This window comes from Melospiza melodia, unplaced genomic scaffold (genome assembly GCF_035770615.1).
Source record: "Melospiza melodia melodia isolate bMelMel2 unplaced genomic scaffold, bMelMel2.pri scaffold_37, whole genome shotgun sequence".
NCBI lineage: Eukaryota > Metazoa > Chordata > Aves > Passeriformes > Passerellidae > Melospiza > Melospiza melodia.
In genome coordinates, this window is record NW_026948690.1 from 3960524 (window position 1) to 4032134 (window position 71611).

The window sequence follows — 71611 nt, forward strand, 5'->3', positions numbered from 1 at the left end:
TTCACCTGTGTAGGATTGCAGGTGGGTTTAGGGAAACGCAGGACAATTATTGCCTATTTTGCCACTGCGTTTTTACAATACGCACCCATGTCCCATTATTGATTTGGGGTATTCCAGTGGCTGTTCCACCTAAGGTGGAGAAAGAGAAAAATGGGCAGCCGGATCTCCAAAGTAGAAAGGTGCATATATGGATGCTCTAAGTTAATTCTCACTGATCATGACTATGTATCTTCAAAGAACAAATAAAAATCAATTGTGAAGTGGATCATTAAAAATTTTCCAGATGCCCCTGAGCCTGACTGTCCTCCCTCCATCTTGGCTCCTCCACTTCCTGCTACCACAACCTTCTCTTCCACCCTGAATGAACCCCCAGACTCCACCCCCAGAACTGCAGGTCATGCCCCCACTTTCCATCATTCAACCTTCAGCCTGGGCCATGCCTCCAGAATGCCAGCCCAGGGGTATGCCATCCTTAATCAAGACCCTTCCTCCCCAACACCTGACAAAATGGCAGTGCCCTTTGCCTCACCCTCCGGCAAAAATATAACCCCATGGTCACAGATACTAAGCCCAACTGTCACACTATTACTAATCCAAATGTTTCTCCTCCAAGTTATTCTTCCTCCCGAGAATTGGATTCCCCAGAGCCACCCCACCCTTCAACCCCAGATGATCCCTAGGAAACGATCTGGAAAAATCAGTTGAGGAAGGAGACTGGCAAATAGTCTCGAAACTCCTCGTTGCCCCAGTATGTTATGAAAGAAGGGGGCAGAATCCCAGGTATCAGCCATTGGTTAATGTGGAAATCAAGGATCTGTGCAGGGCAGCTAAAGACCATAGGAAGGACTTACCTTGTTTTAATGGACTAATGAGGGCCATGTTTACAGCACATGTCTCAACCTCATATGATTTAAAATATATTATGACCATGTTGTTGTCACCTACAGAATACACCCTTTGGGAAGGGGGTTGGAAGTGTTTATTAAATCAATTAATAGCAGACTATGTTAATAATGAGGCAAGGGTGGAATTGACAAACAATCATCCAGCTGGAGAAGGACAACACAGCCTACTAGATGATCAAGCAGTAGGTGTCCTGAGAGAAGTATTGGATGATATCAAAGAGATGGCTTTGAAAGCTTTAATCCAGGTATCAGATGGTAGCACCCCCAATTTGGACTACCCTGGGTGGCTGCAGCTAAAGCTTTAGGACAATTAGACCATCTTGGGTGCCAGTTAAGTAAGCAAACCAATGCTACCTCCCGCACATTGAGTGGCCTGCTCTCAGACATAGACACCATCAGACATGCCACCTTGCAAAAGAGCGATAAAGTTTTTACTCTGGGCACATGGGCATGGCTGTGTAGACTCTGAGGGCATGTGTTGCATGAACCTCTCCATCCACAGCGAGTCAATCCACAAGAGCATTCAGGTACTGAAGGAAGGGTTGAAGAAACTTCAAGTGGAAAACAAAGATTAATTCAATAAACTCTTCCAATCCTGAGGACTAAAGGGTTGGATGATGTCTACCTAAAAGAAGACTGCTAATTCTCTTTGTGGTTGTTGCTGTGTTGTTAATTGTCCCATGTTTGTTTGGATGCTTTTAGAAAGTATTACAAAATTCTTTCAGTTCCATCTTTGTTGTACAAGAGAAAAGGGGGAAGATACCTAACACAGGATCGTCATGGACTACTTGGATGAGAGAACTGGAGGCCAGGGTGGCACAAAAACCTCTCAGAGACTCAGTATTGGAAGCAAAATCCATAAAAGTACCTAAAAGTATTCTTAAATCCATATAGTACCATAAAAACCTTGAGTATCTCAAAGTGTAATTAGCCCTACTGAGTGTCAGTGCAAAGCTCTCAAGGGACTCATTAAGGCACATACTTGGGGCCATGATTGCACAAACCTCTCACAGAGTCAGTATCAAAAGGGAAATACCAAGTACCTTAAAATAACTGAAGTACCTCTAAGTATTAATGCGTCCCACTGAGTGTTGTTACTGACAAAGTCTCTCCAGGGAATAATTACAGCAGATAATTGGAGGCCAGGATGGCAGACAAAACTCAGAGACTCCAACGCAAAAGCCAAACCCAAAGTCCTTTCAAAATCCTGCAGTCCCTACAGGGAGCGTTCAGGAGCCCCCAGGGCCATTGCTGGGCAAGGCTCCCCAGGGACTCCTTCCAGCAGATCCTTGAGGCCACCGGGATGTGGGCTAGGGGGGCCTGCTGAGGGGAAGAAAAGGGGCTGACAGTGCCCAGCCTGGCTGGGGCTGTGCCAGGAGGCCCCAGCGCCTCAGGACAAGGTGTCTCCTCACAGCCCTTGGTGGCACAGACACTGCTGTGCCCCAGGGCACCAAGACTTGGCTTCTCTTTGTCCCCACCTGCCATCACTGCCTGCTGTTCTCTGCTCTGCTTGGGGCCTGGGGACACTTTCTCAGTTGTGTCCTTCAGTGGGACCCATTAAAAGTCCAAGAAATTTTGGAGTCGGATTCTGACTTGGAGTTCTGGAGAGGTTTCTTCAGCAGCCTCTCAGGGACTGATGTTCAGGGCCTGAGCACAAAGCCCCAGAGGCTCGTTACAGTCCTTGTGCTGTGTCTGTGCTGCTGAGCTGGGCTGGGCTCATGGCACAGAGGCAGCTCCTGGTAACCAAGAGGAGCTTCAAAAGCACATTTCTCTTGATGAGCAGCTCTTCTTCCAGCCCAGCAGGGCTGGGGCACTGCCTGCAGCCATCCCGGGCAAAGCACAGAGGCACAGAGAGCTTCAATCAGTCAGGGCTGGGTAGGTGCTGAGAAGTGCCTGGGGCAGAATCTCTGCCAGCCCTTGGCACAGGAACCTCTGGCTGCAGGACAATGCAGCTGCAGCTCCTGGAGCCATCTCCTAAAGCTGGAACATCCTAATGCCTAAAGACCCTGTGAGTACATCCTCTGATTGTCTCTTGTGCAGAGCAGCCAGGGGTGCCCAGGGCTGTCCTGCAGAGCAGGGTCCTGCAGCCCAGGGCGCTGTGCTGGGGCAGGGACTCTGCTGCCTGCCAGGGACAGCTCTCAGCCATCCCTGGCAGCTGCTCCCAGCACTGGGTGACAAGATCTGGGTGGGAGGAGACAGCTGGTAAAGCTTGGAAGTGTTCTCCTTATGTGTGGAGGTTGCTGCATTGTTCAGGACTGCTCCCATCCCGGCATTTAACTGCAGAACATTTCCAAGTAGATTATAAAGGGAGCACAGCAAGGCAGGGGCTGCATAAAAGAGAAAAATTTATTAATCTACTGCTTTGGATTGCTGGGATGGAAAAATGCACGTAGATATTTATCTCTCAGTTCATGTTTAGAAAAAATAAATAATTTGATCTCAGCTCTGAATAAAGCAAGCAGTGACAGAAATCAGCACAGGACCCCTCATAGGCAGTGTCAATATCACTTCTCCAGCCTCCTCAGGGTTGCACTGATGTCACCATCAGAGCCTGCAGAGCCAGAGCTGCCCCTGGGCAGGGAGGGGTCTGCAGGGCAGAGCTGAGCCCCCAGGGCTGGGCTGGGCTCTGGCAGCACTGGCAGGGCCCAGTCCTGGGCACAGGGAAGCAGCTGCTGGCAGGGACAGCTCCAGGCAGAAGAGCCCTGAGCAGGCAGAGGGGGGAAAGTTCCCCCAGGCTGTGCTGGGATAGTTAAAGTCCTCTCAAAACCCAAATACTCCATGGTTACTTTTCTTACAGATCCCCATGCCAAGACACAGCAAATGTCCAACAGCAGCTCCATCAGGCACTTCCTCCTGCTGGCATTGGCAGACACACGGCAGCTGCAGCTCCTGCACTTCTGCCTCTTGCTGGGCATCTCCCTGGCTGCCCTCCTGGGCAACGGCCTCATCATCAGTGCCGTAGCCTGCAGCCAGCACCTGCACACGCCCATGTTCTTCTTCCTGCTCAACCTGGCCCTCACTGACCTGGGCTCCATCTGCACCACTGTCCCCAAAGCCATGCACAATTCCCTCTGGGACACCAGGGACATCTCCTACACAGGATGTGCTGCTCAGATCTTTTTCTTTATGTTCTTCATTGGATCAGAGCTTTCCCTTCTGACCATCATGTGCTACGACCGCTACGTGTCCATCTGCAAATCCCTGCACTACGGGACCCTCCTGGGCAGCAAAGCTTGTGCCCACATGGCAGCAGCTGCCTGGGCCAGTGCCTTCCTCTATTCACTGCTGCACACAGCCAATACATTTTCCCTGCCCCTGTGCCATGGCAATGCCCTGGGCCAGTTCTTCTGTGAAATCCCGCAGATCCTCAAGCTCTCATGCTCCAAATCCTACCTCAGGGAATTTTGGCTCATTGTTTTTTCCATTTCTTTACTATTTGGTTGTTTTGTGTTCATTGTTGCTACCTATGTGCAGATCTTCAGGGCTGTGCTGAGGATCCCCTCTGAGCAGGGACGGCACAAAGCCTTTTCCACCTGCCTCCCTCACCTGGCTGTGGTCTCCCTGTTACTCAGCACTGGGTTTTTTGCCTACCTGAAGCCCCCCTCCATGTCCTCCCCATCCCTGGATCTGGCCCTGTCAGTTCTGTACTCGGTGGTGCCTCCACTCCTGAACCCCCTCATCTACAGCCTGAGGAACCAGGAGCTCAAGGCTGCTGTGAGGAGACTGCTGACTGGATGGTTTTGGAAATATTAAAGAGCTGGCCTATTTCTGCCAATCATTTGTAATAAAAGTAATTTTTTATACTTTTTGTTCATTTGGTTGTGGGTTTTTTCTTTTATTTACTTTTTTAATCTTGTCCACAAAGAAAGGTCACTTTTTATGCCATTTCCCATTTTGTTTCTCTCTACCATCCCTATGGTCACAGACTGTGTCAATGAGGGACTATGCCCTTGCTTCCTTTAAACGAACTAAAGGATGTCCCAGCAAAGGTTTCTGCAGAGATGGCCTTTTGTTGCCTTCTCTGGAGCTGCAGCAGCAATGTCTGTGTGCAGAGCTGGGGGCTGATCAGGGCTTCCCCAGAAGCTGTTCCCAGCAGCAGCAGCACTTCGTGTTGCCAGTGCTGCTGCCGTGGCCCTGCCCCACTGCCCTGCTGGCTCTGGTGTTGCTGCAGGGCCTGAGTGCTCTCGGTGCCGGGCACAGCTCTGGGGGTGGCAGTGCCGGGGCTGCAGCAGGGACAGGCCATGGGCACTGCTGGGGCAGCACAGACACCTCAGCCCAGGGCCTGGGGACTCCAGGCCCCTTGCCCAGGCTCTCTCAAGAACATGGACAGGCCAATGCTCAGCACAGAAAATCCCCACGAGCAGCCCCAGGCTGGCCATGGGCAGGCTGAGGGCAAACAGCATGGCTGGGGCTCTGCAAGGGCCCTGGGGCAGACGGGAAGGAGCAGCAGAGCAGGGGCTGATCCATCCCCAGTACGCTGCACAGCCCAGGGCAGTGTCCCAGAGCGTCCTGATGGAGCTGCCAACAACATCCCCCCTCTGCAGGCCTGGCCTCTCCCCCAGCTCACACAGGTGCCCCATCCTTGCAGGCACAGACACGGCAGCACTGGCTCAGCAGCCCCTGTTTGCATTGCACACAGCAGGGGGAGCACCCCCATGCTGTTGCTGTGGGGACATGAACCTGAGGGAGCACAAATGCCATCAGCCCCTGGGGCCAGCAAGGCCTGGGGGACACCAGGGAAACCACTCAGCTTTGTCCTGGCCTCTGCACTCAGCCAGAAAGTTTGTTCCCATCAGCTGGGAGTTTCCTGTGCCACTGCAGACGCTGTTGCTCAGAGCCAGGGCTGCCTGGCAGCCACCCCCAAACTGCCCTGAGCATTTCCTTGGCTTCACCTTTACTTTCTTTACTCTTCCTACTACAAATCTCTTCCTATAACACAGCCTTGCTCCCTGCCCTGCAAACAGACCATCTCTGTTTGCCTTTCCCTCTCTGGCCCCACTCCCCATTGCAGTTCCTTACTTGGCACCATGGGAATGTCCCTTGGGCAGCAGGATCATCCTACAAGTGCTGCAGCAATTGTCTGCAGGCTCCTGCAGTGCCTCCTGCTGCTCCCTTGCCAGAGGCACCCCAGGCCAGGGGGGCACATCTGGGCTGCTGTGTCTGGCTCTGGGGCTCCCTGTTCTGGGCAGTGAGGAGGAGCTGCAGAGGCTCTGCAGGACTGACAGGATGGGCTTTGGGGCTGGCAGGAGAAGCTGAGGGACCTGGGCTGCTGGAGCTGCTGAAGAGGAGGCCCAGGGCTCATCCTGCAACTGCTCCAAGGGTGGTTCCAGTAAAATCCCAGAATCAGCAAGGCTGGAAAAGTCTTCGGAGATCATCAAGTCCAGCCTATGCCCTGACACCGCCTTGTCTGCCCTGGGCCTCCTCTTCTCCAGGATAAACAACCCCAGCTGCTCCCTCAGCCACTCCTCACAGGACTTGTGTTCCAGACTCCTCCCCAGCCTTGTTGTCCTTCTATGGACATGCTCCAGCCCCTCCATAGCCTTCCTAAATTGGGGGACCCAGAACTGGACACAGCACTCGAGGTGCTGTCCAACCAGTGCCCAGCACAGGTGAAGAATCACTGCCCTTCCCCTCCTGGCCACACCATTCCTGAGCCAGGCCAGGAGCCATTGGCCTTCTTTGCCACCTGGGCACACTGCTGGCTCATGTCCGGCCTGCTGTCCATCAGTCCCTTCAGGTCCCAGGACTGGCTGGTGTCCAGTCACTCTGTCCACAGCCTGTAGCACTGCAGGGATTGTTGTGGTCAAAGTGCAGGACCTGACACTTGGATTTTTTAAACCTTACCTTGTTGGATTTGGGCCCTGGATCCAGCCTTTCCAGGGCCCTTTACAGAGCCCTCCTACCCTCCAGCTGATCCACACTCCCAGACATCTTGGTTTCACCACGGTTCCATTGGGCCCCAGAGTGTCCCAATTTTCTCCACGATTCCATGAGGCCTCCTGGTGTCACAATGTCCCTTTGGTTCCATGGGACCCCTTGGTGTCACAAAGTCCCTTGGATCCTTGAGCTACACAGTGTCACAATTGCCCTTGGTCCCCCAAGGCCCTGCAGTGTCACAGTGGATCCTTGGTTCCACGACCTCTGGCAGTGCAGCAATGCTCTCCTTGGTTCCATAGTGTCACAATGGCCTCTTGGTCCCAAGGGCCACCATGGTGTCAAACATGTTTCTTTCATTCCAGGAGTCCCTGAGGAGCTGTACTGGCCCCTTGCTCCCATGGGGCCTGCAGTGTCACAACGGCCCCATCATGACACCAGGTCCAGCTCCGTCACAATGCTCTGCATGGTTCCACAAGGCCCTGCAGGGTCACAGTGGCCTCTTGGTTCCATGAGGCCTCAGATTGCCACAATGAATTCCTTGGTGCTGCAGTGTCACAATCGAGCCCTGACGACACAAGATCCTGCTGTGTCACCAGGGATCCTTGGTTCCACGGGGCACCACAGTGTCACAATTGTTCCCTCAGTTCCCAGAGTCCTTGCAATGCTGCAATGTCTACTTGATTCCATTGTCCCCACGCTCTCCCAAGGGTCTCCTTGGTTCCACAGTGGCACAATGGCCCCTTGGTTCCACAAGGCCCTACAGTGTCCCAGTGGCCTCTGTGGTTCCAGCAGGACCCAGACTGTCTGTCACCATGGACTCCTTGCTTCCATTCAGTCCCACAGTGTCACAGTGGCCCCTTGGCTCTGTGCTGCCATGTCACACGCAGTGTCACCATTGTCCCCTTAGTGCTACCAGGCCCCTTGCTGAGTGTCACAATGGCCCCTTGCTTCCCCAGGGCCTTGCTTAGTGTCACAATCATCAGAGAATTAACCAGGCTGCAAAGGACCTTGGAGTGCATCAAGTCCAACCTGGAACCCAACATCATCATGTCACCCAGACCATGGCACTGAGTGCCACATCCAGTCTTTCCTTATACACTTCCAGGGATGGTATCTTACCTGTTCCTGATCCATACGATTCTCAGGGCTTGGATGAGGGAAATTGTGGGTAAGTGGTGGGGACAAAGCGTTACTGATCGTCAGCTTTAAAGCTCTTGATTTTAATATTTATTCAAACTGCATTAGAAGGTTATGGGGTCAATATGAATTGGACATTGCTGAAATCACTCTATAAAGAGGAAAAGAAAATTTAACAGGATAAATCAGTTCTCTCTTCATTGTTTTCAATACAGTATATTCAGTTTGAATAGACTTCAGAAATGTGTCTAATTAACCACGAAAGAATTGAAAACCTGGAGTATTCCCTGTGGCTTTTCTTGTTCAGGTGTTTTGAACAAATGTTTATGAGCCTTTTCCCATGAATTACTGAACTGAAGAGCTCAAGAAAGAAGAGGCCTCTGCAGGAGGAAAATTCATCAACAAACTCTGAGTGGCTGAGAAACAATCCCCATCAGAGCAGCAAGGAACAGAAATGGGCACAGCTTTGTAGCTGCCCCAGCTTTGGCATGGGCCCTGGGCCTGGAGCAGGAGCAGCTCTTGAGGGCCCCAAGGCCGGGCCTCTTGTGCTGCCCTGGGCAGATGGGATGGCAGCAGGGACTGCAGAGCTCTCAGCACCTCAGCCTGAGGGGAGCAGGGCAGGGCCAGGGAGCCTCCTTTGCCCTTGGCCCAGCACCTTCCCCCAGGGCTGGGGCTGAGTCCTGTGGCAGCTGCAGCTGCTGCTGTGCCCTTGCCAGGCGCTGAGGCCGTGGGGCAGTGCCCAGAGCAGCCTGGCCTGAGCAGAGCTCTGGGGCCAGAGCCGGCTGGGCTGGGCTGGGCTGGGAAGAGGCCCTTGGTGCTGCCCAGAGCTCAGGGCAGCTGGCAGAGCTTAAAGGGAGCTGGGCTGGGCTCAGAGAGCCTGGCCCAGAAACCATCAGTGTCCATCTCAGCCTGGCTGAGCGTGCAGGGGCAGGACTCAGGACAGGCCTTGTGGGGCAGGGCCAGCGCCTGTGCAAGGCATTGCAAACAGGCAAGTGGCCCAGAGAGGAGGCTGCTCTGTGCCCTTGGTGGCATGGACAGAGTAGGGAGGGGCCCAGGACATTTTTGAGCACCAGCTTCTGTCCCCATGCATTGGCAGCCCTGGCTGCTGAGCCCAGCTTTGGCCTGGGCTGAGTTTGGCTGTGGCCCAGCTCCATCCTCCTGCAGGGCTCAGGGCCTGTTCCTGGTCATGGCCGGCCCTGGCTGCCTCTCTGCTGGCCCAGAGGCCGGCAGAGCCCGGGGCAGGGCTGTCTGTGCCAGCCCCACAGGTGCCCTGGGCTCTGCAGGAGCTGGCAGAGGCTGCCCAGCAGGGAGGCCATGGGGCACAGAGCCCCAAGGCTGCTGTGGGCACCACGGCACAGGGGCCGTTCCCAGCTGCAATGCTACTGGCCTGGGCTGGGCCTGCACAGGGGCTGGGCCACCATGGATGGGCCAGCACAGGACCACAAAGGGGCCACGCAGCCACTGCTGGGGCTGACAGCAAGGCCAGGCACACACAAGCAATTACTGAGCATGGCCTGTGCTGGCCAGACGTGACTGTGCCAAAGGCAGAGCTCAGCTGCCCTTGGGGGCTGCAGCAACAGTCCAGAGCCCAAAGAGCCTCCATGGCTGTGCTGGAGACCAAGGCTGCAGGAGGGAAATGCAGGGCTGCTGCGAGATGGGGAGGACATTGAATTCCAGCACACAGCTCTCTGAGGATCCCGGCACCGTGCTGGGCCCTGTTTCAGACTGGAGCAGAGCAGATGTTGATGGGACAGGAGCCCTGAAGGGCTTTCAGGGACCTGCAGCTTGCAAAGTGCTCTGCTCTCCTTCAGGTGCTCTCTGAGAGATCTAATCCCAGCTGGGCACCTCAGGGCACAAGTGGCACTTCCTGTTCATGGGCACACAGCTGATGTCTGCCTGTAAAGGGGCAGAGGTTTTAATACCTGTTAGTTTCCTAATATACAAGCAAATCTTTATTATCTGACTCACTTGAGTACTTTTAGGAGATGGCATATTTTTCCACAAGGAACACGAATTTTCTGGATCTACTGGATTCTTGTACTGATTCCAGGAAAAAATATCAGTCTTCTTCTCTATGTTAGTCTCCAACACTTAGTCTAATATTTCATGATCCTCTTCCTTCCAGTGTTTCCAGTTCTCATGTTTAAATGGCCATGTCTAAGGACATCTCTTCACTCGACCAGCCTGATCTATGACCTTCCCATTGATCCCAGATTTCCTTCTTCAGATGCTCTCTGGTCATTACAGCGCCTCTCAACTGAATGGCTTCATGCTTTGAACTTCAGGGAGTTGTCCAGACATTCTGATGTTCAAATATATATCACATTAGACAACAACCTAATTGTCATTATATCTATCACAGAATTATATTTTCTTATGTCTCTGTCGACGGAAGGGAACCAGGACATCAGTTTGATCATCACAGGCTCAATTTTATTGATCAGTATGGCGGGTTAAATACAGTTAATAATGAGCTTCATACATATTGCAAAAGTTGAGCTCAGGATTGGTCAGTTACATATCAGCACCTACGCCTACTTCTACATTCCTATGGTTCTACTTTTGATACTTTCTACATATTCTTAGGATATATTCAGGACTAATCTCAACTCCCTATCCTCATGTTGCAGCAAGGTCACCGCTGACTTTTCCTTCAGCTTGCTGACTGCTGACTTTTCTCCTTCAGCTTAACCAGCGGCATTATGTCAGTAGGGCCTTTCTCAGCTAACCAATTATTAATAATGCTCTCCACATTTCCCCCGTTTTCTTCTTGTGCAAGGAGATTAGTTTGTCATGTTTTTGCTATTGTACGGCTGACCATGTTTTGAATACAGTTAAAGATACAAGGCAAAATAAGCAAAAATAGTAAAATTACACCCAGCAGTCCTATAGCATAGATCACAAGGTTCCTCAGCCACGGTCCAAGTCCTAAGCCTTTAAGCCATTCGTCAATTCCTAAACCGTCTTCTTCTTTATGTTTGTGAAGTCCCTGTTGCAGTTCTTTTATCTTAGTGTGAATGGACACTGAATGATCAGACAAATTCATGCAACACATTCCCTCGAACTCTTCACATCCATGCCCTTGTGCTAAGAGCAAAAAATCTACAGCAGCTCTATTTTGCAAAACAGCATGGTTAACACTTTGCACATCTGCAGTTAGCATGTCTAGAATTTGTGATGTCTTGTTCAGCTCATCCCTTGCCCAGCATCCAAATTGTTTTGCTAAATTCATGGCTTTATTGGCAGATCCTCCTGGCAAGATAGTTGAAACCACCACCTGTTTGAATGTGCCCCAAAACCGTGGATCTCCTATCTTGCTGCAGTCTAAATCATGTATGCTACATTTTCTCCTGTTTGAATTTTGACTCAGCTGCATTAGCAAGGACACATTAGGATGAAACAGTGACAATTTTCCCAAAAAACAGGGTCCACCCTGTGGTTTAGCTGGTATACCATTCCATGCCCTGTCTCCACAAATCAAAAACATTCCTGTGGGGAATTTCATTGGTGCTGTGATATTTGTGCCGTTACATTGACTGTAATGCTGTGGAGAGAATTCACTCACATTCAGGGATGAATCTAGGGTGGCCCATGTTTCTTTAGGTTGGTTTAAATTCTGAGCACCCGACAGTTTGAAGCTAAACCATCCACCAGCTGTAGTGTTAGATAGGCTGGCATTTGTACTTCCAAAAAGATCCAATTCTTCAGGAGGAGAATGCAAAGAGGTGTTAAGTGATTGGATTAGTAAGCATTGACGATAGCCATCACTCTGACCTACAGTATACCCTTGTTGCACCTGCAATGTGATGTTTGACATGTTAGACATACATAAGGTTTGATTGTTTATCAAACTACAAAATTCTCCAGGAGACCACACCGGAAGTCCCACCAGGCATGTTCGAAATGGGTTAGTGACTCCTCCAAGACTAAGACAAAGTGATGATTGGTTAGTTTGATTAGCAAGTGTTACCCATAAATTTTCCCTTGGTTGACTAAAGTGTGTTACTCCTACTGCTTCACTTGCTACAGCATTGAGCAGTACAACAAAAACAAACCTCATTTTTCTTTCTGCTTGCTTTGCTTGTCCTTTTCTTCCTTCTGCTTGCATTGTTTTTCTTTTCTTCGCTGTCTTTTCCCTGGTTTGCTAGATTGTCTATTGTAAGGCTGAGTCAATTTTTGAATATGCTGGTCTAATTCTAAATCAGCATCCTTGCTCACAGGTATAGCATGAGGTAAGTTTGAAGGCAAATCAGCTTTACAGCGAGCTGCTATGATGCGTGAGGCTTTATTAATTTCAAATATTCTAAGTATTTCCTGCAACTTCCATCTAAGATATGCTATAACTACTTGTTCTGCACTTTCAAAAAGCTGTAATCTTGTCCGTCCTGGCAGGCCAGTACTTTGTTCAAGAGCTCTAACTCAGATAAAATTTCAAATCTACCTTCTAAAACAAGGTGCACACTATAAATAATCTACTGACTTCTGTGAATACCAATAAACTTGATTACAATCTGCAAAATGCAAAGCTACTCATGCATAGCACTTATCATTATCTCTTTTGCAAACATAACAAGGAAGTGAATATAAGTAAGGACCAGTATAAAAGTCTGTTTCTTCAATCTAAAGCAACCAATTCAATGGTGGTGATCGCAAAGCCTCTTCAGCTTTTTTACTATATGAGGCTAATAGTTCAAGCTCTTTCTTTAATACAAGGCGTATCTTATTTCGTAATCGTAGTTCTTGTTCGTTAACCTCCTCAACAACTATATCCTCTCGAGGGTCCCACAACTGTAAAATTGTTCTAATCATAGAAAATTAATTAGCAATCACTGATATCCTTATTCAAATGAGACCGTTCCATTTTTGTCTTCTTTTTCTTATCTGTCTTCAATCTTGCTGCTCTTGATTTTACCGGTCTTGCCACTTGCAAACTCAATTTTTGCAACTTGTCAATGCAGCAATCTAATGCCCTATCAGGATCCCCTTTGAAGGGTCTTACAATTGAATGCTGTGTTAAAGGCACTAATTTCCTACACCTTATAGAAACTATACGTGATTTACTTTGAACCTTAATTCTATTTACAATACATTGTATTTCCCATCGATAATAAGCAAGAACCTTCTGTTCAGGAGACTCATAAAGATTTAAAGCTATATATGCGTTTTGCCCCGTTTGTCTCCTTAATTCATCTTGCCAGCTTTTACCCCACGTGTGCTCGTGTTTACAGGTATGACACCACAAATCCCGTAATAATGATTGTTCTATCCAAAAGGTTCTTTTACAACCCCCACAACGTAGAGCTATCCAGGCAGCACAATGTGAATTGTGACAGTCAAGGCAATGTAGTTTCGCTGGATCTGTTAAGTGAAAAGTTGATAATGAGTCAATGAAACCAATCAACTCCTGGGCCGTCCGATAGTGACGTGTCAGTGCTCTGTCCACCGCTTCCGAGTACCCCTTCAATTGAAACAGTAGTGGTTGTAGGACTAGAAGCAGTTTCTTCCCCAGTCGCTCCTTGTCCTCCTCCGTAAGGCGATCCACCAGAGGCTGCATCAAAAACAGGTTTAGTCCACTTAGCAGGCACCCACAAAGGCCCTGTAGGTGAGGAAACACAAAGATACCCCCGACCCCAATATAATACTTTTGCAGGTTTTTCCCATAATCCTGTACTTGGGTTCTTATACTTAACCCAGACCTCTGTTTCCTTAGTATTTTCCTGACCTGACCTCGGATGATGTTTCATTGCAGGAGGGGTATCATCTTCCCCAAAAATGCATAAATGATTAATCACATACAAAACCTTAGCCAAACATGCTTGTGGATCTGTCAAATCTTGATGTTTTTCAATATACTGCTTAAGGGTACCGTTTGCTCTTTCCACTATTGCCTGTCCAGTAGAAGAGTGTGGAATACCTGTCACGTGCTTAACAGACCACTGATTCAAAAATTTCCGGACCCTAGCACTTACATAAGCTCGACCATTGTCCGTTTTGATACTCTTTGGAACTCCCATAACAGCGACACAACTTAACAGGCATCTGATAACCTGTATAGCTTTCTCTCCTGCCTGAGCCGTAGCCCATATGTAATGACTATATGTATCTATGGTGGTGCACATGCTTGACCTTACCGAATCTAGCTATGTGTGTAACATCCATTTGCCATTTCTCATTTATTTTTAAACCTCGACGATTAACCCCGATGCCTAGACCTATCCCACCATTATGATAACTACATGTTGGACATGCTCTGACAATGGCCTTGGCTTCTGACAAACTCAGCTCAAAGTGTTTTGCTAAACCTCTTGCATTTTTATGATATCTACTATGTGCTTCTCTGGCCAATGTGTGCTTGTCAATAGGACAAGAATTATCAATGGGTAGGGTAACCAATTTATCTGCACGTTCATTCCCTTCTCCTAAACCTTCAGACCATTTATGACTCCTAATATGAATCACAGAATACGCTGCATTTCTCTCTCGTAAAGCCTTCCTTAACTGTATCAGTAACTCATACAATCGTTTATTATTCACTTCCTTAATTGCTGCTTCCTCTATTCGTTTGACTACTCCTGCAACATACATAGAGTCTGTGACCACATTTAAAGGCTCCTGTAAGTTGGACACCGCCCATACTACTGCTAACAATTCCAAAGTTCTTAAGCTATCTGCAGGGTCTGCTGTGAGGAGTTGATGCTTCCATTGTCCTTTTTCTTGCCAGGTAACAGCAGCACGTCTTGATTTCTTTCCTGCATCTGTAAAAACTGTAATAGCTCCTTCTATGGGGTTTTCTTCTCTCAAAGGTCGAGTAATCCAGTTCCATTCTGTCATCCATTGCAAAACTCTAGGCACTAATTTACTAGTCTCTACTTTAGCAGGTGACATCAATAATGCTTCTTGTAAATTCTTTGAATTTATCAAGTACCAGTCCAAGGTTTCTTTTTCCATAGGCAATCTAATAGTAGCAGGTTCCCTACCATCCACTTCAAGAATTCTGAGACGCCCCTTTTTGATTAATGCAGCCAATTGTTCAATTTTTGAAGATATTGTTTTCTTGTGCTGTAGTGGTGGTGATAACCATTCCAACACCCGTATCTCCCCCGTTTTCTTTTGCAACTGAGAGATAGCACCAAGCAAGTGGTAAGGGCTATTCCAAATAGTAAGGTCAATGGGGTAGTCGAGTTGTCAACGAGACACATACCCTTGCTGTACACAGTTACTAATTTGCTGCAAGGCAAGACGATGCTCCTTTGTCAGGTGTACAGGAGTAGTAGGGTCCACGCCTTTTAACAAAGGCCGTAGGGCTTCTAATAAATGATTTGGTATTCCCACAATAGGCTTCAGCCACTGTAAGTCTCCCAGAAACTTCTGTGCATCATGTAGAGTTTTAATGTCCAATTGTAATTCCAATTTTTGTGGTATCACTATTTGATCCGTCAAAGTCCATCCCAAATATTTCCAGGGCTTTGTAGTCTGAATTTTCTCTGCAGCAATAACAAGTGAATATGCAGCAAGAGTATTTTTAATGGTGTTAATCTGTAAAGAGGAGAATGGCTGTTGCTGTGCAAACAAAATATCGTCCATGTAATGATATATTATAGTTGCTGGCCATTTACGACGTAGTGGCTGTAATGCAGCATCAACATAAAGCTGACATAAAGTGGGGGAGTTGCGCATGCCCTGCGGAAGAGATGTCCATTCAAATCTTTTATCTGGTTCCCCACGATTTATTGCTGGTAAAGTAAAAGCAAATCTCTTCATGTCATCAGGATGCAGGCCAATAGTGAAAAAACAATCCTTTAGGTCAATAATTAAAAGTGGCCAGTATTCTGGAATCATAGCTGGATTTGGAAGACCAGGCTGTAAGGCCCCCATTGGTTCCATTTGGTCATTTACAGCCCTCAAATCATGTATCAAACGATATTTCCCTGATTTCTTTTTGATTACAAAAATAGGTGTATTCCAAGGGCTTGTGGACAGTCGTAGGTGCCCTTTTGTATATTGTTCCTGTACCAATTCATGGGCATGCATAAGACTCTCCCCTTTTAATGGCCATTGCTTAACCATCACCGGTGTATCCGTTTTCCAGGTGAGTGGAATGGGGAAAGTCCAAGCAATGGCAATTAGCCCAAAGGGTGCTGATTAGTTAACACCACTCCCAATTGTGTTAAAATGTCCCTTCCAATTAAGCAGGAAACTGTAGGAGGCAGTTGAACAATTGAAAACACAGCAGATATTTGTTGATTCTCGATGCACACAGACAAAGACGGTGACCTGCTTGCCAATGTAAATCCTCCCACTCCTGTGAGCATGTTTGATGAAGGAAATAGAGGCCAATGTTGTGGCCATGCTTCTGGAGAAATGATGCTAGTATCTGCTCCTGTATCCAGTAATCCATAAAGGGTTATGCTTTGATGCCCATAGGTAATTTAAACCTTTTGTTTTGGTCTATTTTGTAAATCCACAGTTAAAAGTGTAACACCAGTAGAGCCAAAACCTTTTTCATCCCGTGCGTGCCCAGTAAATGATTGTATTCCTGATGTCATTTGTGACAGTGGTACCAATTGTGCAATGCGTTTTCCTTTTGTAATTTTATTCGGAGGATAAAGGGTGTAAGCCATAATTTGTATTTCCCCTGTAAAGTCCGCATCGATAACACCAGGCAAAACAAATAATCCCATCATAGTTGTAGAAGAACGTCCCAGCAATAATGCTCCACATGTTTGTCCATTTAATATAAGAGGACCCTTTACTCCAGTGGGTATCCTCTCAGGCCGGTTCGTCATTAGTGTGACGTCTACTGCTGCTGATAAGTCCAAGCCAAGGCTCCCTGTTGTTGCGGGTTGCAGACAGGAGGTAGCAGCGATGTTATGGCAGCAGCTGGTGTCTCTGATGTCACGGTGGCAACTTGTATCTGTCCCTCATTGCCACACTTGATGAATGGTTTTGAACCTCCTTGCGTGAATGCCAGTGAGCCGCTTTGGAGAGGAGCAAGAGCAGCTAACACCTGATTTTGAGTAGACTATGCTTTTGCAACCCTAATCCTAATTCGTTTAAGGCTTCTGCTATAAATGCCTGTGAAGCTGTTGGCATTAATGCCATTCGCTCTAATGCTTCCTCAATAGTCCAATTTGCCCCTAAAGTAGCTAACACTCTTTGGGTTGCTGGACTGCTATTTTGCAAGGCACACTGCTTCAATAGCGCCCTGCAACACCAGCCCGATCTATAGCAGTAGCTGTTCTATCAATAAAATTTCCAAATGATTCTTCCCTACCTTGTTTAATGCCCATATAAGCCTGTAACCCTCCTGGCTCTTTAACCATATCTATTGCAGCATACACTAACCACATAGACTCTCTAAGTTTATCAGCTCCCGATATCATCTGTGCCTCTGTACCTAAAAATGCCTCTAAGCCCATCAGCTCCTTTACTGTTACTCCATGTAATGGGTCATGTGCATTAAACAATAACTGCTGATGCTGAGTGAATATCAACCGAACTATTCCTCTTAAATCATTAGGACATAAAATCTGAGTATTAAAAAGATAATCTAACATTTGCCTAACAGGTTCACTTTTTACTCCAAACTGACTAACCGTAGAACATAGCTGAGTTAACAGCTTCCAATCTAAGGGAGTATATTCTGCTATATTATGCGTAAGGTTCCCCTGTGCATCATACTGTGGTGTGTATGTAACTGGACATGCAAGACTAGAAGCTATTTCCACCGCTTCACCATCCCCCATTTGCATTACTTCTTTTGCCAAAGCAGCCCAAGCTTCCCTCCTCTGTTTAGCCATCTCCCCCCATGGATCACGGTGCGCCCCTGGGACGGGATCAGACTCTTTAAGGGTGCTATGCTGCTGGCGCTTCGGTGCAGACACCGAGGTTTCGCGCGGGGGGGGCAGTGAAGCAGAGGCTGGCTCGCGCGGGGGAAGCCCCGCTGGAGCTGACATTGAAACCGGAGCCGACTCAAGCGGAGTCAGCTCACGCGGGGGAAGCAACCCCCCCGCCGGAGCTGGCTCGCGCGGGGGAAACGCCCCCTCGCCGGAGCCGTAACCGGAGCCGGCTCGCTGAGGGGTAGCGGCGGAGGCGAAGCTGGCTTGCTCCCACCCCCACCTTCCAACCCGCCTGAAGCTGGTGGCGGAGGCAAAGCTGGTTTGCTCTTACCCCCACCATCCGACTCGCCCTCCCCCTCTGACAGAAAAGGTGCAGACGGTTCCACTGCGCCTATAGGAAAATCCTCCACACCACTTTGCTGGGGACTCTTAGGCATAAGTACCTTAGTTACAGAAGGTGCCAGGGGATCATCTTCACGACCATACCCTATATCCTCTTATGAGCTTCTGTTGCCCTTTCTGCTGCCTTTCTCTCAGAGACCTGCTGAAGTAACGTGTTATACACCACCCGCCATAACTTCCCGAATTTCTTTGCTGACTTATCATCGTCTAGTACTGTATCCCACAATATTTCCCCAAACTTCTTCCACTCTGCTAGCTCATGAACTGTATGAGGATTAGAAAAGATACCCTTAGCATGGCCATAAGCTAATAACCCTGGTAACTCCTTTTTTAAATCTATCACTTTTATCCCACGCCGCTCTAAATAGGCGGTAAATAAATCATATGCCGCTTGCCTATTCATACCTATTAATCAGCGCGCGCTGTTGCAGCTCTCCAGGCTCCTGTGACACGTATTGGCTTGATTCGCAGTTGTGACCATCAAGGGTGCTTCAAATTCCGGCACCGTCCCGGCTGCAGGGACCCAAACCCAACTTCCTCCACCGTGGCGTAATACCTTTTCCTTTTAATCCGAGAAAAAGGGCAGAGATTCGGTTATGCCCGCATTCTCCACCATTTGTCGACGGAAGGGAACCAGGACATCAATTTGATCATCACAGGCTCGATTTTATTGATCAGTACGGCGGGTTAAATACAGTTAATAATGAGCTTCATACATATTGCAAAACTTGAGCTCAGGATTGGTCAGCTTGCATATCAGCACCTACGCCTACTTCTACATTCCTATGGTTCTACTTTTGATACTTTCTACATATTCTTAGGATATATTCAGGACTAATCTCTACTCCCCATCCTCATGTTGCAGCAAGGTCACAGCTGACTTTTCCTTTCAGCTTGCTGACTGCTGAATTTTCTCCTTCAGCTTAACCAGCGGCATTATGTCAGTATGGCCTTTCTCAGCTAACCAATTATTAATAATACTCTCCACAGTCTCCTTGGATCTGCAGTGTCACAGTGGCCCCTTGCCTCCACGAGGCCTAGCTGTGTCACAATGGACTTGTGGTTCCATGAGCTCTCACACTGCCAGCAGCAGTCTCCTTGGTTCTGCAGTGTCACCATGGACCCTTTGTTCCATGAGGTTCTGCAGTAGGACACGGTCACCTTGGTTCCGTGAGGTTCTGCAGTGTCACAATGGACCCATGGTTCCACCAGGCCTTGCTGTGTCACAATGGCCCCTTGGTTCCAAGAGATTTCTCAGGTCACAATGGTCTCCTTGGATCCGCAGTATCACAACAGGCCATTGGTTCAATGTGGCCCCAATGTGCCAAAATGGATTTTGGTTCCATGGGGTTCTGCTGTGTCACCATGGACCCTTTGTTCCATGAGTTTGCACAGTGTCACAGCTGACTCCTTGCTTCTATGAGGCCCCGCTGTCAGCAAATCTCTTAAATATCAGAATAAGGCTCCTTAACACTCATTTGCTATTTCAGAGGGTATCATTTATTCAGGCCTGAGGTCTAGGAGGCATAACCCTCAATCTCACATGGACATGTAATTCTACCAGTTGGCCCTGCCAGAGCCAACTTGGGCAGCACTTTGGCCATGGCTGCTGGGCCTGGGCCTGAAGCAGGAGCAGGAGACAAGTGACCCTTGCAGGGCTGGGGCCTCATGGCCTCCTTGTCCCTGCTCAGCAGCCTGGCAGGGGCCGCCCCATGCTCCTGCCCTTGGCATTGCACATCCCCACATGCCAGTGCCCATCCCGGCAAGAGCCCTGAGCAAGGAGGGAGGGATGGGATCTGCCTGGCCAGGGCCTGGGGCTCAGGCCTTGGCCCTTTGCATTCCTCAAACACATCCAGCTTTGCTCAGCACCAGAGACACCTTTGCCTTGTTTGTCCCCAGCTGTCATCACCTCCTCCAGCGTTCTGCTCTAACTGGAACCTGGGGACACTTGCTCAGTCGTTTCCTCAGTGGGAGCCATTAAAACTTCAAGAAATTTTGGAGTTTAAATTTAACTTTGAGTTCTTGAGAAGTTTTTTGAAGACACTCTCAGGGACTGAGTCTGACGTAAACAACAGCAAAGCCCCGAGAGTGTCATTAAAATTATCAAAGTCCTGTTATGGAGAAAGATTTCAAACACCTTGTAAAAAATACACATTCCTATTTTAAAGGAAGTATTTTATTTTATTTCTCTTTGGAGCAGATCTGGTTGCAGAATTCTGTGATTGATATTGACCCAGGGTCTCCCCTCAGCAGCTCTGGCCTGCTCACAGAAGCTGTGCCTGGAGCTCTGACCCAGTTTGGACAACCTTGCTCCTCATTGCCCAGCCCCATCCTGTCTGTCCTCACTGCCCTGGGCCCTGCTGTGCTTGGAGAGCTGGCTGCATCCAGCCTAAGAGGGGTTTTCACATTTTTTGGGGTTTTTAAAAGTAATCTGAAACTGCTGAGTTTCGCCAGTGCAAACAGACACACTGCTCAGGTGTGTGCCAGCCCCAGGTGCCACCGAAGGCACTGCAGAGCTGCCCTGGGCCAGCTGTGAGGGTGGATCATCAGCCCAAGCTGCACTGGGCCCCTGCAAGGGGCTGTGGCCATGGGCACTGCACTGACCCCACTGCTGGGTTTGGCTGCCACGGCCACCATGAGAAATGAAACTGTCCTTGGAAACACTGGGGAGGACTGGGACATACTGGGGAACGCTGGGAACACTGTGGGAGACACTAGGACATACTGGGAGTGACACTGGGGAGGACTGGGGCAAACTGGGGACTCAAGGAATGCTGAGGGGGAATCTGGGTGGATTGGGATGGACACTGAGGGTACACTGGGACATACTGGAAGGTACCAGGATATACTGGGAGTGATACTTAGCGATACTGGGGACACTGGGGACATTGCGGGGAAGGCTGGGGACACTGGTGCATCCTGTGCATGACATTGGGGGGAATCTGAAAGGGACAGGGAAGAAACTCAGGCGTATTGGGAGGGACTGGGCTGTACCTGGAGGGATTGGAGGGATACTGGGTTTGTACTGGGTTCTACTTGGGTTGAAATGGGCTGTACTGGGATGGAGTGGAGGCTGGTGCATGGGTTGTTCCCTCCTCCTCCACAAACCATTTGCCGAGGCTCCCGCCCATCACTTCCAGCAGCCTATCAGCGCCAGAGATCTGGGCCTGGGGGCGGTACCTCGATGGACGCCATCTTTTATTTTTGACTACAACTCCCATCATGCACCGTGGCCGGGTATAGCACCGTTGCAGCCGGGACTACAAGCCCGTCAGGTCCCGCGCTCCACAGAACCGCGGGATCCGCCCCCATATGTTCCCTAAGTGTCCACCAGACCCTCCAGTATCCTTCAGTGCCCCCTCAGCGCCCATTTCGGACAAAAGCGTCCCCGGATCCCCTGAGTGCTCCCAACCCCACAGATGCCCGGTACAGCCACTTCTGGGAATTCATTTCCTCTCATCTCCCGCGGCCCCAGAGCCCCTCAGAACACAGTCCCGTGCCAAAAAATCCTGCCGTGTCCCGCGCTCTAAGAAGCCCGGTTGGAACACCCAGAGATCCTTGCAAGTGCTCCCAAACCATTTAAGTTCCCCCAAGGTCGTCAAGTCGCGGCTTGGACACAGAAGTGTGCCCCAAGAGCCTTCCTGGACCCCCAAACATCGTGTTTGAACCACTTCTGGGACTACCGCTCCCATCATGCTCCGCGCCTCACCGAGAGCCATTGCAGCTGCGCCTAGAACTCCCGTGATGCTCCGCGACCCCGTTTAACCCTTCGATACCCGTGCTTACAATTCCCATCACCCCCTGCTCCCCTGAGCGCCCCGTTGGAGTCCCCCAAGGGCCCGCCCGGATCCCGAAGGGCCCCAAATTCCCCTCCCTGACCTCCAAGGGCCCTCCTTGACCCCCAAGTGCTTCCCCGCACTCCGAACTGTCCCTCAGAATCCCTGAGTGCCCCTCCAAGTGCCCACCCGGCTCCCCCAAGTGTCCTCCAGACCCTCAAGTTCTCTCTGAATTCCCTCCCCATACCCAAAACTGCCCCATTTGGGCCCCAGAAATGTCTCCATGGACCCCAAAGTGCCGCCCCTTGACCCTATTAGAGAAAAAGTTTATAAAAATGGTGCCAAAAGGACTACAAATATTATTAGTTACCATAAAGAGGAAGAAATAAATAGCCAATAAAGCTTAATTAATTAATGAACGGTATTGTGTTTACTTTGAACTAATGAGAAATAATTTTTTTGGTTGCTAAAATTGTATTGATTTTTAAATATAAATATAAAAATTAGGTAGTAAAATATTGAATATTACTATCATAATTAGAATAATATAAATATAATTTTGTTACTTAATTAAATTTTATTTAGAAGAAAAATGCTTAAATTTTTTTCATGTTTTGTGATGTGAGATATGGTGAGGTTTGAGGTGAGAAACAGCTTGTCCAAACAGGCTCAGCCTGCAAGGGGCTCATTCTTCTCCCTGCCCAGACCTCCTAAGGAGACATTCAGCATCAAGATCACCTGAGGAATGCTTCTGTCCCCTCTTCTCTGAAATAAAAATAAAAAAATATTTCCTTGACTAAAACCAAAAATCCTTATGTGCACTTTGGAATCTCCCTCCTGAAGAGAACTCCAAACTGACTCCAATCCCTGCACAAGCCCTGGAGACTGGAAGACAATGGAAGGGAGACAAAGAGCTCCTGAGGGCTTTCTGTATTTTAATCAGCTCCACGCTGGATTTGGGGCTGGCTCCAGGAGCCTCAGGCACACAGAGAAGGATGGAGAAGCTGCTCAAGGAGTCAGCAGCAAAACTCCAAGTGCCTTGGAGCATGGCTGGGCCCCAGCGAGGGCAGGGAGTGCCCAAGGCTGCCCAGGGCCTGGTGAGAGCAGATCCTTGAGGCCAGGATTGCAGGGAGCCCAAGGCTCTGAGCAGGGAACTGCAGTGCTGGGCAAGGCCCGGCTTGGCTGGGTTTTCTCTCCTTTCAAGAGTCTCTGGGTAGGCACTGCTGGTTTCAGGTCCATGGTCCCTGTGCTGCTCTTGGCCTGTTCTGGTTAGGGTGACAAAGGCAAAAAGCTCTGACCACGGTCCTGATGTTGTATTATGTTTTCTCTGGTAAGAGGTGCTATTTTAATTCTTCATTTGCATGGTGGGTCATTGTTCTAGGGGTTTTTGTTAGGTCATTCTTTTCTTCCTGGTCTTATGGGATTTTCATATTTGGTTATTATGTGACACAGTCCTCTTCTTTATGGTGTCGGGTGGTTCAACATCTTAGATGAGAGTGGGAGTGATAGTATAAGGTTTTAAAATCATAAAATTCGGGGAAGTAGAAAGAAGTTAGACTTTGGAGGGCCCGAGAAAAATGTGAACAATAGACTCTGAAAATGTTAGGCTTTGTGTTTGCCAGATCATGTGAAATTGCATTTACTTAAGCAATATATGATAAATGATATAATTGTTCAATGTGATGATTGTTTAGTAATTAAATATAATTATTGTATAATCATAAGAAAAATCATGAGAAACTATGTTAGATGTTTGAGGGGGGACGTCACGAGGAGCCATGCTTGGCTGAAATCTATGTATACAATAGAAGAATATAAGTTTAATAATTAACAAGAAAGTTATATAAGGATTGAATGTAAAAACATGTTCATCCTGAATGCATGTCGGAGACAGATTTGGGTTTGTACCCCTGACACCCAGAGCTCTTCAATAAAAGCACCTGCATAGAATCATTCTCATGATTATGTGCTTCTGAACGCTGACAGGAGCAGTGGGGGTGACACCTGACAGTGAGGGGATTTACATAATTATAAATCCTTTAACTAGCATTGGAACTTGACATAACTATTAAACATTCAACAAACAATCTATAACTAACATTGGAACTTTATATTAACTCCTTTAACAATGAACTTTATATCAACTCCTTTATAATCGATTCTCTACTATTTCCCCCTCTAATTGTTCAATTGGGCTCAAGCCTGCATCATTCAGCAATTACTTCTTCTTGAAGTACAATTTTTAATACTGGTTGTAAATTTGCTTGGCATCTTCACGTTCTTGATCATTCAATATCATGATTACTTTTACTTCTTTTTTATTAAGCTCTTTTGGTATCGTTAAACTTGCTTGTACAGCAGATGTTACAACTCAGATTATACAGGGGAGCATGCAAGGTAGGAGGATCCAACCAGCAATTTCACATAGATGAAAAAGGTTTTTTTTCCCACCAGTTTCCTTTTAATGACCAGAAATTGTCCCACTAGCTGGTATCGAATGTAGGGGTCCACTCTTGTGTTCCAACATAAGCTAACTTCCAGATTTCCTTTGAGATATTTCTAATTAATTCACTGCGGTAATCCATTTCTAATCAGCACTCGAGGAGTTAAATTTTCCACATGTGCTTCCTTCATGGGCTAGTAAATAATCTACTGCTAGTCTCATTTGATACACCACAGTTCTAGTCTGGGATAGTTGGTCATTTATGGGGTCTAAAGCTAGAGAGGCTCAGTTCGATACCATCTCGAGTACTGCTTGTAATCTCAGAATCTGATTTAACCCCGTATAAATTGGGGTCCGGTGTCCCCAGGACCCATCTTGAGCCTTGGTCACTGGTCCATAAGTGCAAATTATTTCCTGGGGGGTCCATAGTGTGTTTTTTCATGTCTGTGATCCTTCAATTTCAATTCTGTTTCTTTTTGGTCAGCTAGATTTGTTCAAATCATCACATACTGGGACCCCTAGGTTCGATCCATACTCTTTTGGGAGTAAGAAAAATGACGGTTTAATAATTCCAATAGTGCAAGTGCTGCTCCACTCCCTGGGTAATTCAGTGTAAGCCACATTCCCACATATCCAAACCAGGTTTTCTGGAGCTTTCCAGGAAGCATCAGTGATAGTCATTGGAAATTCCCAGTACCTGGGTACTTCTCTCACTCCCTAGACTGGGTTTATTCCTTTTCCAGTACACTCATGGAATTTAGATCCTTCCTGGTAGATACACCCCATTTCTTTCCTCCCAATGGACCAGTATTTATTGGGCTCCCTAGGGATCCGTCTAGCTACTGGATGTTTTACTTTTGAATACCTTACAGGACATTTCTCCTACTGGTGTTTTCTATATTTTCCCTTTCCTAGATATACAGTACTCTTCTCCAATTATTTTGGTCCAATAAAACCTTTGTCCCTTCTAAGTGGTTCTACTGGCCTGTATTCGTTGGCTCCCACACTTTCTCTGGCTAGGGCTACCATCATTTTAATTTTTATTTTTTGTCTTTTCTTCTTCTCTTTCTATATACACTCTTATGGCTTCTCACAGCAGTTCATTAATACTTTTTTCCTGCCAGTCCTCTATTCTTTCTAACTTTCATCTGATATCTTGCCAGGATGTAGTGACAAATTGTATCTTGAGAAGGACTTGGCCTGTCGGAACCCAGGACACACCTCTGGGTGCCCTGGAGGACATGTGCCCCTGGCAGGGGGCTGGGGATCCCTGGCAGCGGGCTGGGGAGTCCTGGCAGGAAGCCAAAGACGCCTGGGATTTTGATCTTAACCCATGGAGCAAATTACCACCTTTGTATGAAGAATTACAAGTCACAAAATTTAAGTAGAATGATAATGAATCTGTCAGAGGGTATAAAATGGTATTTTGGGGATTTTTATATAGAGGTCTGTGGGATCTCAGCACCTCAGGACTGAGGTGCAGAGTGGCCAAGAACACCCTTGGGGGGCTCGGGAGTCCTGGAATGTTGCCAGAAGTGTCTGGTGACAGGACTTTGATCCTACACAGGAGATGACACGTGTATGAGGACTGGGAGGATTTCACTGGGGTGAATGGTGAAGGGATAAGTTAGTTAGAGTATAATACACAGGGTTTAGGATTTCTGTACAGGGGGGTCTAAAGAAGTAAGATGGAGGAATTGGGGCGTGTCCTGTCCTTCTTCTTCTTCTTCTTGGCCTCCATCTTCTGTGGTGATGGTGGCACTTTGGGATTGGTCTTTACTAAAAGTGCACCGGTTAATAAGAGTAGAAGGTATTGGAGAAAAATCATAAATATTGTACACGTAACTTTAGGTATAAAGATAAGTGACCGCCCCGGAGGCTCGGGAGTGTGCCCATGGCTGACTTGCTGTGCAGACCTCTGTCGGGCTGAAAGAAAATCTTTTAGATAAACAATTAATAAACACCGAGACCGAAACAAGATGAGAAGTCTCTCCTCGTCCTTTGAAGCGCTGAGCTGTCCAAGGCCACTCTGGGCCTTTCCAAGTCTTTGAAACAGCCGAGAAACCGAGCAAGTGGCATCCCTGAGCTATCTCCGGACATAAATCAGCCAGCCGGGAGAAACCGACAACCAGCAAACATAAATCAACCATAAAACAGAGGAGAAAGAGAAAAATGGGATCCGACATCTGGCGTCCCTGGGTGGGCTACTCCCCACCAACCCTTTCGGGGGGGGGATCAGCCCTGAAGAGCTGAAGAGCTAAAGAGCTGAAAAGCAAAGAGGGCAGCTCCAATCTAGGACGAGTTCTCAGGAGAGCACTGATAGCTCCTGAGGAGAGAAGCCTGAAGAAAAAAGAAAAAGAAGAAAAAAAAAACAGCCAGAAGGGTCTGCAAAAAACAGCAGTCACTGAGAATTACATCTCTCAGCTTCTACCGAAGACAGTTCGTAGCAGAGCAGCCCGGATCGGAACCGGAAGGCGCCTCCGGATTCTTCTCCTGTGACCTGCTGGACAGAGACGGGAGGCTTCGGACAGCTCTGACGACAGATTCGGTGAGAAGGTCAAAATATAAGAACATAATTGCACACTCTCCCAACAACAACGGGAAATTTTGTCCGCCTTACAAGGCGTGGCTCAAGCACACACAGAAGCGATCCCAAAGAAAGAATTGAAACAGCTATTGTTTGGGCAAGGTTTAATTACCCACTGGCCGAAACATGCCTGCTATTGGAAGTGGGGTTTTGGCAGGAAATCAATAGGCACTTATATTTCTTAATGACAAAAAAAAGACGAGACAGCGTTAAAGCTGCTCTCGCCGGCAAGATTAATGCTGGAAGGCATATCAGCACAGTCGAAAAGACTGGGAGAGCAACGAAAAAGTTGCTGCATCCTCAACAGAAGGGTGGGGGAGCAAGGCTCCCGGAAAAAGAAAAAAAAAAGAAAAGCATATCAGCACAGTCGAAAAGACTGGGAGAGCAACGAAACGTTGCGGCATCCTCAACAGAAGGGTGGAGGAGCAAAGCTCCGGAAAAAAATTATTTCTGGCCTCAAGAAGCCAGGGGGAAAGGGCTCTCGAGAAAAGAGAGCAGGAAAAAATATTAAAGCCCCGGTCCCAAAACCCAGAAACCCCAGGAAACTCCTAAAGCGTCCTGAAACTCCGGAGAGTACAGGGGAGTCAGGATCGGAGGGGGGGGTGAAGGGGAACAGAGAAGGGATCGGGGGGGGGGACGCTTCCTCGCGGGGGCACGGCGCGGTAGCGGCGGAGCCGGCGGGGAGCGCGGGAGAAGAGATACCGGGAGACACATGTCCCGGTGCGGCTTTTGTCAGCACGGCGCCGGGGGGTGGCGGCCGTCCCGGAGACACGCGCGGCGGGCAGAACTCGCAAAAACCCGCGGACAAATTCGGCTCGAATTGCGGGGCGGGGCGGGCCCGGGTGCCGGCGGGGGGCGGGCCGTACACACCGGCGGGAGGAATGGACACAGAGACAGAGTCAGGGGCAGACCGAGGGAGGAGACCTGGGAGGTGGAACAAGGGGGGGAGAGTGACGTCAGCCCAGGAGAGACGGGGGGCGGCTCGGAGAGCACGCATGCGCAGAGAGTAGAGCGCGGGCGGGGGCGGGCCCGTGACGTCTCGGGCGAGGAGGGGCCGTGCTCGGGATCCTATGTCCCAGCGGCTCCACACCCTCTTCAGACTTGGTACCTCTGGATGAAAACCCTCGGAGTCCCAGTCCCTTCCCTTCAAGGGAGACGTTCTGGTGTTCAAGCTCCATTTTCAGCTGAATTAAAAGCCAGACAGACACGGTCTCAAACGAGATCACGAACACGGCAGTTGACAGGACGAGGGGCAGTCCAGCTCATGCTGTTGTCCGACCTGGGGAGGCCGGTGACAGCGCCACCTAGAGGGGGGCAAGGCTTTCGCTTGTGTCTCCACAGAGCGAGATCTGACGTGGGTGTCGGTACGACACGTGAAACCATTTCGAGCGCGAGAACATGAAAACGTGGATCCGAGAAACAAGATCCAAGAAACAAAGAGACGAGTACTCAGACAGGAGTCGAGACTCAGACTGCACAAGACAACTCGGAAGAGAAATAAAAAGAAACTAAGGACTTTGGGGGGAATTCTCTGTTAAGGTCCTGAAAGAAAAGCGAAACAATGATTTCACATAGAAGCGAAGCCATGAGTTTCATGATGCTTATCTGCATCATTCTTTCATTCATTGCAGTAAGCAATGGGGGTAATATACCTATTAGTCAGCCAAAGCAAAATGTATGGTAGAATTCTTTGACATCTCTCCCATTTGGAGAGGAATTTTAAGGGTAGACTTCTTTGACATCTCTCCTATTTGGAGAGGAATTTTAAGGGTAGAGTTCTATGTTTTAATAATTCTACTAGTCCTCATACTTGTTATCCCATGAATATTTGCATGTTTAAAAGACACTATGAATCGGATAGCAAAAGAAGTTTTCCTGGTGCAAACAGAAGGGGGAGATGTGGGATCTCAGCACCTCAGGACTGAGGTGCAGAGTGGCCAAGAACACCCTTGTGGGGCTCGGGAGTCCTGGAATGTTGCCAGAAGTGTCTGGTGACAGGACTTTGATCCTACACAGGAGATGACACGTGTATGAGGACTGGGAGGATTTCACTGGGGTGAATGGTGAAGGGATAAGTTAGTTAGAGTATAATACACAGGGTTTAGGATTTCTGTACAGGGGGGTCTAAAGAAGTAAGATGGAGGAATTGGGGCGTGTCCTGTCCTTCTTCTTCTTCTTCTTGGCCTCCATCTTCTGTGGTGATGGTGGCACTTTGGGATTGGTCTTTACTAAAAGTGCACCGGTTAATAAGAGTAGAAGGTATTGGAGAAAAATCATAAATATTGTACACGTAACTTTAGGTATAAAGATAAGTGACCGCCCCGGAGGCTCGGGAGTGTGCCCATGGCTGACTTGCTGTGCAGACCTCTGTCGGGCTGAAAGAAAATCTTTTAGATAAACAATTAATAAACACCGAGACCGAAACAAGATGAGAAGTCTCTCCTCGTCCTTTGAAGCGCTGAGCTGTCCAAGGCCACTCTGGGCCTTTCCAAGTCTTTGAAACAGCCGAGAAACCGAGCAAGTGGCATCCCTGAGCTATCTCCGGACATAAATCAGCCAGCCGGGAGAAACCGACAACCAGCAAACATAAATCAACCATAAAACAGAGGAGAAAGAGAAAAATGGGATCCGACAGAGGTCTAGGAGGCAAGATGGAGGGACGTGGATGTTGTCCTGTTCTTCTTCCTTCTTCTTCTTAGTCTCCATGTTCTTGGTGATGGTGGCATTTTAGAATTGGTTTAGAGTAGAAGTAGACTGTCTAACATAGGTGATAGGTATTGGGAAATAATGATAAATAAAGTACACGTAGTTCATAGTATAAAATGTAGACACCAGCCCTGGGATGGGGAGTGTGCCTCTGTCTGACCTGCTAAAAACATCTTGGCAGGCCAGAGAAAAAATGTTATAGATAAGAAACAATAAACAACCTTGGAAACCAGAGCCGAAGAATTCAGACTCCTTCTTAGAAACATCAGGCTGAGAAAAAAGGATTCTTGGGGTCATCCCCGACTGCAGGGAACCCAAGATTGGCCTTCTGGGCTGTCTGGGTCAACATTAGAGTAAATCTGGAAGTTTTGCTTTAGCCTATTAAGCCATGGTGCTGGGGTCTCATCTTTTTCCTGGGTGCCGTCAAACCCTAACCTGGTATTACTCTCTCTAGGGACTGATTCTTTCATCCCTCTGGTCATCAGGGACCTGTAATCTCTCATGTTCCTTCTCCCCTCTTCTTGATTAGGGTCCCAGTCAGGCTCCAGTAAAGGCATTTTTTTTTGTCACCTGGGGGCCTGGGTTGGTTTCCTTGCTCCCAAATTTTCATTCCTGCAGTTCTTATTAATCGAGTCTTTTCTGGGGAAAACAGGATGTTAAAGGTGGAGTTCAATTCTCCCCATATATAAATATTGGGGGCTAAAAATGGATTAATTTGATTTGCTATTCCTACTGGGTCTTCCACTAAATTTTGAACTTCTTTCTTAAAATTTCAAAATTTGGATGCAGTCAAGGGAGCATTTACAAATCCAATCTCACTGGCCACCCTGCACATGGGAACTTCTCTGAGGGGGAACAATTTTTCCACTTTACCCACTTTGGACCGGGTGTTACAACATCAGCTGTGGAGGCTGACTGGTTAACTTCACTCTTGGGCATGAGATTCTGAGATGTTGTTTGGCTTCTCATTTGTGCTGGGGGAGGCAGAGCCGGAACTTGCTGGTGAATAAGGGGTGCATGAGATGGCAGAGGTAAGGGAACAGTAGTGAAGGGTAAAGAGAGTAAGGAGAGGGTTGAGGGGAAGGTGTTGGAGGTATAACTGGGTTAGGAGGTGGTAAAGGAATGACAGCTGGGAGAGGAGGAGGAATTGGTTCCACAGCAAGAGGAATTGGAGGAAGGATTTGAGGTACTGCAAGGGTAGGGTGAAGTAAGTGGTCAAGGAGGTCCCAATTTTTGTTAGCCTTCCCAGCCTCTTCTTCTTTTACTTTACTAGCTTGCTTTCCCTCTTTTAATTTATAGACTCTTGTATTTTCCTCCTCTGAGGCGTGCTTTACCCAACAGGTGACATTCTGTATGTGATGGGCCTTTTGCAGGAACTTGGGACAAAACAGAACGTGCATTACCTTCGGACAGAGAGGTAGGTATCTCAGGATATGTTTAAGGATGTTGTTAGCTCATGCAAAATGAAAATTAGACAGGTGAAAGCTTAAGACTTAACCAGGCCACATCTGTGAAGAATAATAAAAGTGTTTCTATAAGTACATTAATGGCAAAACAAGGTACAAGGACAATCTCCATTCATTATTAGGGGAGATGTGGTTACCAAATATGAGGGAAAGGCTGAGGTACTTAACCCCTTCTTTGCCTCAGTTTTCAAGAATAAGTCAAGTTGTCCTCAAGAAAAGTATTCTCCTGAGCTGGTGGATGGGCACAGGGAGCAGAACAGCCCCTGTAATCCAGAAGGAAGCAGCTGGGGACCTGCTCAGCCACTCAGATGCTCACAGGTGTCTCTAGGAGGAGATGAGATCCATCCCAGGGGGATGTGGGAGCTGGTGGATGAGCTCCCCAGGCTGCTCTCCATTATTTACCATCAGTGCTGGCTCAGCAGGGAGGTCCCAGGGGACTGGAGGTGCCAGTGTGAGCCCATACACAAGAAAGGCTGGAAGGAGGATCTGGGGTACTCCAGGCCTGTCAGCCTGCCCTGGGTGCCTGGCAAGGTTTTGGAACAGATCACCCTGAGTGCCATCACAGGGCACCCACAGGATGGCCGAGGGATCAGAGCCAGCCAGCGTGGATTCCAATGTCTGCATGGAATGGTCTGGATGAGGGGATTGTGTCCAACACCAGCAAATCTGCAGATGACACCAAACTGGGTGTGAGTGTGTATCTGATGGAGGATGGAGGTAGGAGGGCTCTGCACAGGGCCCTGGACAAGCTGGATCCAGGGCCCAAATCCAACAGGGTGAGGTTTAACAAGTCCAAGTGCCGGGTCCTGCACTTTGGCCACAACAACCCCTGCAGCACTACAGGCTGGGGACAGAGTGACTGGACAGCAGCCAGGCAGAAAAGGACCTGCAGGGACTGATGGACAGCAGGCTGGACATGAGGCAGCAATGTGGCCAGGTGGGCAAGAAGGCCAATGGCTCCTGGCCTGGATCAGGAATGGTGTGGCCAGCAGGAGCAGGGCAGGGATTGTTCCCCTGTGCTGGGCACTGGTTGGGCAGCACCTCGAGTGCTGTGTCGAGTTCTGGGTCCCCTGGGGTGGGGAATTAGAAGAAATTTGTATCAGGAAGAGTAAAGAAAGCAAATGTGAAGCAGAGGAAATGCTCAGGGCAGTTTGGGGGTGGCTGTCAGGCAGCCCTGGCTCTGAGCAACAGCGTCTGCAGTGGCCCCAGGGGCTGATGGCATTTGTGCTCCCTCAGGTTCATGTCCCCACACCAACACCATGGGGGTGCTCCCCCTGCTGTGTGCAATGCAAACAGGGGCTGCTGAGCCAGTGCTGCCGTGTCTGTGCCTGCAAGGATGGGGCACCTGTGTGAGCTGGGGGAGAGGCCAGGGCTGCAGAGGAGGGATGTTGTTGGCAGCTCCATGAGGATGCTCTGGGACGCTGCCCTGAGCTGTGCAGCGCACTGGGGATGGATCAGCCCCTGCTATGCTGTTCCTTCCCATCTGCCCCAGGGCCCTTGCAGAGCCCCAGCCATGCTGTTTGCCCTCAGCCTGCCCACGGCCAGCCTGGGGCTCTTCACGGGGCTTTTCTGTGCTGAGCATTGGCCTGGCTGTGTTCTTGAGAGAGCCTGGGCAAGGAGCCTGGAGCCCCCAGGCCCTGGGCTGAGGCATCAGCGCTGCCCCTGCAGTGCCCATGGCCTGTCCCTGCTGCAGCCCTGGCACTGCCACCCCCAGGGCTGTGCCCGGCCCTGAGAGCACTCAGGCCCTGCAGAGACACCAGGGCCACCAGGGCAGCGGGGCAGGGCCACGGCAGCAGCACTGGCAACACCAAGTGCTGCTGCTGCTGGGCACTGCTACTGTGCCAGCCCTGATCTGCCCCCAGCTCTGCACACAGACATTGCTGCTGCAGCTCCAGAGAAGGCAACAAAAGGGCATCTCTGCAGAAAACTTGGCTGGGAGTTCCTTTATTTACTTTAAAGTCGCCCAGAGTGCAGCCCCTCATTGACAGAGTCTGTGGCCACAGGCAAGTTGGAGAGAGAAAAAAAAAGGGAAATGGCAGAAACAACGACATTTTTTCTGGACTATATTTAAACATAAAACAAAGGAAAAGAACCTCCACACTTAAGCAAAAAAGAAGTAGTGAAGATGACTTTGATTACAAGTCATATGCAGATATTGCCCAGCAGTTTAATGTTTATGAAAGCATGCAGTCATCAGTGTCCACACTGCAGCCTTGAGCTCCTGGTTCCTCAGGCTGTAGATGAGGGGGTTCAGGGCTGGAGGCACCACCGAGTACAGAACTGACAGGGCCAGATCCAGGGATGGGGAGGAAATGTTGGGAGGCTTCAAATAGGCAAATGTGGCTGTGCTGATAAACAGGGACAGCACACCCAGGTGAGGGAGGCAGGTGGAAAAGGCTTTGTGCCGTCCCTGCTCAGAGGGGATCCTCAGCACAGCTCTGAAGATCTGCACATAGGAGAAAACAATGAACACAAAACAGCCAAATACCAGACAGGCACTGACAGCAAGAAGTCCCACTTCCCTTACTTGGGATTTGGAGCAGGAGAGCTTTAGGATCTGTGGGATTTCACAGAAGAACTGGCCCAGGGCATTGCCATGGCACAGGGGCAGGGAAAATGTATTGGCTGTGTGCAGCAGCGAATAGAGAAAGGCACTGGCCCAGGCAGCTGCTGCCATGTGGGCACAAGCTCTGCTGCCCAGGAGGGTCCCGTAGTGCAGGGGTTTGCAGATGGAAACGTAGCGGTCATAGCACATGATGGTCAGAAGGGAAAGCTCTGTTGCAAGAAAAAAAAAAATCAGAAAGACTTGGGCAGCACATCCAGTGTAGGAGATGTTCCTGGTATCCCAGAGGGAATTGTGCATGGCTTTGGGGACAGTGGTGCAGATGGAGCCCAGGTCAGTGAGGGCCAGGTTGAGCAGGAAGAAGAACATGGGCGTGTGCAGGTGGTGGCCGCAGGCTACGGTGCTGATGATGAGGCCGTTGGCCAGGAGGGCAGCCAGGGAGATGCCCAGCAAGAGGCAGAAGTGCAGGAGCTGCAGCTGCCGCGTGTCTGCCAATGCCAGCAGGAGGAAATGCCTGATGGAGCTGCTGTTGGACATTTGCTGGGGCTGCACATTGGGACCTGTTCATGGAGAAAGGACAGTAAAGACTTTGGGGAGGTACCTGTAAACAAAATCAAGGCCATTTCCCATACATCCTCCTCTGTAACACACAGATATTGTCTTTAATTTTTAAGAGTTCTGAGGTTTTCTTCATAAGCTCCCCCCATGTCTCTGCTGGTAGTTTTGGATATCAAACCATAAGAGTGTCTGAGGCCCTCAGGGAGAACAGAGTGAGTTCCCTGGGTCAAGGTGATGAATGCAGACTGAGGAGAGATGGTCTGTCATTCTGACCTGTTCAGAGTTTCTTTGGGCTTTAAACTTTCTCAGGTGGAAGGTGAGCACATTCTTATGCTTCCCTTAGAATGCCACCACCTACTGCTGAGAGCAGATGCATCCACCACAGCCCAGCTCCACATTTGTAGCCAAGGACTCACTTTGCTCATTTCACCAACCCAGCAGCATTTTCTGTGTCACAACACCTCTGCCTTTCCCCATCAATCTCATAACTCAGAGATGCTCTAGGACACGTTTGCACCCTGGATTGAAGCTCCCAGCTTGGACTGAGATCTCAGGGACACTTCCAAGTGTCCTTATGATGGCATTGGATGGAGGAAGATGCAGCTCCTTCCCTGGCTGCACTGACAGCATTGCCCAGAGCTGGGCACTGGGGACAGCATCATCCTGAGCCAGCTGTGCCCCCTCCAGAGCCCCCAGGGCTGGGCAGCTGCTCCCAGCCCTGTTCTCTGCAGAGGGAACTGGGCCCGGGGCTGCAGAGCTGCCCCACAGCTCTGCTGCAGCTCTGCCTGCAAAGGAAGGGCTGCAGGCCTTGAAGCCCCAGCCCTGAGAGCAGAGGCTTGGCTGGGGGCACAGGAGGGAGGGGGCTTGTTCAGAGGGAGGGGCTGCACTGGAGGGGATCCTGTGCACATCTCTAAACTCTCCCTGCCACAGCATCTCTGGGTATTGTTTTCTCTCCTTGCCTGATCTTCCTTTTGCTTCCTGGAGATTTCCCTCCTGCAGGTGTTTCCCTGTACCTGATCACTCCTTGCCAGCACTCACAGACCACAAATCTCTGTGAACTTATTGATCACTTAAAGTAACAGTTCAGATGTCTCAGGTATTTGTCAAAAATCATAATCAACCTTTAATATTTATCTCTCCTCCCTGCCAATCTCCACTAGTAGGAAACTGAGTAAAAAGTATTAGGACATGTCCTTTTTTTGCCAAAATCATTATCTTGGAAATATTGTATGACTGATCAGAACCCCTCAGCATTTTAGACCTTCACGAGCATTTCACCTCCCCTGCACCAGAAATACCCAAAGTAGTACTCACAGGGTCTCTAGGCATTGCGATGTTTCAGCTTTAGGAGATGGCTCCAGGAGCTGCAGCTGCATTGTCCTGCAGCCAGAGGTTCCTGTGCCAAGGGCTGGCAGAGATTCTGTCCCAGGCACTTCTCAGCACCTTCCCATCCCTGACTGATTGAAGCTCTCTGTGCCTCTGTGCTGTGCCCAGGGTGGCTGCAGGCAGTGCCCCAGCCCTGCTGGGCTGGAAGAAGAGCTGCTCATCAAGAGAAATGTGCTTTTGAAGCTCTTCTTGGTTACCAGGAGCTGCCTTTGTGCCAGGAGCCCAGCCCAGCTCAGCAGCACAGACACAGCACAAGGACATTAATGAGCCTCTGGGGCTTTGTGCTCAGGCCCTGAACATCAGTCCCTGAGAGGCTGCTGAAGAAACCTCTCCAGAACTCCAAGTCAGAATCCAACTCCAAAGTTTCTTGGACTTTTAATGCGTCCCACTGGGGGACACCACTGAGAAAGCGTCCCCAGGCCCCTGGCAGAGCAGAGAACTGGAGGCAGTGATGACAGGTGGGGACAAAGAGAAGCCAAGTCTTGGTGCCCTGGGGCACAGCAGGGTCTGTGCCACCAAGGCCTGGGAAGAGACACCTTGTCCTGAGGCACTGGGGCCTCCTGGCACAGCCCCAGCCAGGCTGGGCACTGTCAGCCCCTTATCCTGCCCTCAGCATCCCCCCTAGGCCACATCTCAGTGGCCTCAAGGATCTGCTGGAAGGAGTCCCTGGGGAGCCTTGCTCAGGAATGGCCCTGGGGGCTCCTGAATGCTCCCTGTAGGGACTGCAGGATTTTGAAAGGACTTTGGGTTTGGCTATTGCCTTGAGTCTCTGAGATGTCTCTTCCATCCTGGCCTCCAATTATCTGCTGTACTTAGTCCCTGGAGAGGCTTTGTCAGTAACAACACTCAGTGGGGCTCATTAATACTACAGGGTACTTCAGTTATTTTAAGGTACTTGGTGTTTCCCTTTTGATAGAGACTCTGTGAGAGGTTTTACAATCATGGCCCCAATTATCTGGTTTAACGAGTCCCTTGCGAGCTTTGCACTGACACTCAGTAGGGCTAATTACACTTTGAGATACTCAAGGTTTTTATGGTACTTTATGGATTTAAGTATAATTTTAGGTACTTTTATGGATTTTTCTTCCGACACTGAGTCTCTGAGAGGTTTTTGTGCCATCCTGGCCTCCAGTTCTCTCGTCCAAGGAGTCCATGACGATCCTGTGTTGGGTATCTTCCCCCTTTTCTCTTGTACAACAAAGATGGAACTGAAAGAATTTTGTGATACTTTCTAAAAGCATCCAAACAAAAATGGGACAATTAACAACACAACAACAACCACTAAGAGAATGAATAGTCCTGTTTTAGATAGACATCATCCAACCCTTTAGTCCTCAGGATTGGAAGAGTTTATTGAACCAATCTTTGTTTTCCACTTGAAGCTTCTTCAACCCTTCCTTCAGTACCTGAATGCTCTTGTGGATTGACTCGCTGTGGATGGAGAGGTTCATGCAACACATGCCCTCAGTGTCTACACAGCCATGCCCATGTGCGCAGAGTAAAAACTCTATCGCTGTTCTGCAAGGTGGCATGTTTGATGGTGTCTATGTCTGAGAGCAGGCCACTCAATGTGAGGGAGTAGCATTGGTTTGCTTACTTAACAGGCACCCAAGATGGTCTGATTGTCCTAAAGCTTTAGCTGCAGCCACTCAAGGCAGTCCACATTGGGGGTGCTACCATCCGATACCTGGATTAAAGCTTTCAAAGCCATCTCTTTGATATCATCCAATACTTCTCTCAGGACACCTGCTGCCTTGTCATCTGGTAGGCTGTGTTGTCCTTCTCCAGCTGGATGATTGTTTGTCAATTCCGCCCTTACCTCATTATTAGCATAGTCTGCTATTAATTGATTTAATAAACACTTCCATCCCCCTTCCCACAGGGTGTATTCTGTAGGAGACAACAACATGGTCCTAATACATTTTAAATCATATGAGGTTGAGAAATGTGCTGTAAACATGGCCCTCATTAGTCCATTAAAACAAGGTAAGTCCTTCCTATGGTCTTTAGTTGCCCTACAGAGATCCTTGACTTCCCCGTAAACCAATGGCTGATACCTGGGATTCTGCCTCCTTCTTTCATAACATACCGGGGCAACGAGGAATTTCGAGACTATTTGCCAGTCTCCTTCCTTTACTGCTTCTTTCTGGATCCTTTCCTGGGGATCTTCTGGGGTTGAGGGGCAAGGTGGCTCTGGGGAATCCAAACTGTTTTCTAAGGAGGAAGAATAACTTGGAGGAGAAACATTTGGATTAGAAATAGTGTGACAGTTGGGCTTAGTATCTGTGACCATGGGGTTATATTTTTGCCGGAGGGTGAGGCAAAGGGCACTGCCATTTTGTCAGGTGTTGGGGAGGAAGGGTCTTGATTAAGGATAGCATACCCCTGGGCTGGCATTCTGGAGGCATGGCCCAGGCTGAAGGTGGAATGATTGAAAGTGGGGGCGTGACCTGCAGTGCTGGGGGTGGAGTCTGGAGGTTCATTCAGGGTGGAAGAGAAGGTTGTGGTAGCAGGAAGTGGAGGAGCCAAGATGGAGGGAGGACAGTCAGGCTCAGGAGCATCTGGAAAATTTTTAATGATCCACTTCACAATTGATTTTTATTTGTTCTTTGCAGATATTTGGTCATGATCAGTGAGAATTAACTTAGAGCATCCATATATGCACCTTTCTACTTTGGAGATTTGGCTGCCCATTTTTCTCTTTCTCCACCTTAGGTGGAACAGCCACTGGAGCACCCCAAATCAATAATGGCACTTGGGTGCATATTGTAAAAACACAGTGGCAAAATGAGCAATAATTGTCCTGCGTTTCCCTAAACCCACCTGCAGTCCTACACAGGTGAAACTGTCGTTGTCCCTGGGGATCCTGGCCGAGATCCCTCAAAGGAGTGATGAATCTGCCAGCCTGACACAATCCAAAATCCTGGGGAGCACTGGTCTATCCATCAGCTAACCACTCTGATGAGACTAAATGTCAGGGTCTCTGTTTGGGTGGCAAAGGTCGCAATGAGGGTGGCTGTGACAAACCTTTCTGGTTCCCCAGCTTCAGGGCAAGGGTGGTGAAAATGAAAAGAAGCAGATGCTGGGGAAGATGAGACAGGAAAGTCTTATAAATATGATTGCCTGGCAAAAGATTTTGAGTGTATGGAAACTATAAGTGAGATTGAAATGAAATCAAGCTTTGAGACACCAAGCCTTAGTTACTGAACAACTGGAAAAGAATGGTATGGCCAGCTGAAAGTAATCTTCCTTTGATGAAACAATACCCTCTGCTTGCAGACAGATCCAAGGGTCAGAGCAGACCCTACTAGCTTGGCAGAAGGAGTCCAAAGAGTTGTTTTTAGGGTTTAAAATGTAGCACAGTATGGTAATGTAACCATTCTTATAGACTGTATATAAATGCTATAAGATTTGTATCTTGTACTAGATTGGTTAGTGAAAATTAGAATATGCAGCACAGAAGAAGATTTATTGTATTGTAATGGGAACTCCCCTCCTCTTTTGGGCATCCATTTTGGGTGTCTCTTCGATCTCCTCTTTTAGGCCTGCTCCGAGCTGTGGCTGGCAGCTTCAAACAAGGCCCCTTCACCCACACCCTTTGCAATAAACCACAAGTTCCAAGAACTGGCTTCAGATATCTCTTGTCTCTGTCTGTCCCAACCGTCCTAGCCCCCAATGATCCTACAAGCAGGATCAATGGAGTTGCCCAAAAAGAACTTTAGTAACAGGGTGAAAAACAATTAACATGGAGAAGTCAAGCACAGAACAAGGGTTGGGATTCAAAGACCTGAGATAAAGTCGAAGCAACAATATAGTGACCAGTATCTTAATGGTCTATTGGTTCCATGAAGGCTCGCTGTGCCAGTGGCCCCTTGGTTCCATTGGGGCCCAGTAGTGCAACAATGATTCCCTTGGTTCCACGAGTTCCCAAAGTGTCACAATGGCCCCTTCCTTCCATGAGGCCCTGCAGTGTCACAATGGTCTCCTTGATTCCACGGGGCCTTGCAATGCCACAATGGTCTCCATGGATCCATGGTGCCCTGCAGGATCACAATGGCCCTTTGACTCCATGAGGCCCTAAAATGCTACAATTATCTTTTGGTTCCACAAAGCCTCATGGCTTCAAACTGGCCCCTTGGGATCATGCAGCTCAACAGAGCAACAATTATGCCCTTGGTTCCACAAGGCTCCACAGTGTCACAGTGGCCCCCTAGATCCATGGTACCCTGCAGGATCAAAATGTTCCCCTTGGTTCCACAAGTTCCTACAGTGTAACAGGTTCCACAAGGGCCTGCAGTGTCACCATGGCCCATTGGTTCCTCAATCCTCCACAGTGTCACAACAATCTCCACAGGAAGGAAACAAGTGAGTCCCCGTGTTGCAGGGGCAGATGAGAGGCAGTCACCAGAGGCCAAGTCTAGCCAGGTTTGACTGTATGGGCAGATTTTGTCTGGGAGTAACCCTTGGATATAGAGAATTTTAGACATGGAATCCCAATTTTGGTGAAGGTGCCTAGACAAGAAAGGCAGTTCTTTCCCACAGGAAGGAAAGCACAGAGCCCCAGTGCTTCGCAGCCAGATGGGAAGTGGCCCTTGACATGTCAAATTCAGTGGGACCTGTCAGACAGCCTCCAGGAGGCCAAACCAGGCAGACTTGTTCCATGTTCCTTTGATTTCATCAAGCCCCATACTGTCACAATGGTCTCATTATTCCATGAGGTCTCGCAATGTCACAATGGCTTCTTTGTTTCATGAGCCCCAACAGAGTCACAAGGGTCCATTGTCTCCATGTAGCCCTGCTGTGTCACAATGGTTCCTTTGATATATTGGTCCCACAGTTTCATTATTGACACTTCCTTCCACAGGGCCCCCTGAGTTGCACAACAGTACTCTTGATTCTTTGAGGTTCTGTAGTGTCACCATGGTGTCCCTGGACCTGCATTGTCACAACTGACCCATGAGGTTCCGTAGTGCCACCGTGGTCGCTGTCAGAGGCTAGATGAGATCAATGTCCCGAGACACCTTCGGATGCTCGGAACACCCATGTGGGGCCAGGGCTGGGTCAGGCCTTGGTTTGTGGTGGGACAGAACCCCACCCACAGCCCTGACCTGGCAGATCTCTCAATCATATAGCAGATGCTGTGCCAACCCCACTCTGATTGGCTGAGCTGTCAATGAATCACACACTACCAGCCGGTGCCTACCCTAAATCTGATTGGACAAGCAACTGGCAGTCCCAGCACACGGGCGGGCCCATGAAGGCCCAGGGGGTTAAAAGTCAGAGCACGAGGCCAGTCTCTGGCCTGCATCCCAGTTTCTCCTGGGGTTCCTCTATTGGTGTAGCTGGAATCTGAGTAGTTGGTAGCTATGTGTGTGTCTTTCTATGGATCTTCTGTCTTTCTGATGTTCTCTATTTGTTCTCCTTCTAATCCTACTTACCTGGAACATTTTACGTAACTAAACATCTTAAGGGTTGAAGGTCTTTAGGTTAAATGGGCTAAGTTAATGAAGTTAATGCTTTGATAGAAGTCTTATGTTAAAGTGGATGTTGTAATAAACCCTTTGCCCAAGTTCCTTGACTGTTGATATTTTGCCAGTAAAATTTTGAGTCATTTGGACATCTTAGCTCAGCCGGTTTTTGCATGGTGCTGGTATCACCGAGGCTGTGGATTCAATCCCTGTGTGGGCCATTCACTAAAGAGGTGGACTTGATGATTCTTGTGGGTCCCTTCCTACCAAGAATATTCTTTGCATCTGCTCATGTTGACAATATCTGGTTGGTGTTTCTCCTGTGCACCAAACACAAGTCAATGAACCTTTGGTTACCCCCAGCATTTCAGTGTTCTGGGGTGTTCCAGCCTTGTAGGCTCACAATGGCCTCTTGTTCCCAATAGGCCTCACAGTGTCACACTGGCCCCTTGGTTCCATGGGCCCCAACAGTGCCACAATGATCCCCTTGGTTCCACAACTTCCCACAGTGTCCCACTGGTCCCTTGGTTCCATAAGGATCTGGAGTGTCACACAGTTTTATGACATTCGTCCTTGCTGCCCCTCACATCCCCCTGCCCCACAAACAGCCCCGAGCCACTCGTGAGGGACAGGCCCTGCTGGCCCAGGCTGGGCTCAGGGCTTGGCCTTTCTGCTTTCCCCAGCCAGCTCAGGCCTTGCTCAGCATTGCAGTTCCCTGCACAGAGCCTACGGCTGCCTGCAATCCTGGCCTCAAGGATCTGCTCTCACCAGTCCCTGGGGAGCCTTTGGCACTCCCTGCCCTCAGTGGGGCCCAGCGATGCTCCAAGGCACTTGGAATTTTGCTTCTGACTTCTTGAGCAGCTTCTTCAGCCTTCTCTCAGTGCCTGAGGGTCCTGGACACAGCCCCAAATCCACTGTGGTGATCATCAAAATACAGAAAGCCCTCAGGAGCTCTTTTCCTTCTTTTCCTTCCTTCCTTCCTTCCTTCCTTCCTTCCTTCCTTCCTTCCTTCCTTCCTTCCTTCCTTCCTTCCTTCCTTCCTTCCTTCCTTCCTTCCTTCCTTCCTTCCTTCCTTCCTTCCTTCCTTCCTTCCTTCCTTCCTTCCTTCCTTCCTTCCTTCCTTCCTTCCTTCCTTCCTTCCTTCCTTCCTTCCTTCCTTCCTTCCTTCCTTCCTTCCTTCCTTCCTTCCTTCCTTCCTTCCTTCCTTCCTTCCTTCCTTCCTTCCTTCCTTCCTTCCTTCCTTCCTTCCTTCCTTCCTTCCTTCCTTCCTTCCTTCCTTCCTTCCTTCCTTCCTTCCTTCCTTCCTTCCTTCCTTCCTTCCTTCCTTCCTTCCTTCCTTCCTTCCATCCATCTCCAGGGTTTGTGCAGCTGATTGGAGTCAGTTTGGAGTTCTGCTAAGGAGGAAGATTTCAAAATGCACCACATACTTTTTTTCTTTAATCAAGTGAGTATTTATTATTTTCCAGATCAGAGAAGAGCTGAGAGAAGCATTACCCAGGTGATCTTGATGCTGAATGTCTCCTTAGGAAGTCTGGGCACAGAGAAGAATGAGCCCCTTGAGGGCTGACCCTGTTTGGACAAGCTGCTCCTCACCCCCAGCCTCACCATGTCTGACATGGTCCACCTGGCACTGACATCCCTGTGCCCTGCAGCAGAACCTTGTCCCCTGAGCTCTGCAGCTCCATGTCCAGCCCATTGCACCATGTCCCACCTACTCTCCTCAGAGCTCTACCTCCACACAGGCCCAGGAGTTTTCCTTTTGGGAAGGAAAGAATGGCAAAGCCTGAGCAGGTTTCCTAAACAACAAACCCACTCAGGAACCACCTGCTCAGTCCAGGCTGCCTGGAATGGTTGTCACCTTTCTCCAAGGGACAGTGTGAGCAGAAATGATCTCTGGGAGCAGAATTCTCTGAGTCTCCCAGCTGAATTTTCTGTCCCTATCCTTTCCCTGGATCTCTGTTGCAGACAGAAGCTGCTGGTGCCATCCTCACCGTTAACATCTCTCTTGAATGCAAACAAATATTTCCAGGTGTATTAAGCAGGATTTTTCCTTGTTTCTACAAAACTTTTGTGTTCCTCAAGGAATGAAGAGGCCCTTTTTTGCAGTGAGGGGGTCACATGGAAGCAAGGAATCAATTGTGACACTCGAGTCCCATGGAACCAAGGGCCCATGGTGATACAGCAGGGCCACGTGGATCCAGTGGTCCATTGTGACACTGTGGATCCAAGGAGACCATGGAGACACCCCCAGAACCTCCTGGAACCAAGGAGTCCATGGTGACCCAGCGGGGCTGCATGGAGCCAATGGTCCATGGTGACACTGCCCATCCAAGGAGTCCATTGTGACACTGCAGAAGCTCATGGAGTGAGGGAGGCCATTGTGACACTGAAGAACTTCATGGCACCAAATATCCATGGTGACATCAGGATCAGCAGGGCATCATGGGAACCAAGGAACTGTTGCTGGCAGTAGGGAAACTCATGGAACCAGGGGCCCTTGTGGCACTGCAGAAGCAACAGAGCTGCTGGACCTTGTCCCCTGGCCCTGCACAGCTCCTTGGGAGGCACGGCAGGAGCAGCTCCCTAGGAGCCTCGGGAATGCCCCTCTGGGATCCATGGCACCCACTCCCAGGGGCTGGAATTCCAGTTCCCAGCCAGGAAAAGATGTTTCTGCCCTCAAAGGCAAAGCTCTTAAGAAGGAGCCAAAAGCCAAGTGGAGCAAGATCTTACAGTGACGTTTCACTGCCAACCTCCATAACTTCACCCACGGTTGTTGTAGCTCATGGATTGGGATGTAAATCAGGGCAGGATCTTTGGTGGGAGTTGCCCTGGGTTAAGGGAGACACTGAGAGAGAAACAGAGCAGGCAAAGTGAGGCAGGAGAGAAAGGAGGACACAAACACAATCAGCTGAGAAGGTGACACTCTGAAAAACAGAACTGGAACTGATGGAAAATGAATGGGACAGAAATCGATAGTTCTAAAACTTTTATTTACTATCAAAATAGATCACACACACCCAGACCTACACAATCCTGATCCCACACCCTCAAATTTTGATCTCACTTCTCCCAATCTCCTTCCAACACTATCTCACCCTGGAGATTGTGGAATCAACTAGATATGGCATGGGACTGAGTTTTTCTGAGGTGGGAACAAGGCAATTTGACATGAATTGAGCCATTTTGGGGTAAAATTGAGGTGTTTTCAGTGGGATTGAATAATTTTGAGGTGACAGACCAATTTATCTTGAATTCTGGAGTGCAAGGATATGGAGAATACTTCCTGAAATCCCCCAAGAACACACAAATCTTCCAGAATATGTTCCCAAACCATAAATTCCACCTCAAACACCTTTGAAATAGTAGGATTTTAGATATCCTTGATCAATTACTTTCTTTTTTGTCATATTTCAGGTGTTTTTAAGTGATAAAGAAAAATCAGAAGAAAATTAGGGCCAAACCAAAAGGATAACCAGCCAGGTGTCCTCCCAACATGGATCACAGGAAATGTGGGTCACTAGGGCTCTGACCAATGTGAATCCTCCCATGGGGGATGAAGCTGGAGCGGTGCACGAAGCTCTTCGGCAGTTGGAACATTTCCAGGGCTTCCCTTACCGGTGCCTCCATTGGTGTCTGGTCAAGTCAGAGCTGCCAATAAAACTCTTCCCACACTGGGGACACTCGTAGGGCCTCTCCCCAGTGTGGATGCGCCGGTGGGTGACGGGGATGGAGTTGTCCTTGAAGCCCTTCCCACAGTCAGGGCAGCAGAAGGGCCTCTCCTCAGTGTGAGTCCACTGGTGGCTGAGGAGATTGGAGCTGGTCTGAAACCTCTTCTGACACTCGGGACACTCATAGGGCCTCTCCCCAGTGTGCATCATTTGGTGGATGATCAGCTGGGACCTATGACTGAAGCTCTTCTCACATTCCCCATACTTGTAGGGAGGGCATTCCCTGGTGTGGATCCTCTGGTGGCAGCTAAGGCTGAAGCTCCAGCTGAAGCTCATCTCACATTCCCCACACTCACAGGGCCTCTCCCCAGTGTGGATACGCTGGTGCCTGATGAGGTGGAGGTTTTGCTAGATACTCTTCCCGCAGTCAGGGCAGCGGAAAGGGCCTCTCCTCTGTGTGAATATGCTAGTGGCTGAGGAGATGGGACCTGATGTGAAAACTCTTCTGACACTGGGGACACTCATAGGGACTCTCCCTAGTGTGGATGCATTGGTGGGTCATGAGGGTGGATCTGTAGCTGAAGCTCTTCCCACATTCCCCATACTCATAGGGCCATTCCCTGGTGTGGATCCCCTGGTGGCTGATCAGGGTGCTGCTCTGCCTGAAGTTTTTCCCACACTCCAAGAACTTGTAGGGCTTCTCCCCATCATGAATCTGCTCATGGACCACCAGCTCCAAACTCTGTCTGAAGCTCTGTCCACCTTCCTGGCTCACAGTGGGTCTTTCCTCCTCAGCCACCCTGGGCTGGCTTTGAAGCCCATCCTCCTGCAGGATCTCTGGGGATTTTCCTCCCCATTGGAATTCTGCACTGTGGAGTCACTCAAAATGACATCTTCAATGAGGTTCTACCATGGAGATTTTTCCTCCACTGTCTCTGAGCTTTGGCTTAAGCTCTGCCCACCTTCCTGGCACAGGGTGGGTCTTTCATCCTCAGAGCACCCTGGGGCTCTGAGGTTTGCAGCCCCTCCTCCTGTTCTACCTCAGAGGCTTTTCCTCCCTGCTGGATTCCAGACCGTGGAGCTGCTCAAAATGGCCTTTTCTACCATGTCCTGCCATAGGGATTTGTCCTCCCTCCTCAGCTCCTTGTCTGGGGGAAGAAGGACAAGGAGAGGATGTGATTTCCCTCCGTGCCAGAGGGAAGGAGAAGGAGATCCCCTCAATGCATCCCCAGCAGGATGTCACTGGCACCGGGGTTGTCCTGCAGCTGGGGGCCATGCTGGGAGATGGAGCGGGAGAGAAGGGGAAAGGGCACTGATTTTCTCCTCACCTGTCTGGGGGTCCTGGGGGATCCTCATTTTCCTTGCAGCCTTGTGTTCCATCTGGTGAAGGTTTGGGGATGGGAAATTCTGTTGTGGGAGGAAAACAAGGGATAAGCACATTGAATTTTGTACTGCTTTGAAGGCAGACCTGGGGGAGAGTCTAAACCAAAATTGCAATGATACAGAAACTGCGGCGAGGTGTATCTGGCCTGGGAGGTCAGTGTCTGGCTAGCAGAGGGTAGGCCGACACCCAGCTGCAATCCAAAGCGAGCACCCCTCGGCGTCTGAGGGCCTCGGGCTGTGCTCACCTGCGGACTAGTCTCGCTGCACACACGACGGGAAATAAGGAGCTAGACTCTCGATGGGGTCAAATCAGGTTTAATATGAAGCCCAAGACGACAACCAGGGAGAGACCAGGAATGGAGGGTGGAACAAGGTTATAAAGGGAGTGGGTGTTTCAGGGAGGGGTTTACACAGAACCAATAGGGAAGGGTGAAGGGATGAACTTAACATAACGGGCATGAGGGAACACCCAATCAATAGAAAGTAAGGGAGGGGCCCCGGGACCACAGCCAATCATAACCCCCCTAGGGAAGAAGATTCTGGCCAAATAGAAGGAGTGGGGGTGATTGACTGGGCCCAGGGAGGAGAAATAAATGTACATATAAGGGTATTAGGGGGAGGAGGAATTATATAACTAAAAGGACTGACAACCCAAGTGGCAGGAGTTGCCATGGGAACAACATAATAGACAGGCGAGAAAAACAGGGAGGGCAGAACCATTATCAAACGGGGGGGGGAGCAATACAGAAAATAGGGGAGCAAACAAAGAAACTTAACAAACACACTACAACAAGAAACAGTGCCTTAAACTGACAGAGTCAGGATATAATCTGACAAGCTGTTAGTCAGGGTGGTGGCAGCAGCCCCATTAAATGGTGGCTGCAGTCCTGTTGGAGTGATGAACGTGATTCTGTTGAAGCAGTGATCCTGTAAAAGGGTCTGGTCTTCCTCTGAAGGTCCCGTGATGGTTATGGAGCTCTTGTCCTCTGGGAATCCAGTAGGCAAGCTGCTCCTGGTGTTGAAAGACTCAGCTTATATCCTGGTAGGAATGCTTGGATCCTCCCCCTGAGTGGAGCATCCCACAATGGGATGATGGAATTTTATCAGTCCTGCAATGACACTCAATGGCCCATTCACAGAAGATATCTCCCCTGGAGGGTGTTATCAGGGGTGAGTCATGGAAGAGATAAAGAACACTGCCCCACCTGTTTATAGCAGTTGATGAAGATGGTGATTGAAAACATGCATTTGGTTACATCTTACATTGCAGCCTGAAACAGTGGGGTAATCCCTGCTCAGGGGGTGAACACCACGCCCCTTACCAGAACTGGGTCAGGTGTAAAACCCCCACCCTGGGAAGGCCACGCCCACAGGGGACAATGTCACACTTGGCGTGCTTCAGGGGAGGTCTCTGTCCCTGTCACTCCCTTGCTCTTCCCCCCTTTTCTCTTTCCATCTCTCTCTCTACCTCACATTTACTGTTCAATAAAATCCACTTTCGGTTTGGTCTTGTTAGCACCTTAATTGGGGCAGAGGCATCTTTCTAAGAATTTTCTTAACCAAATCGCAACATTATTTTGGCACAGTGAGTTCAGGGCACTGTTGTCTGACCCCAAGTGCCTTTGACAACCACATGGCTCCCTCCTCTGAGGAGGTTGTGGTTCTCTCTGGAGGAACTTTTGGAAACTTTGACACAGCTTCCTCAGAGAGACTTATGGGAGAACTGATGAGGAAAATGGCTGTTGTAGGTGGCCAGTGAAAAAGAAAATATTTTGCTGTCTTTCCTTGAAAACTTTACTAAAATCACTGCAGGAAAGGGATCATGTGATACGAGTGAGACTGACAAGGTTCATTCACCCCAAGGTGAGGAACACAAGGGGCTGCTGGAAGTCCCACAAGAAGCCCAGCTCAAGTAGCTAAATTCCCAAATAACTCCTGAGTTCACGCCCTTGGGGGCTTTTCCAAATGTGAGAGTCATTATTCTCTTCATCCCTGTCACCTTTGTGACAGCTACACAGAACTTCTCCTTCTTTTTAATAATCTGTATTGGGCCAAATTTGCACTATTCTTTAATTGGAACCTGCAAGCAGCTGTGTTGGAGCTGTGCAAGAATTGATCTGACTTGTAATTGACACAGAATTGCTTCTATTTTCAGTGTAATCATGTTTGGGATTTGTTTGCATTTACATCATATGTGACTTGTGGGAAAATCAAATATTCATGAAGTGATTTATGCAGAGTAAAGGTTGATTGCGGCCAAGTTTATTTTGCCCAGTGCCCAGGGGATTCTCAAGGGTCTCTGTGCCTCTCGCACTGGGGGATTCTTGGGAAGAGTTTGGGGGGGTTGTCCCTGTCCCTGTCACCCCAGACCATTCCCCAGGGGTCCCCCATCATTCTCACCCCAGGGAATGCCTGGGGGGTCTCCCTCCCTCTCACCCCTGTGCCAGGGGGTGCTCGGGGCAGTCTCTGTCCCTCTCACCCCAGGGGATGCTCAGGGATCTCTGTCCCCTCATCCTGAGGGATGCTCGGGGGGTCTCCATCCCTCTGGTCTCAGGAAATGCCTGTGCAGGGCTGGGGACCAGGGACTCTGTGTCCCTCTCACCGCTGAGGGTGCTCGGGGCTGGGGGGGCTCTCCGACCTTCTCACACCTGGGGAGGCTGGGGGGTCTCTGTCCCTCTCAGCCCTGCTGTGACCCCACTCAAACATCATTGGGGTCAGAGGGACAGAGACACCCCCAAAGCCCCAGAAGGGCTGAACCTAGGATTTGGTTTGGGACTGAGGATTTAGGAAGGGACTGGAATTAGGGTTGGGGTTGGAGTTGGGGCTGAGATTTGGATTCGAGCTGGGATTGAGGTTAAGGCGAGACATGGGATTGGCTTCAGGGCTGGGGTTGGGATTTGGTCTGGGGCTAGTCGAGTCTGGGACTGGGATGAGGTTAAATACAGAACTGTGAGTGTGTCTCAACATGGAGTGAGATTGAGACCAGGATCAGGGTCAGGTTTGGGACTGAGATCACCCAGAGCTGGACAGGGGGGATGTCACTGCAGGATGTCCCTGGCATCATCCCAGCCCTCCTCAGGCACCTGCAAACATGGGGGGCAGCTGGGTGCTCCAAGATCCAGGCGCTCCCACGCTGCCCCTCAATACCAGGTGAGCATTCCCTAGGGCAGCCCTGACTGTGACCCTTGGGGCTCTGGGATTAGCCCTCACATCCCTGTGGGAGCATCTAGAGGCAGGGCGAGAGATTTCTGCCCCCCTCTTCCCTGTGGAAGGATGACGCCCAGCTGCCCTTTTCTTCTGGTGCATCCTCCTCTCCTTCGACATGGATATTCAGGGACAGGAGTGGAGGGAACGGCTGCAGCTGAGTCGGGGCAGGCTCCGGTTGGATGTCAGGAAAAGGTTTTTGCCCAGAGGCTGCTGGGGCCCTGCCCAGGCTCCCCAGGGAAGGGTCCCAGCTCCAGGGCTCTCTGAGCTCCAGCAGCGTTTGGACAGCGCTGCCAGGCCCAGGTTGGCATTGTTGGGGTGTCCTGTGCAGGGCCAGCAGTTGGACTGGAGAATCCTGATGGGTCCCTCCCAGCTCAGCCAATTCTGTGGTTCTGGGATCCCATGAGCCTGGGGATGGGGCTGCCAATGGTTGCCATGGCAACGGGCTCTGGCTGCAGGCCTGAGCTGGTGTCCATGGCAACCACCCCTGGTGTGGGGTCTCCAATGAGCTGCCAAGGGACTGACCATAGCAACAGGGGGCTGGTGACGGTTGCCATGGAAACTGACCATAGCAACAGGGTCCTGGTGATGATTGCCATGGAAACTGACCATAGCAACAGGGTCCTGGTGATGGTTGCCCGCTAAGGGTCAGATGTGTCAGAGGCCTTCAGAGGGGTCCCCTGGGGACTTTCCAAGAGTCTCCAGGCTGTTCCACAGCTGGAATGTCATATGCAGAGACAGGGGCTCCATGGACACCTGCCAGGCATTTCTGGGGACTGTAAAGGGCTGTGTGGTCAGAGGCAGTCACAGCCATTCCATGGTGACATCCCAGGGGACCTTGGGCTGCAAAGGCACCGATCTGTCACAGGCACTCACTGGGGCTCTACGGTGACATCCCAGGAGTCCCCTGCCTGCCAAAGAGCTGGGGTGTCCCAGACACTCACAGGTGTTCCTGTCATGGGCACAGTGAGACCTTCAGGCAAAATTTATTAGGGAAACTCCTGTTGGGTCACAACGTGCAGAAAGAATTCCCAATAGCCCCCATAGATGCCCAAACGTCACCATTGAATCAGAGATGACACAGACTCAGATCAGAAGGCTAAGGGCTAAAAGCCACCTGTTTTTTCAATCCTCTTCTTTTATACCTTGGTTTGCTACAGGTGGACCTCACTGGTCCTTTAATCAACACATTTCACATGATTGGCCAATTCAGACAACACCCTTCAGTAAACAATTTTATGGAAAAAAAGCCAACTTATTCCAAACATTGTCAGCCAAGTGTTTCCGCAAAAATCCACTCAGATAACACCATTTATTGATGTTCGTTTTATGTTGGGCCTTTCTTGGGGATCCCTGGATGGGGAAATCCCTCTTGTAGCAGTTCTATGCCAGGTAAAAAGAGATGCATGGGACTTTTTCAGTCTTCAGCTACTTGTTTATTGTTATCTCATCTAAAGTTTTGCATTGCTGTCCACACCAGGCTCAGTGCACTGGAAAAGCACTGTAAAATGGCCCCAAAACATACAGTTTCAAGCTCTTTTAACATTGTCTCATCCAATAAACACTTGAAAGGTGCATTATTTCTACTTATCTACCAATAACTCATCCCTTGACTGTCCACATATCCTCTGCACTGTGCTTTCCATGACCAATCACCCTGTGTTACCAACAGTGCAGAAAATAGAGCAGATGAAGAAGACAGGGACTACACCCAAATTCCTCCATCTTGCTTCCTATCTACACCATACTAACAACCCCAAAAACTTAAATTTCTCACCCAAGGAACATACCATAGTACTCTCTATTACCTATTTCACACTTTGGTAAATTCTAATCTATCTCAAAATCTTGGAAATCCTCTCCATGGGGGAAGTTGAAAGGCAGTGTTTCTCTGGGGGTCAGGACCCCTCAGAGCAGACAAAGAAATATTCCCTGTGCCTTGGATTCCCACACATTTAACCTAAAATCCTTTAACCCTTAATATGTGAAGTTGCCCAAAAATGTTCCAGGTAAGTAGGATTAGAAGGAGGAGAAAGAGAGAACAACAGAAAGACAGAAGATCCATAGAACAACACGCACATAGGTACCAACGTCTGGGGTTCCAGCATCGCAAAGAGAGGAACCACAGGAGAAGGCAGGATCCAGACCCTGGACTGCCCTCAAGCCCCAGCTTTTAACCCCCTGCTCCTTCATGGGCCCGCCCCTGGGGTGAGACTGCCAGTTGCATGTCCAATCAGAGGCATGGTAGGCACCAGCGGCTGGTGTGTGATTGATTGACAGCTCAGCCAATCAGAACTATGTTAGCTCTGCCCGTACTGTGTGACTGACAGCTCTGCCAGGCCAGGGCTGGGGGTGGGGTTCTGTCCCGCCACAAACCAAGGCCTGACCCGGCCCTGGCCCCACATGGGCATTCTGAGCATCCCAAGGTGTCTCGGGACATCGATCTCATCCAGCCTCTGACAGCAACCACGATGACAGTACAGAATCTCATGGAATCAAGGGTCAGTTGTGACCTCATGGTGCCTCATGGAATCAAGGAGACCATTGTGGAACTCAGGGGCAGTATGGATGCAAGGGTCAAAAATCAAACACTGGGGCCCATAGAAACAAGGAGCTATTGTGACACACGAGGCCGCATGGAACCAAGGGAACCCTGTGACTCTGTTGGGGCTCATGAAACCAAGAAGCCATTGTGACACTACAAGACTTCATGGAATCAAGGAGAATACTGTGACAGTGTGGGGACCCATGAAATCAAGGAACCATGGAACAGGTCTGCCTGCTTTGACCTCCTGGGGGCTGTTTGACAGGTCCCACTGAATTTGACATGTCAAGGGCCACTTCTCATCTGACTGTGAAACACTGGGGCTCTATGCTTTCCTTCCTATGGAAAAGAGCTCTCTTTCTTGTCTAGGGTTCTATGCCTGAAATTAGGATTCCACCTCTAAAATTCCCTATATGCAAGGGTTTCTCCCAAACAAAATCTGCCAATACAGTCAAGTGTGGCGAGACTCGGCCTCTGGTGACTGCCTCTCATCTGCCCCGGTGCTTGGTTGTTTCCTTCCTATGGAGACCATTGTGACAATGTGGGGGGTTGTGGAGCCAAAGGGCATCGTTACACTGTAGGAACTTGTGGAACCAAGAGAATCATTGTGGCACTGTGAGTACCATGGATCCAAGGGGCCATTATGACACTGTGGAGTCTTGAGGAACTATGGGGGCCATTGTGACACTTTGAGGTCTGCTGAAATGCAGGAAACATTGTGACACTGCAGAGTACCAGGGATCCCAGGGACCATTGTGATACTGTGGAGCCTCATGGAAGGGAGGACATCACTGTGGTTCTGTTGGGCTGCATGGTCCCAAAGGGCCAATGTGAAGCCATGGGGCTTTGTGGAACCAAGAGACAATTGTAGCATTTCAGGCCCTCATGGAGCCAAAGGGTCATTGTGATCCGGCAGGGCACCGTGGATCCGTGGAGAAAATTGTGGCATTGCAAGGCCCCATGGGATCATGGAGACCATTGTGACACTGCAGGGCCTCATTAAGGGAAGGGGCCATTGTGACACTATGGGAACTTGTGGAGCCAAGGGGATCATTGTGGTACCACTGGAGCCCATGGAACCAAGGGGCCATGGTGACCAGGAGGAGCTTCATGGAACCAATAGATAATTATGATAGCCTGGGCTTTTGGAACCATGGAGACCATTTAGATCCTTAAAGACTTGTGTAACCAAGGGGCCATTATGACACCAGAGGGCATCATGGAAGCAAGAGAACCATTGTGACAGTGCAGGGCCCTGCGGAACCAAGGGAACATGAAATAGGTGTGGCTGCCTTGGACTCCCAGGGTTCACCTGACAGGTCTGGCCGACCTTGGAATGTGGAAGGTCACCTGAAACACTGGGGCTCTGGGCTTTCCTTTGTATAGAAAAGAACTGTCCATCTTTTCCAGGTATCCATGGCCAAAACTTGGATTCCACCTCCAAATTTCTGTGTATCCAAGGAATACTGCCAGACAAAAGTTGCCAGGACAGAGAGGTCTGGCTGGTCTTTGATTCCTGAGTGCCAGCACTTACCTGTTTTGCAAACACTGGAAAGGGCTCTGTGCTTTTCTTTTTATGGAAGAAAAACATCCGTCTTCTCCAGGCACAAATGTCTGAAATTAGGATTCCACATTCATAATTTTGAATATCCAAGGGTTGGTCCAAGCAAACATGCCAGGACAGACAGGTCAGGCTTGCCTTGGCCTCTGGTGGTTGCCATGCATCAGCTTCTGAAACATGGGGGCTCCGTGGCTTTCTTCCTATGGAGTCCAATGTGACATTTGGGAGCCTTGTGAAATGAAGGGGCCATTGTGACACTGCAGAGCACCATGGATCCAAGGGACATCATTGTGGCTCTGTTGGGCTGCATGGTCCCAAGGGACCATTGCAAATCAGCAATGTGAGAATTAGCCCAGCTGTAACTCAGAGTCAGCCAGATTTTACCCCGGAAGAACTGGGCATGAGTTTCAAGTCCTAGGAGTCATTCAAAGAACAAATTAAAATCAATCATGAGGTGGATCATTAACAATTTTCCAGATGCCTCTGCTGATGAAATCCATACCACTGAATTTTGCGACTCAGTGGGAGTTGATCTGTATAATTTTTGATCAAAAGGGACCCCATTGCACTCTGCGTGCTCCCCATCTTCCACACCACACTTGACCAGCAAGCAGTGTGTTGAAAACTCAATCCGTTGGTAACTCCTAACTCGGGAACTCCCCTCAAACCTGCCTTTCTCAAACCTTTAATGATGGTCCAAGATGGCAGCGGCCATGCTGTCTTGGAGCATCATGCTCTGGAGACTCAAGACAGAACGAGCCAAAATATGGCTCAGGAGCCTGACCACCCTCCCTCCATCTTGGCCCCTCCACTTCCTGCTACCACAACTTTCGCCTCTGCCCTGAAAAAAGCTCCAGACTCCAACCACACAACTACGGGTCCTGCCCTCACTGTCAATTATTCCCTCTCCAGCCTGGACCATGCCTCCAGTTAAGGAAGGAGACTGGCACATAGCCTCAAAATTCCTCATTGCCCTGTTATGTTATGAAAACAGGGGGCAGAATCCCAGGTATCAGCTACTGGTTTGCAGGGAAATCAAGGATCTTTGTATCTAAAGACCATAGGAAGGACTTACCTTGCTTTAATGACCTAATGAGGGCCATGTTTACAGCATATGTCTCAACCTCATATGATTTAAAATATATTATGTTGTTGTCACCTACAGAATACACCTGGTGGGAAGAGGGGTGGAAGTGTTTATTATGCTAATAGCAATGACTATGCTAATAATGAAGCAAGGGCGGAATTGACAATCAACTATCTAGCTGGAGAATGACAACACAGCCTACCAGATGATCAAGCAGTAGGTATCGCCAGAGAAGTATTGAATGATATCAAAGAGATGGCTTTGAAAGCTTTAATACAGGTATCAGATTGTAGCACCCCCAATTTGAAATACTTTGGGTGGCTGCAGCTAAAGCTCTAGGATAATCAGACCATCCTGGGTGCCTGTTAAGTAAGCAAACCAATGCTACCTCCCTCACAATGAGTGGCCTGCTCTCAGACACAGAGACCATCAAACATGCCACCTTGCAGAACAGTGATAGAGTTTTAACTCTGGGCATATGGGCATGGCTGTGTAGACTCTGAGGGCATGTGTTGCATGAACCACTCCATCCACAGCGAGTCAATCCACAAGAGCATTCAGGTACTGAAGGAAGGGTTGAAGAAGCTTCAAGTGGAAAACAACAACTGGTTCAATAAACTCTTCCAATCCAAGGGAATAAAGGGTTGGATGATGTTTATCTAAAACAGGACTATTAATTCTCTTAGTGGTTGTTGCTGTATTGTTCATTGTCCCGTGTTTGTTTGGATGCTTTTAGAAAGTCTTACAAAATTCTTTCAGTTCCATCTTTGTTGTAAAACAGAAAGGGAGAAGATACCCAACACAGGCTCCTCATGGGCACCTTGGACAAGAGAATTGGAGGCCAGGATGGCACAAAAACCTCTCAGACACTAAATTTTGGAAGGAAATTCCTTAAAAGTACCTAAAAGTATTCTTAAATCCATAAAGTACCTTAAAAACCTTGAGTATCTCAAAGTGTTAATGAGCCCTGCTAAGTTTCAGTACAAAGCTCTCCAGGGACTCATTAAAGCAGATAATTGGGGCCATGATTGCACAAACCTCTCACACAGTGTGTATCAAAAGGGAAACACCAAGTACCTTAAAATAACTGAAGTATCCTGTAGTATTAATGAGCCCCACTGAGTGTTGTTACTGACAAAGCCTCTCCAGGGAGTAATTACAGCAGAAAATTGGAGGCCATGATTGCACAAAGCTCTCAGAGACTCCAAGGCAAAAGCACAACCCAAAGTCCTTTGAAAAACTCTGTGAGCATGAAGGAGCCCCCAGGGCCATTGCTGAGCGAGGCTCCCCAGGGACTCCTTCCAGCAGATCCTTGAGGCCACTGGGATGTGGGCTAGGGGGGGATGCTGATGGCAGGACAAGGGGCTGACAGTGCCCAGCCTGGCTGGGGCTGTGCCAGGAGCCCCCAGGTCCTCAGGACAAGGTGCCTCCTCACAGCCCTTGGTGGCACAGAGCCTGCTGTGCCCCAGGGCACCTAGACTTTGCTTCTCTTTGTCCCCACCTGTCATCACTGCCTCCAGTTCTCTGCTCTGCCTGGGGCCTGGGGACACTTTCTCTGTCCTGTCCCTCAGTGGGACCCATTAAAAGTCCAAGAAAGTTTGGAGTTGGATTCTGACTTGGAGTTCTGGAGAGGTTTCCTCAGCTCCCTGTCAGGGACTGATGTTCAGGGCCTGAGCACAAAGCCCCAGAGGCTCATTAATGTCCTTGTGCTGTGTCTGTGCTGCTGAGCTGGGCTGGGCTGCTGGCACAGAGGCAGCTCCTGATAACCAAGAAGAACTTCAAAAGCACATTTCTCTTGATGAGCAGCTCTTCTGCCAGCCCAGCAGGGCTGGGGCACTGCCTGCAGCCACCCCGGGCACAACACAGAGGCACAGAGAGCTTCAATCAGTCAGGGCTGGGAAGGTGCTGAGAAGTGCCTGGGGCAGAACCACTGCCAGCCCTTGGCACAGGAACCTCTGGCTGCAGGACAATGCAGCTGCAGCTCCTGGAGCCATCTCCTAAAGCTGGAACATCCCAATGCCTGCAGATCCTGTGAGTACATTCTCTGATTGTCTCTTGTGCAGAGCAGCCAGGGGTGGCCAGGGCTGTCCTGCAAAGTAGGGTCCTGCAGCCCAGGGCACTGTGCTGGGGCAGGGACTCTGCTGGCTGCCAGGGACAGCTCTCAGCCAGCCCTGGCAGCTGCTCCCAGCACTGGGGAACAAGGTCTGGGTGGGAGGAGACAGCTGGTCAGGCTTGGAAGTGTTCTCCTTGTGTGGGGAGGATGCTGCATTGTTCAGGACTGCTTCCAGGATGGCATTTAATGTCAGAACAAAGAGATTATACAGGGAGCACAGCAAGGCAGGGGCTGCATGAAAGGGAATTTCCTGCTTTTTGAATATACTGTTCTGGGTTGCCTGGATAGGAAAGTGCACATAGATATTCATCTCTCAGTTCAGGTTGAGAAAAAAACCCCAAAAAACCCCCAAAATTCTCTCAGATGTTAATAAACCAGGCAGTGACAGAAATCCTTGCAGGGCCCCTTAGAGGCAGCATTAGTGTTGCTTTCCCAGTATCCTCAGGGTTCCTGAGATGTTGCCATCAGAGCCTGCAGAGCCAGAGCTGCCCCCGGGAAGTGCCAGAACTGAGAGGGTTCTGCAGGGCAGAGCTGAGCCCCCAGGGCTGGGCTTGGCTCTGGCAGCACTGGCAGGTCCCAGCCCTGGGCACAAGGAAGCAGCTGCTGGCAGGGACAGCTCCAGGCAGCAGAGCCCTGGGTAGGCAGTGGGGGGTAAGTGCCCCCAGGCTGTGCTGGGATATTTGAAGTCCTCTCCTAAACCCAACTATTCCATGATTACTTTTTTACAGATCCCCGTGCCAAGGCACAGCAAATATCCAACAGCAGCTCCATCAGGCACTTCCTCCTGCTGGCATTGGCAGACACGCGGCAGCTGCAGCTCCTGCACTTCTGCCTCTTGCTGGGCATCTCCCTGGCTGCCCTCCTGGGCAACGGCCTCATCTCCCTGGCTGCCCTCCTGGGCAACGGCCTCATCATCAGCGCCGTAGCCTGCGGCCACCACCTGCACACGCCCATGTTCTTCTTCCTGCTCAACCTGGCCCTCAGCGACCTGGGCTCCATCTGCACCACTGTCCCCAAAGCCATGCACAATTCCCTCTGGGACACCAGAACCATCTCCTACTCAGGATGTGCTGTACAGCTGTTTTTCTGTCTCTTCTTCATCTCAGCAGAGCTTTCCCTTCTGACCGTCATGTGCTACGACCGCTACATGTCCATCTGCAAACCCCGGCACTACGGGACCCTCCTGGGCAGCAGAGCTTGTGCCCACATGGCAGCAGCTGCCTGGGCCAGTGGCTTTCTCTATTCACTGCTGCACACAGCCAATACATTTTCCCTGCCCCTGTGCCATGGCAACGCCCTGGGCCAGTTCTTCTGTGAAATCCCGCAGATCCTCAAGCTCTCCTGCTCCAAATCCTACCTCAGGGAACTTGGGCTCATTGCTGTCAGCGGTTGTTTGGTGTTTGGTTGTTTTGTGTTCATTGTTTTCTCCTATGTGCAGATCTTCAGGGCTGTGCTGAGGATCCCCTCTGGGCAGGGACAGCGCAAAGCCTTTTCCACCTGCCTCCCTCACCTGGCCGTGCTCTCCCTGTTCCTCAGCACTGGAACATTAACTTACCTGAAGCCTCTCTCCATCTCCTCCCCATCCCTGAATCTGGCTCTGTCAGTTCTATACTCGGTGGTGCCTCCTGCCCTTAACCCCCTCATCTACAGCCTGAGGAACCGGGAGCTGAAGGCTGCAGTGTGGAGACTGATGAGTGGATGCTTTCAGAAATATTAAACTGCTAGCCAGTTTCTGCCAATCATTTGTAATGAAAGTCACCTTTGATACTTCTTGTTTGTTTGGTTGTGAGTTTTTTCTTTTCTTTTACTGTTTTCATATGGTCCACAAGGACATGTCATTCTTTGTGCCATTTCTCATTTTGTTTCTCTCCACCTTCCATGTGGCCAAAGATTGTGCCAATGAGAGGCTGGTTCCCTTATGGCTTTAAAGGAATTAAGGATCTCCCAGCCAAGTGTTCAGAAGAGATGCCCTTTTTTTCCTTCTCTAGAGCAGCAGCAGCAATGTCTGTGTGCAGAGATGGGGCAGATCAGTGCTGGCCCAGCAGCTGTGCCAAGCAGCAGCAGCACTTGGTGTTGCCAGTGCTGCTGCCGTGCCCCTGTCCCGCTGCCCTGGTGGCCCTGGTGTTGCTGCAGGGCCTGAGTGCTCTCAGGGCCGGGCACAGCCCTGGGGTGGCAGTGCCGGGGCTGCAGCAGGGACAGGCCATGGGCACTGCTGGGGCAGTGCTGATGCCTCAGGCCAGGGCCTGGGGGCTCCAGGCTCCTTGCCTAGGCTCTCTCAAGAATATGCCCAGGCCAATGCTCAGCACAGAAAAGCCCTGTGAGCAGCCCCAGGCTGGCCGTGGGCAGGCAGGGGGCAAACAGCATGGCTGGGGCTCTGCAAGGGCCCTGGGGCAGATGGGAAGGAGCAGTAGAGCAGGGGCTGATCCATCTCCAGTTGGCTGCACAGCCCAGGGCAGCGTCCCAGAGCGTCCTCATGGAGCTGCCAACAACATCCCCCCTCTGCAACCCTGGCCTCTCCCCCAGCTCACACAGGTGCCCCATCCTTGCAGGCACAGACACGGCAGCACTGGCTCAGCAGCCCCTGTTTGCATTGCACACAGCAGTGGGAGCACCTCCATGCTGTTGGTGTGGGGACATGAACCTGAGGGAGCACAAATGCCATCAGCCCCTGGGGCCAGCAAGGGCTTGGGGACTCCAGGGAAACCTGTCAGGTTTGTCCTGGCTTCTGCAGTCAGCCAGAAAGTTTTTTCCCATCAGCTGGGAGTTTCCTGTGCCGCTGCAGGCATAGTTGCTCAGAGCCAGGGCTGCCTGGCAGATACCCCCAAACTGCCCTGAGCATTTCCTTTGCTTCACCTTTGCTTTCTTTACTCTTCCTGATACAAATTTCTTCTAATTCCCCACCCCAGGGGACCCAGAACTAGACAGAGCACTCGAGGTGCTGCCCAAGCAGTGCCCAGCACAGGGGAAGAATCCCTGCCCTGCTCCTGCTGGCCATACAATACCTGATCCAGGCCAGGAGCCATTGGCCTTCTTGCCCACCTGGGCACTCTGCTGGCTCATGTCCAGCCTGCTGTCCATCAGTCCCTGCAGGTCCCTTTCTGCCTGGCTGCTCTCCAGCCACGCTGTCCCAAGCCTGTACTGCTGCAGGGGTTGTTGTGGCCAAAGTGCAGGACCCAGCACTTGGACTTGTTAAACCTCACCTTGTTGGATTTGAGCCCTGGATCCAGCCTGTCCAGGGCCCTGTGCAGAGCCCTCCTACCTCCATCCTCCAGCAGATCCAAACTCACACCCAATTTCGTGTCATCTGCAGATTTGCTGATGTTGGACACAATCCCCTCATCCAGACCATTCCATGCAGACAGTGGAATCCACGCTGCCTGGCTCTGACCCCTCGGCCATCCTGTGGGTGCCCTGTGATGGCACTCAGGGTGATCTGTTCCATAACCTTGCCGGGCACCCAGGGCAGGCTGACAGGCCTGGAGTTCCCCAGATCCTCCTTCCAGCCCCTCTTGGGGATGGGCTCACACTGGCACCTCCAGTCCTCTGGGACCTCCCTGCTGAGCCAGCACTGATGGTAAATGATGGAGAGCATCTTGGGGAGCTCATCCACAGCTCCCTCATCCCCCTGGGATGGATCCTATCTGACCCCACACACCTGTGAGCATCTGAGTGGCTCAGCAGGTCACCAACTGCTTCCTCCTGGATTACAGGGGCTTTTCTGGTCCCTGTGCCCATCCACCAGCTCAGGAGAACTCTTGTCCTGAGGACAGCCTACCCTAATATCAAAAATTGAGAGAAACAAGATGTTAAGTAGCTCTGCCTTCTCCTTATCTTTAGTTTCTATATTCCCCACTGCATCCAATAAAGAGTAGAGGTTCTCCTTATCCCATGTTTTGCTATTAATTTAATTGTGGAAACATTGTCTATTTTTTTTTCACAGAAGTGGTCAGGTTAAACTCTAATTGAGCTTTCACCTCTTGACTTTTTTTCTGCATGACTTCACAACATCCTTAAACATTTCCTAAGCTGCTTGACCTTCTGTCCAAAGTTGATGCACCTCTTGTTACCTTTGAGTTCCCACAAAATCTCCATGGCCAGCCAGGCCAGTCATTTTCCTCACTAGCTCATCTTTTGCCACACTGGGACAGGCTGCTCCTTCCCCCTTAAGATTACTTCCTTGAAATGTGTCCATCCTTCCTGGACCCCTTTGTTTTTAAGGGATGTTTTCCTTAAAAAAAATCAGTGCCTGATTTAGTACTCCCCAAATCTGCATCCTAAATAGATCAAAGTCTGCCCTTTCTAATTCCAGTGCAGAAGTTTTGTTGCTGCCCCTCCTTCTTTCCCAGAACATTGAAAACTTGATTATTTCATGGTCACTGTGCTCCAGGCAACCTCCGAGCCCAACATCTGCCACCAGCCCTTCTCTGTTTGTGAACAGCAGGACACAGAGCTTTCCTTGGCATTGGGAGTGCTACGAAAAATTCGGTGAAACAGAAAACTCCTTAACCCCAATGTAGCATTAAGAAGCAGCATTCTTTATTTGGCCAGATGCACAGGGGAGAGCTCCTCCCAAAGCTGTGCATGCTGAGTACAGGAAAGTTTCTGTCTATTTTCTGTATTTTGCACACATATTGATTTTCCCGGACTAAACATATTTTGATAATCATTTTCCCAAAATCATTAACATATTTCCCCTCCCCTTAACCCATGTGTTCTTCTGTCCTGGGGGTCTCTCTGGTGGTCCCTGGTGGTCGTGAACCCCAGTGTTCCAGTAGGGCCTGGCTGAGCTGGCAGGACACTGAGGCTGGTGTCCTTCCAGTTCCCTTCTCACACAATGGGCATTGTGTAGCTTCCATAGGCCTGGGGTTTTGGAGAACAAGCTCCAGGTGTCAGCTCACCTGGTGGAGACAATTTATCATCTGGTAGCATGAGGTCACAGAGTGGGCTATGACATCACAGAGTGCAGTAGGTAAGGTTATTGAGCAGGTATGACATCATAGACATCATCACAGAGCAGACTGTGACACCATGACACAACAGTGCAGAGATCTGAAATCACAGAGCAGAATATGACATCACAGAGTTGACTGTGATATCAGAGACCAGTTGTGTGACATTAGAGAATGGGCTGTGACATCACAGGGCAGGCTGTGACATCCCAGAGGGGCTGTGTGACATCCCAGCAGGGCTGTGTCAGGTCACTGGGTTGGTCACTCTGCCCCAGCTCCCCCTCACAGTTTCTCCCAACAACTCCAATGCTGTCCATGCCCAGCAGGGTCCCTGTCCCCTGGGATCCCCCCGGCCCACCTGGAGCCACAGCCTCCACCAAAGGATGTTCCACAGGATCCACCCCAGAGCCTGACAGGTGACAAGGGGCCAGGGCTGTGTGACCAGGACATCAAGGAGAGGGATTATCCAGTCACTGTGGCCTGGGTTGGGTTGCCCAGGGCAGGAAAGATGTCTGGCAGCTGGAGCAGGGTCTGGGAAGGGCCTCCAAGGTGGGGCTGGAGCCCTTGGGCTGTGAGCAGAAGCTGAGGGAGCTGGGCTGGTCCAGCCTGGAGCAGGGAAGGCTGAGGGGCTCCTCATGCCAGCCTGGCAGTGCCAGCGAGGAGGGGATGGAGAACACAGAGCCAGGCTCTTCACCAGGGGGCCTGGTGGGAGACAAAAGCCTATGGGTGGTAGGGGAAAGGAGAGATCAGCCAGGACAGGAGGAGATGAAATGAGTCAGGCTGGTTTCAGCATTTCCACAACACCAAAAGCAGCCTGACTTCTCTTCTCCATCCACCACTGACAGCTTTGCAAATCAGGAATTGTTGGAGCTGTTGTGCACCACACCAGGATGAGCATCCTGATGCAAGAATTGAATTGTGTTTTTATCTATCATAAAACCATGTTTGTCTGAAAGTAATTTTAGTATGGAAATCACCTGTGGATGGCAGAATCATCAGACACTGCTGGGATGTTTCCCACAGCTCAGGGAAGAGCGTGATTGTTATTAAACTGTGTCCTGTTCAACTATGGTCTGTTGGCCATGAAGAGAAACTTTCTGTGCCTCTGAGTCTCATCAGTTCCTGACCCCCAAAGGACACAAACCTGATGAGTTGTGGCTCCCATCCCAGCGGTGGCCCTTGCATCTCCCTCCATCCCCACAGCAGAGCTCCCTTGTCCCAGAGAGTCCCTGGCAAAGGAGGCATGAAGGAAACAGGACAGGCTGTGGGGATCAGGTGCAAGGCAGAGCCAGGGAGAAGAATGGCTTTTGCATCTGATGGAGCTGTGCCTTCCCTTGGCTTTGTTGGCTGACAACAAATGAACATCCCTCTGTCGAGAGAAGGAGACCCCGACACCAGATGGTTCATCACAGGTCCAGTTTATTGAAGAAAGCATCAAACACTTATACAGCAAATAATAAGCTGATGAATATTCTGTAAGCCAAGCAATCTATCGGTTAAACTATACCATTAACTCATCCACATTCCTTTGGGCCTACGTTCTCTACTTCTCACGTCTCGCTGTCCATTTCTTTATCATACTTCGCTAGGCCCAAGGACACCTCATCTTGCAGGTGCAAGATTTGGAATTAACCACGGTCTTGTACTTTTCCATTCTCTAGTCAGCTACTTTCTCAACAGACACCCTGCCTGCAAAAAGGCCTCTGCCCTAGTTAGGACATTTTTACCAAATTAATTCAGCTGTGTCCTCTCTCCTCAAGCCACTCTTTGACAAAACTCTCCACATCCCTCTGTGTCTCAGGCAGCTCCTTCTCCAAGGACAGCTGGTGAGAGTTGGAGCCAAGGAGCTGAAAGCTGCAGGTGCAGCCTGGGCTAGAGGGAGCTCAGATTTGCACAAGGCTGCTCTGAGTGCCAGGGCTTGGATGGGGGAAATGGTGGGGTGGGGGTAGGGACAGAGTCTGATTGATTGTCAGCCATGAAGGGTCTTGATTTTCATATCTATTCCAACTGCATGAGGAGCAGTACTTGGAGTCAGTGTCAATTGGAGATTGCACATGTCAATGAATTAACAGGAAAACAAAACTAAACTGGACCTAAAAAATCTTTTCTCACTGTCTTTTTAAATATCATGTCTTTGAATACACTTCTGAGATCTGCTTAACTACAAATTATTAGGAAACTGAAATCAAATGATTCCCATAGGCTTGGCTTTTTAAAGTGTTCTGAATGTCAATGAGCCCTGGGACACTGAATTCCTGCACTGAAGAGCTGAAGGCTGAACAAGCCTCTGGAGCAGGAAAATTCAGCAGCAGCCTCCAAGGTGCTGAGGATGTCAGCAGCCCCCACTGAGGCCATCCCTGCCCAGAGACCGTGGGGGAATGGGCAGACAAGGAGAGCGTCCCTGGGGCTGGGGCAGCACAACTCAGGGGCAGCACAACTCAGAGGCAGCAGTGGCTCCAGCTGGGAAATGGAGTGTGGAATGTGGCTGGGAAAGCCCTGCCTGGGCTGGGCCAAGCAGGACACTCAAGTCGTGACTCCCATCCACTAGACTACTCTCTCAAGGAGACATTTAAAAGGAATTACAATTGTTTGTTTCCTCTGAGTTGGACTCCTTGGAAAATACCAACAAGAGGTTCTCAGGCACTCAAAACACCCGAACAGCCTTTACTGGGATCTTTAGAAAATCAGAGAAACTTTGGCAAAAGGTTTATTATGACATTGTAGTGGTTTTGGTTTGTTAATTTAGGATTTTTCTAATTGTGAGATTTCCTAATTATTGTATTGATGAGTGTGCTGGGTTTTAGTGACATTTAATTCTTTATGTATTTATTTTGTTGTGAGATTGGATTACAAGAAAGTTAAAGTATGCTGAAAAATTTAAAAGGGTTTAAAGGAAAATTTTATTAAAAATAAATTTAACAGCAAAAGGTAGTAAGAATAAAATAAACTCTTTAGAGCACTTTTTTATTCTCTACAACTTTTTCTTTTTACTGACAATGTAAAGAATGTAAACTTAAAATTTCTACTTAATTTACTGTTTGTAGAATACTCTTTTTTTTCGTTTAATTCTAAAATGTTGTAAAGATGAGTTGTTTAAAGGTAACAGTTTTTATTATTTACTTCTAATTTTTTTTTTTTATCTCTAGGAATAGAGGTCTTCTCTTGGGGATACTGGATTACTTTTTTCCCTTGCTTAATCCTCTGAATGAAACTACAGTTATTTTAACATTTGTATACTTTAGTATGGAAGTTTTTGTTTGATATTAATTTGAATTCTTGTTTTTAGTTTTATGTGTAATAAAAGAAAAGAGCTTTTTCTTTAGAGTTTACAAGAGGGTTTTAGTTTTAAGATTAAGGTATTTTTTCTTCTTTTTTATTTGAGTGTTAATTACTTCTTTACTGATTTTCATAATTTAATATTTGTTTTTATATGCTTGTATTTTGGGGTTTTCTTATACTTGACGGAGGATTGAAGTATTGAAAGGACTAATACCTCACCTGCCAGTAACTTATGGTGGAAGTTGTGGTTGGACTCTGTTAGGATTGGTTTTATGGTTTGTTTTTGGGTTTTTTTGTGTTTAATTTTAGTTGTAGGAGTATTTTGTATGGGTTGCAGGTTGTAGAGGTTTATGATTTGAAAGGTGTTGGGGGAAGGGGACTTGATGGTAAGATTTTAATAGGTGTGGCTACCTTTGTTGTGGTTAGGGTTTTGTAGAACCTTTCTTTTTCCTGTTTGGTAGTTGTTGGGGTTTAGTTTGGTTAGAATGGGGCCAATGGGGGGGCAGCCTGGGGGGTTGGGGGGAAGGGGCTCAGGCCACGGCAGGGTTAATTTGGTTTGGTTTGGTTTGGTTTGGTTTGGTTTGGTTGAGATGGGAGCCAGGGCCAGGCCCCGCTGCATTTTATTGACTGGAAAAGAAAGAGGAGGTTCCTGGGTGTTTTCATCTTTAACAAATGTGTTTCCCAGAGCATGTTCAGTATCTTTAACAGATGGTCAGTTGCACAAAAAGTTTTGAATTGCTTTTTAAAATTCTTCTCATGTCAAACTATGACAGACTTTCAATCCAAAAAAACCACTTCTCAAAGCATTGACTTGGCCCATTCAACTTCACAAACTCTATGCCTGTTCAATTAAATGTTAATCAAAATTTGCAGGAGCACAGAAAAAGAAGACTCAGAAAGAGAGAAAGACAAAAAAGATATAGAGAGGCACACACAGAGCTACCAACTCCTGGATTTCAGTGGTGTTCAGATGGAAATTCCAAGAAGAGGTAGGGCCAAGATGTGTGCTTGTCTTGTGGTCAGCCTTCAATATCCCTTGGTCTTCATGAGCCCTTCCCCCAGGTGGGCCTTGGGCTCATTTGGTCCCTCAGGAGCTGGGCTGGGGGCTCCAGAGGTGGCCATGGAGCATTGCCTGTGCTGTGCCAGGGACGACAGCCTGCAGGGACAGAAACGCAGGGCAGGGACACCATGGGACAGCCTGGGCTGCACAGGGCACAGGGATGGGCAGCAGCTTCAAGACAGCCCTGCCAGAGCCAACTTGGGCAGCACTTTGGCCATGGCTGCTGGGCCTGGGCCTGAGGCCAGGAGAGGACAAGTGACCCTTGCAGGGCTGGAGCCTCATTGCCTCCTTGTCCCTGCTCAGACGCCTGGCAGGGGCCGCCCCATGCTCCTGCCGTTGCCATTGCACAGCCCCACATGCCAGTGCCCATCCTGGGAAGAGCCCTGAGCAAGGAGGGAGGGACAGGATCTGCCTGGCCAGGGGCTGGGGCTCAGACCTTGGCCCTTTGCATTCCTGAAACACATCCAGGTGTGCTCAGCACCAGAGACACCATTGCCTTGTTTGTCCCCAGCTGCCATCACTGCCTTCAGTGTTCTGGTCTGCCTGGAACCTGGGGACACTTTCCCAGTTGTGTCCTCGACAGGAATCTCTTCAAAGTGCAAGAAACTTCAGCATTTCAATGTAACTGAGTTCTTGAGTGTTTTGTGACATCACTGAGGGAGCTGTGACATCACAGAGTAGGATGTGAGGCAATAGAGCCGACTCTGCCATCATAAAGTGTTAATCTGTGGCATCAAATATTGGTTTGTGACATCAACAGATGGGTGTGCAACATCAGAGATCAGGCTGTGACCTCACAGAACACACTGTGACATCACAGAAAAGACAGTGACATCACATGGTGACTTTATGACATCACAGTGTCATCTATGACATCACAGAGATGGCTGTATCACATCACAGGGTGACGTCTCAGATGACTGTGTGACATCACAGGAAGGCTGTGTGACATCACAGGAGCTGTGCGAGGTCCCTGGGCAGGTCACTCTGCCCCGGCCCCCCTCACAGTTCCCCCCAGAGCAGTCCAACCCTGCTCGTGCACAGCGGGGTCCCCTGTCCCTCCGGGTCCCCCCGGCCCCGGCCCCGGCCCCGCAGCCTCCCCCAGAGGATGTTCCATGAGATCGACCACAGAGCCTGACACGGGGACGGGGGGACGGCGCCCTGGGGGTGGCACAGGGGGACAGGGACCCCCCGGCAGTGTCCCCATGTCCCCCAGGGCCAGAGCCTGGGCCAGGGCTCCTTCACCCTGTTATAAACGAGGGCTTGAGAGCGCTGAAAATATCCCTAGCAAGGGAGCAGCAAAAACCACATTAAATATTTAAGGACAGCAGCACAAAGTTCCTTGGCAAGAGTCACTCTGCTCCTGACTGGACACTTCAGGCACACCAAGGAAACAAAGCAACAACAAAACCAAACCAAATCCAGGCAATCAAACCAGAAATGAACTGAGAACTGTCCCTGTGTGTGTGTGACACATGGGAAGTGAGGGCAAGGATGAAAGGAATACGGCCCAAAAGGTTAAAAGAGCTGAAACTTTACAGGACTTAACCTTAACTGATACCTTCAACTTAACAATCTAGCAAAAGAACAGAGCTTTACCTTACTTACAACCTATGACTTAGCAATCTAACAGAGGAATAACACTTAACAATATTCAACTTAACTTATATTCAACATAAAAACTTAGCAAAAGAAAAACTCTTAGCAGCATTTAGCTTAGCTTAGACTTCGTGACTTAACCTCACTTACAGGCCTGACTGAGTCAGCTATCCAAGGCACTCAAGCCCCTCAGGGAGCAGCATTTCTGCCACATTTCCCCAGCACAGGCACTCCTGTGTGCACACAGACACAAAGAGTCAGTGCTAGGCACCTGTGAGCAATTCCCCTGAGGGCAGGCAATGCTCACTGTGGATCCTTTGGCATCTCCCCGGCAGGCAAAGGGTTGAGCCTGGAGGAGGGGGTGCAGATCGGCCAAGGCTCCATCATTGTTCCGGATCCCCGAGTGCAGCAAACGGGAGAGTTCCCAGCTGGGAGAGGCCCCACTCAGAGGGAGTCGCTGGCCCAGGAGAGCTCCAAGGACTCCTTTTGGAGCGCTGTTTGCAGGGCCCCAAGAGAGGGGCTTCAGTCCCAGCAATGGCTCATCCTGGCCGCACTTGGCCTCAACTGCTTTCTTTGGCAGGGTGAGAACAGGGATGTTATGCCACTCAGGGAACACAAACAGGTCCCAGGGCTGCTCCTACAGAAACCAGGAGCTGGTTGGGCAGCAGCAGTGCCTGGAGCAGACAGTGTTTGTGATGAGCTGCAGAGGAGCTCAGCCCAGGGGCTGTCGGCCAAGGCCAAGGCCCAGGGAGCATTTCTCAGCTGGCAGGGCGGCCTGAGAAGGGCAGGGGGGAATGCAGCAGCACAGGGCCTATGGAACCAAGGGACCATTGTGACACTGTGGGGCCTTATGAGACCAAGGGACCTTTGTGACACTGTGGGGACTCATGGAATCATGGAGAGCACTGTGACATTGCTGGACCTCATGGAACCAAGGGGACTGTACTGACACTGTGTGGCTCCATGGAATGTAGGGATCATTGTGACACTGAGAGGCCCCATCAAACCAAGGGTCCATTGCGACACCGTGGGGCCTCATGCAACTGTGGAGAACATTATGACACTTTAGAGTGTCATGGAACCAAGGGACCCATTGTGATACTGCGAGACTCCGTGGAGCCAAAAGTCCATTGTGACATTGCAAGGCCTCATGGAACCATGGAGAGACCATTAGGACACTTCACAGCCTCATGGAAACAAGGGCACGTAGTGACACTGAGGAGACTCATGGGATCATGGAGAACATTGTGACACTGTGAGGCCCCATGGAATTGGCAAAGCATTGTGACTCTGTGAGTCCTCATGGAACCAGTGATAACATTGTGACCCTGGGGGTCCCCACAGAATCAAGAGCACCATTATGATACGGTGGGGCCTCATGAAACCACGAGGCCTTTGTGACACTGCAGGGCTGCATGGAACCAAAGGTCCATTGTGACACTGCAGGACCTCGTGTCATCAGTGCTCCATTGTGACACTGTGCAACAAAAGGAGACCATTGTGACGCTGCAGGGCTGCATGGAACCAAAGCTCCAGGGTGACACAGAAGGGCCTCCTGTCATCAATCGTCCGTTGTGACACTCTTGAGTCAAAGGAGACCATTGTGACTCCGCAAACCCCCAAGGTCCAAAGGTCCATTGTGACATTCAGGGCTCATGGAACAGAATAGTCACATGTTACTGTGGGGAACCACAGAGACCATTGTGACACTGCGAGGCCTCATGGAATCATTTGGACCATTCTGACACTTGGGGCCTTCTGGAACCTGGGGGCCACTTTGACATTGTGCAACTCCACTGAACCAAGGGTCCATTATGACACTGCTGGACCCCATGGAATCAAGGCACCATTGTGACATTATGGGGCCTCTTAAAAACAAGGAGACACAGAGCATGTCTGACTGGTTTGGCCTTCCATGGACTGCCTGACTGGTCCAACTGACCTTGGCATGTTGAGGGTCGCTTCTCATCTGCTAATGAAACACTGGGGCTTCATGCTTTCCTTCCCAATGGAAAAGAACTGTCCTTCTCCTCCAGGCACCCATGGCCAGAATTGGGATTTCACATCCAAATTTCCTTATATCCAGGGATTGTTCCCATAGGAATATTGCCAGGACAAGTCTGTCTTGCATTGGTTTTACAAGGGTCACCTCCCATCTGTCTCCAAAACATTGGGGAAGGCTCTGCACTTTCCTTCCCATGGGAAAGAATTGTCCTGCTTCTCTAGGTGCCCATGGCTGAGATTGGATTTCCGCCTCCAAAATTCCCTACACCCAAAGATAGCTCCCAGACAAAATATGTCATTTCTGAAAAGTCTGGATGGCCTTGGCCTACTGAGGCTCTCACCTGCCTTCCAAACACTGGGGCTCTGTGATTTCCTTCCTATGGGAAAGAACTGTACTTCTTGGCCAGGTGCCCATGCCCAGAATTGGGGTTCCACCTCCAACACAGCCTGTTGTGACAGACTGGAGGAGATTGTTGGCTGGAAATATTTCATGTGTGGGGGAGGAAGTGGGGGTAGGTCCAGCCTTGCCCTGCCCTGTGACCCCAGCGCTGCCCTGCCTGGAACCCCAAAGCCCCCAGAGCCTCTATCCCAGCCCAGCAATGGCTGCCAGTCCCTGGCACAGCACAGGCAATGCTCCACAGCCACCTCTGGAGCCCCCAGCCCAGCTCCTGAGGGACCAAATGAGCCCAAGTCCCACCTGGGGGAAGGGCCCAGGAAGACCAAGGGGTATTTAAGCCTGATCACAAGGCAAGTACACATCTTGACCCTACCTCCTCTTGGATTTTCCATCTGAACACCACTGGAATCCAGGAGTTGGTAGCTCTGTGTGTGCCTCTCTGTATCTTTTTTGTCTTTCTGTCTTTCTGTGTCTTCTTCTTCTGTTTCTCTTGCAAATTTTGATTAACATTTAATTGAACAGGCATAGAGTTTGTGAAGTTGAATGGGCCAAGTCAATGATTTGAGAAGAATTTTCTGTTGGTTGAATGTCTGTTGTAGTTTGACATGAGAAGAATTTTAAAAAGTAATACAAAATTTTTGTGTAACTGAAAATCTGTTAAACCACTAAGATACTGAACACGCCTCTGTGAAACACAAATGTTAAAGATGAAAAAACCCAGGAACCTCCTCTTTTTTTCCCAGTCAACAAAGAAGCAGCAGGCTCTGGCCCCAGCCCCCATCTCAACCAAACCAACCGAAACCAACCGAAACCAAACCAATCCAAACCAAGCCAAACCAACCCAACCAAGCCAAACCAAACCAAACCAAACCAAACCAAACCAAACCAAACCAAACCAAACCAAACCAAACCAAACCAAACCAAACAAACCAAACCAAACCAAACCAAACCAAACCAAACCAAACCAAACCAAACCAAACCAAACCAAACCAACCAAACCAAACCAAACCAAACCAAACCAAGCAACTCTGCCACGGGCTGAGCCCCTTCCCACCTCCCCAGGCTGGCCCCTGCCCCCCCCAATCGGCCTCGTTCTAATTAAACCAAACGTCAACAACTACCAAACAGGAAAACAAGAGAGGCTACAAACCCCTAACCAGAACAAAGCCAGTCACAGCTATTAAAATCTTACCATCAAGTCCCCTCCCCCCAAGACAATTAAAACAAAAAACTCTTACAACCTACAACACACACAAATTCAACCCTAGAACTAAAGTTAAACAAAAAACCCCACAAAAATGAACCATAAAACCAATCCTAACCCAACCACAACTTCAACCACAAGCTACTGGCAGGTCAGGTGTTAATCCTTTCAATACTTCAGTCCTCCCTCGAGTAAAAGAAAAACAAAATGCAAGCATGTAAAAAACAAACATAAAACCATAAAAATCAGTAAAGAAGAAATTAAATCCCAAAAAACCTATTTTTCATTAAAATACATAAAACTAATAAAAAATTTCAAATTAATATCAAAGAAAAACCTCCATGCTAAAAGAAAAGAATTATTAAAATAACTGTAATAACATAAAAAGTTTAAACAGGGGAAAAAAAAGTAATCCAGTATTCCCAAGAGAAGATCTGTATTCCAA

The 71611-nt window shown here is 49.4% G+C and overlaps 1 protein-coding gene across 1 annotated transcript; it reads right to left on the reverse strand.

The window, feature by feature from the left end:
- Nucleotides 1-659: 659 nt before the first annotated feature.
- Nucleotides 660-33893, reverse strand: LOC134434464 (olfactory receptor 14J1-like). The gene is made up of 2 exons (XM_063183118.1): nucleotides 33329-33893; nucleotides 660-688 (listed from the first exon to the last, which is right to left on the reverse strand). Exons 1-2 carry the CDS (start codon nucleotides 33891-33893, stop codon nucleotides 660-662), a joined length of 594 nt encoding a protein of 197 aa, XP_063039188.1.
- Between the last annotated feature and the right edge of the window lie 37718 nt (nucleotides 33894-71611).

Bases quoted from the DNA above. Each gene is read 5' to 3' on its own strand.
- LOC134434464 (XM_063183118.1), bottom strand. From the start codon at position 33,893: ATGTGCTATGACCGCTACGTTTCCATCTGCAAACCCCTGCACTACGGG. The intron at 689-33,328 runs CTGCATGCTTTC...TGATTTTTCCAG, and splicing joins TGCAGTGTGGACACTGATGA to ATCGTTTCCTAGGGATCATC.